Below are 62987 nucleotides of genomic sequence, written 5' to 3'. Positions count from 1 at the left end.
ACTTCAGTTCGTGCTGAGGTGTTATCAGACCAAAATGCAGACTGCATGGATGTTGGCGGTGAGAAGATTAAAGAAGAAAACTTATACAAAAGGATAAACCACAGCAGGAAAACAAGAGATAATAGTAACAATGAATAAAAACATTTTCCAAAGAGCATGGAGGCGACAAAGGAACCAGAAGAGCTAATTACAGGTGAGTGGGTGCAGCTGGGGATGGACAAGGAAATGATTAACAGCTGGAGAGGGAAGCAGAATGGAAGTGAAAAACAAACAAAGCAAGTAGAATGAAAAGGGAAAAGAAAAACTGAGCCTAATAAAACAGTAAGCAGAACGCAGGAACATAAAACAGAAATAAAAAATGACTAGATATAAAATGAACTATCACAGTGAAACATAACCAAAGGAATCACTGGATTCTGACACCAATTGTTTGGTGTTTTATTTAAGTTCAATTGAAAATAAAATGAGTAAAAAAAGCACTGTCATTAATTTTGTGAAGTGTCATCATTTTCATACAGCCGACATGTTGGCCTGTGAAACCTGATATGTGATGGGAGAGCTCAGTTTTAATCTCATGTTTCTGAGCAGGCAGCGAGGCAGGGAGCCTGGAGATTAGCGCCTGTCATCTGACCACAACGCCGGCCAGGCAAAGGGATTAAACGGAAATGAATGCAGCACTTCTCTGTAAACAGCAGAATTACAGATAAGGTGGGCTGTTTCTCACCTCACTAATGCTCAGCACTATTTCCTTCAATGACACTTTTTCAGATTGTTTTATTTAAAAAGACCAACACACACAAGTAAATAAGACAACATGGTTTAAAATCTATTCACAGAATCTATTAATTTAAAGGCTCAAAGTCACATGTAGATTCTGAAATAACAGATACTGAAACAGGCTGTAATTACACTTTAATTGAAATATAACTGTACTTGGTAATGCTTTTTGACATTTTTTAAAGATTACAGGTTTTATCTGTTGTGCAGCTAAAGCTGATCTTCTTCCCAATCCCATCACAGACCGTTCCTCCGTTTCCCCGCTTTGTCCTTTGGAGCTGGGAGAATCAGACAGGTGCCTCTGGTCATGCCACCAGGATTATTTAAAGAACAACAGCCAAGTATTAGATTGTCTTTACACTAATCTATTCCTCCATCCATTGTCTATACCTACAGATCTGTGCAGAAGGGTGCCCATCTCCAGCGGTCATTGGGTGTAAGGCAGGGTAGGGCCTGGACGGGTCACCAGAACATCACAGGTCTTTACACTTCTTCTTAACCAGTGAAAGGTTGTGTGAAAGGTTCCAGAAACCATGTGCTTGACCTTGTAAAATATAAGAAAGGAGAGATCTGCCACTTCAATCTGGAAAGACTCAGACGTAGAGAAGAACAATTAAAAGATTTAATGACAAAATGAATAACAGTTCTTTGGCGCTCGGGCCCCGGCAGAAGATTTGAGCTGTGATTTGCTGTGAACTCGGGTGAACAACCCCCGACGCTGATTAGGGATGCTCTCCCCCCGGGCCCGACACTGGTGGTGGAGGTCGAATAAGGACGTCCTGGAGAGGAGGAGGACGTAGTGGAGAAAGGGGTGGAGGTCTTTTGAGCACAGCTGGAAAGCGGCTGATGGCATGGGTGTGGATCCTTATAAGCGGAGCTTGGTTGATGATTGGATGCGCCGGGTCAAGGTCCATTGCTGAGGTTGGAGGCGAAGAGCATGACGCAGCGATTGGGTTGAGCAGGTGAGGCAGAAGTTTTCCAGCTTGAATTTGCGCTTAAACTTCATTTTCCCAGTTTAGATAAAGTATCTCTCTGTTATGTTCTGGGGTTTTTATTTAGTTCCTTGGGGTTGCTGGGTTATTTTTTCTCCCCCTGATGGAGTCCTATAGGCAGCTGGACAGTGCGTCGCCGGTACTTAGATGCAAGAGTGTTGACCTTTGATGGCACCTCTAAGCCCCTCCGAGTCTACTCCGAGTATTTTTGTGATCCGTTTCCTTGTTAATCTTTAAGTAATACTTTTTGTGATCTTGCTCTTCTCAGGATTCATTCGAATCTGGATCTGGTTCCTGTTTTCTGTTATTCCTCGAGACATCACGGGAAATTACCCCGTTGATGCCCGAGTACCAAGACCCACCTTCATCCGTTGTCTCTGCCTGCAATCCTGGAGCTCTGACCGGTCGTTCCACCAAGCCTACCTGTCCGCCCTCCAAAGCCGCCCCGCCGTCTCTCTCATTCAGTCGCTCAGCCGCCACCTCCATTCTCTGAAGTCCTGTCAAGAGGAAATCCCCAAGGAACAAAGAAACCCTGGACCAGCAGTACTCCCCCTACACCACAGTAACTCTTAGCACAAGTAAGTCAACAAACCCACTGTCAACAGAAACTACATTTTCCTACAACCTTGAACCTACCAGTCTCCTATTTGTTTCCTCAGTGTGATGTGAGCAGCCGTTCAGTTCCTGGACCGGATTCAACATAATTGCTGTTTTTCAAATAAACTTGTGCATTTATTTATTTCTCGCCTGTGGTGTTCTTGCATGTGGGCTAAATCAATTAAACCCATCATGACAGAACATTCTGGCCCAAACCGTTAGCCCTGCGGACGCCATCAGGCAAACGCTCGCTGATCAACAAAGCGCCTTGGAGACTCATGAATCTGTACTAACAAAATCCGCCGTCGCAGCTGCTCCAGTCCGAGCCCATGCAGATCGGGAATACTCGGCTCTCCCCCGAGGAATGCAGAAAGAGCGTGACGAATCGGCTTTGTCTGTATTGTGGAGGTTCTGGTCACTTCATCGCTCAATGTCCAAAGAAGTCAAACTCCAGGACCCATCAGAGAAGGTGAGGAACCTGGTGGGTCATAAGTGTAAAAACAATGTTCCTCGCCTACAACTTCCTGCTGATCTGTTTTATGGCAATGAACATATTCCCCTGTCCATCATGATAGATTCTGGTTGTGAACAAACTCTGATTGATGCTGAATTAGTAAAACAACTTGCAGTTGAAACCATTCCCTTACCTTCTCCCATTCATGTTTCAGCTGTGGATGGTAAATCCCTGCCTAAAATCACACAAAACCAAGCCATTACTCCTAGTTATCTCCGGTAACCACAGTGAACACATTTTGTTTTTTGTTTTTCCCGCCGAATGCTTCTGTTTTGGGTTTCGACTGGTTAACTCTCCATAATCCGCATATCTGCTGGTCAACGAAACGGATTGAATCCTGGTCTAACCATTGTCATTACACCTATCTCCGCTCTGCCATTCCTCCAGATCCATCTCTGGCAGCCAGTCAAGAGGCTGACCCTCCTGATCTCACATCTGTCCCCGTTGATTATCATGACCTTGTACAGGGTATTCAGTAAGACCAAGACTTGTTCACTTCCTCCACACCGCCCATATGACTGTTCTATCAATTTACTGCCCGGAGCTCCTTTACCATCGAGTCGTTTGTACAACATCTCTCACCCGGAGCGCGAAACAATGGAGAAATACATTAAAGAATCATAGGCTGCAGGTATAATCCGTCCGTCTTCTTCCCTTTTGGGGGCAGGTTTTTTCTTCGTAGGGAAGAAGGACGGCACACTCAGGCCCTGCATTGATTACAGAGGTTTAAATCAGATAACTGTCAAAAACAAGTGTCCACTGCCTCTGTTATCTTCTGCTTTTGAACCGGTTCATGGGGCAACAGTTTTTTCCAAACTGGACCTGCGCAACGCTTATCACCTCCTGTGACTCAAGGAAGGTGATGAATGGAAAACGGCATTTAAGACTCCTGTTGGTCATTTCGAGTACCTGGTTTTGCCGTTCGGTTTATGTAATGCTCCAGCCTATTTCCAAGCGCTAGTCAATGATGTTCTCCGAGATTTTCTTAGCATTTTTGTTTATGTAGATGACATCCTCATTTACTCAAAGTTTCTGGCCGAACACAAGCAGCATGTCCGACTCATTTTACAAAGACTTCTGGAGAATAAACTTTGCGTTAAGGCAGAGAAATGCGAGTTTCACAAATCATCAGTTTCCGTTCTGGGTTTCATCCTCGAGGGCGTACAGGTATGGCCAACGGAAGAAAAGATTAAAGCAGTCGTGGACTGGCCCACTCCCCAGATTCGGAAACAGTTACAAAGATTTTTGGGGTTTGCAAACTTTTACCGTCGTTTCATTCGCAACTACAGTCAAACGGCCACACCGCTAACCGCCCTTACCTCTACCAAGACTCCACTGGTCTCTCGCTGCTGAAGCAGCATTTTGTAAACTCAAGTCTCTGTTTTCCCAGGCTCCTATTTTTGTCCAGCCAGATCCAGCTAAGCAGTTTATTGTGGAGGTGGATACCTCTGACTCAGGGGTTGGAGCGGTCCTGTCACAGGTTGCCGACTCAGATAATAAGACTCACCCGTGTGCTTTTTTCCCCCGCAGACTATCTCCATCCGAGCGCAACTATGATGTGGGAGACTGAGAGTTACTAGCGATTAAGCTGGCTTTGGAGGAATGGAGACACTGGTTAGAGGGGGCTGAGCATCCAGTTTTAGTTTGGACAGATCATAGGAACCTTTCCTACCTCCGCTCAGCTAAAATAACTAACCCACGCTAATCCTCCTGGTGCCTTTCATTTTCAAGATTTAACCTCTCCATTTCTTACTGCCCAGGTTCTCGCAACATTAAACCTGATGCACTATCCTGTCCTTATGCACCTGATGACTCTGAGAAGACCCCGGCTAGTATCCTACCTCTCAGCTGTACAGTGGCTGCAGTAACATGGGAGATGAGGATATCATGAGGCAGGCCCAGCAGTCAGAGCCCACTCCTGGGAATTATCCCCCTGAGAAGATCTACGTTTCTTCGTCCGTCTGAGCCCATTTTCTACAATGGATCCACACTTCCAAGTTTTCCGCACACCCAGGTACAAGCCAAACCATTGCCCTTACTAATCACAGGTTCTGGTGGGCGTCTGTCCATAAGGATGTCAAGGAGTTTGTTCAAGCATGTACAGTCTGTGCCAGAAATAAACCCACCCACCAACCTCCCTCTGGCTTACTCCAACCTCTGTCCATCATGAGATGCCCGTGGTCACATATTGCCATAGACTTCGTTACCGGGCTCCCTCCCTCCAGAGGTATGACAACTATCCTCCCAATTATTGATCGTTTTTCCAAAGCCTGTCATCTGGTTGCCCTCAGAAAGCTCCCCACAGCTACCAAACCGCTCAGCTCCTGGTGAAACACGTGGTTATCAGACAGAAGCCCGCAGTTTGTCTTTCTTGTCTGGAAATGGTTCTGTTCCGCACTCAATGCTAAGGTCACATTAACATCTGGCTATCATCCTCAGACAAATGGTCAAGTGGAGAGATTCAACCAGGAACTTGAGTCTGCTCTTCGCTGCATCACTTCCACCAACCCTTCAGATTGAAGTCAGTTCCTGCCATGGGTGGAGTATGCACACAACTGTCACATTTCTGTTGCTACTGGTCTGCCTCCGTTTGAAGCCTCCATCGGTTATCAACCACCACTACTCACCTTTGATGAATCCCTCATCTCTGCAACCTCTATCCAACATCATATCCGCTGCTGGAGAATCACCACTGATGCACTCAACAATACCTCCCTCCGCAACAAAAGGTTCGCTGACCGCAGACAGGTCCCTGCTCCCACCTACTGCCCCGGACAGAAGGTTTGGCTGTCGACTCGTGATATTCCACTCAAATCTGTCCAAGAAACTTTCAGTCCCTCTGCCATTTGTCTCAGTCTTCCTTCCATGCTCCGCATCAACACCACATTTCATCTCTCCCAGTTAAAGCCCGTTCAGACCAACAACCTTTCCCCTCCCTCCAAGCCCCCTCCTCCCTCCAGAGACATCAACGGACATCCCCCCTACACTGTCCGTCGTATCGTGGACTCCCGTCGGTGAGGTCGCGATTGGCAATACCTCGTAGATTGGGAGGGCTACGGTCCAGAATTCCGCATGTGGGCCCCTGGCTCCTTCATTTTGGATCCGGCCCTGATTTCTAATTATCGGTCCTCCCTTCCCTCACACTCTTCTCGGCCCCCAGGTGGCGACCATTGGGGGGGGGGGGGATACTGTTAGGTTCTGGGGTTTTTATTTAGTTCCTTGGGGTTGTTGGGTTATTTTTTCTCCACCAGATGGAGTCCTAGAGGCGGCTGGACAGTGCGTCATTGACGATGCCATTCCCCACACCGGGATCAACCATCTCATTACCTGCAGCATAAGAGAGGTGGAACCCCGGTACTTCGATGCCAGAGTGTTGACCTTTGATGGTACCTCTAAGCTCCTCTGAGTATTTTTGCGATCCGTTTCCTCATTGATCTTAAAGTAATACTTTTTGTGATCTTGCTCTTCTCAGGGTTCCTTCGAATCTGGATCTGTTTTCTGTTATCCCTCGAGACGTCACGGGAAATAACCCGTTGATGCCCGAGTACCAAGACCCACCTTCATCCGTTGTCTCTGCCTGCAATACTGGAGCTCTGACCGGTCGTTCCACCAAGCCTCCGCTGCCTTCAAGTGTAAGCCTACCTGTCCGCCCTCTGAAGCCGCCCCGCCGTCTCTCTCATTCAGTCGCTCAGCCGCTACCTCCATTCTCTGAAGTCCTGTCAAGAGGAAATCCCCAAGGAACAAAGAAACCCTGGACCAGCAGTACTCCCCCTACACCACAGTAACTCTTAGCACAATTAAGTCAACAAACCCACCGTCAACAGAAACTCCATTTTCCTACAACCTTGAACTCACCAGTCTCCTATTTGTTTCCTCAGTGGGATGTGAGCAGCCGTTCAGTTCCTGGACCGGATTCAACATAATTATTTTTCAAATAAACTTGTGCATGTATTTATTTCTCGCCTGTGGTGTTCTTGCATGTGGGCTAAATCAATTAAACCCATCATGACATGCCCAGGAACAAGGATACAAAAACCTGCCTTGATATTCTGCTCCTAAATAACAGTGTATTCTTTTTTTTCTTTTCTAAGGAAACAGCACATAAACAGTGGATAATAATAAGGAGCATTATTACCCCTATGAGCATTTAGCAGCTGTGTTTCCATGAATAATGTGCAAAAATCTTTGTCTATATTCTGCTTAAATACACAAATTCACAATTGTGTTAAGAAATGAAATTAAAATCACACATGAAAAAGTTTGTTCATGCAATAAGTCATTATAAATCCTGGCAACGACAGATTTAAACAGTTACATGATATAAGAAGCTAATGCTCATCACTTACCTGCCAATCAGAGGAGACGTCAGCGTTTTACTCACCCATTGGACAAACAAGCCCCGCCCACCTGGGAGCGGCTACGTATGCAGCACTTTGGGAAAATTGTAGTCTGTGATTTAGTGCTATGGATTCAACATGTTGGAGTCACAGACAAGTTTTTATGAACTTTGAAGCTGTGGGAGCTCTGGTGATTCCAGATGAACAGGTTGGAAAAAAAAGACCTTCATCCTCCTGCTACTTCCTGTCGTCTTCTTCGTGGTTGTAGCCAGTAGTAACATCCCGATGTTTGTCATGTGACTTCATGTGATGTAAAAAGTGTTTCCATTTCAGTTTTTCAAAAATAAATCTATTTTAATACGACTGAAAAACCACCTCATCCTACCAAAAACATTTCATTGAAAAACACATTTTTTCTTTTGTGGTTTTTTAACTTGGTGTGTTTCCAATGAGCAGTTTTATTTTTGTAATTTAAATTTACACAATTTTATGGTTAATCTAAAACACAGCTAATAAAAACTATTTATATCTGGATAGTAGGTGCATCTGGTTGTCTGTGAAGTCTAAGTGCTACATGCATGGACATGGAGAGTCATGAGAGGTAAATACTTTTAGAAGATGCTGCAGTTCTGAAACAAAGAAAAAAAAATCTTAAAAAAACAGAAATCAGTCCCTGACTGTGTGCAGTTGAAATATGTATCTCTTTATATCAGTCAGTTGGCTGAAGGATTCAGAATGTTGCTCATAAATTTCTGTTACTCTTGAGAGAAAAGCCTTTTATACTTTTATTCCTCATTAAACCACATATATTGCATAAAGCAAATCTTTATCATGTGACGAATTAAAGCAACAGTTGAACTTGTCCTTATAAAGATGTGACATAAAACCGAATTATGAGGAAAAGTTAAAATGTTACTTTTGAATTTGCTGTTCTGGCACAAAAAATCTGCTGCAGTAGTGGTTTCCTGCAAAACAGGTTATTATTGGTCTTCAATAAAACTCTTTAAATGCCCTTTTATAATGAATAATTAAAATCAGAAGGAAGAAAACAACCTGTGATGGTAATGCTCTGCTTGGAAATTTGGGTTCTGCCATTCATGTGGACGATACTTTGACATGTATCCCCTCAACTCAACTCAACATTTCTAACTTAGCATATATTCTATATCATGAAACCAGATTCCCTGGTGACTCTGGCCTCTTTAAGAAAGACAATGCACCTACCATAGAATAAAAATAGTTCATGAAATGTTTGAGGAGCACAACATCAAGTCTAAGGTGATCACTAGGCCAATCCGTGGTCCAGTGTGGGGATCCTTGGTCCAATGTGGGGTTCTGCAGACTAAGGGCTCACCCTGTGGCCCTGAAAGGGTTTTCTGCCAGCATGACGGTGCCAGATACCACAGCAGTCCTTCAGACGTCTGGTGGATTCCACGTGTTGGCAGGTCTGGCTGCTTTGACATTGAAGGGGAGTCAGCAAACTGTTCAGACAGCTGCTGTAAACTAAAACTAAAAGCACAATACTTCCTAAAAATATTTAAAATAAAGCTAAACCAAAACTTTACCTCTGTTCCAGCACAACATGCAAGAAAATAAACACACATAAGGGATGACCGTCTACACTGGGGTGTTTGTGATTGTTGCCATGCAACTTTTGACAATGTTACCATGGAAACTTTCATTGCAGAAAGTTGGTCTGTATGTCAACATGAAATCTGCTTTGGGGAAAAAATAAAAATTGAAATGTTTTCCCTTTTTTTCCATGTGTAAATACATCATCACAACCCGACAAGGTGTTTCTGTTTCCTCATCTTGCTGCCATGGAGGCTCCAGGTTGCTATGCACAGCTTGAAGGAGTACTGGAAGAAGAAATTTAATATTCACAATTCTGTTATCTAGCAGAAGGTTTCTTTGGGGGTTTTGTGCCTATAATTACCAGTCATTACTAAACAAAAGTCTTTATTGTTATTGTGCGGCTGTGGAGGATTTAATGGCAGGCCAATCGGCGTCTCCTTAACTGAGCATTATCCAGTCGGCTGAGCTCCTACTCTGCTATTCACTCATTAAATGTTTTAAATCACTTATTTTTTTCTCCTTCAGAACAGCCATTAAGTTTCTCCTTTTCCAGGTTTAAGGGATAAACACATTCTCCTTCCCAAAGCCAAACATAGTTTTGCTTAACAGAAGAAATCCTGTCATTTTCTCACTTGTTCAAAGCTTTAAATCTTAGTTTCTCATTGTTTTTATGATTGACTTTTTGTTGTCGCTGCATTTTAATGTTTTGTTCTTTTTTAATTTTGTCCTTTATTTGACAGAAAATCAAAAATCAATATGCAGGACAAAGTACAAACACTTTGGATTTTTCACATTTTTTACACCACAATAAACTTAAATATATTTTTTATGGCATTTATATTATTTGTCAATTCACTGAAGTAAGTACAGTAAAGTAGAGGGAAAATAATTAAAATAAATTAAAACATTCTGAAAAGTTTGGCATCTATATACATTCAATATTTTGTAATCTCACTGCAAAAAACAGTTTTACTCATTTAAAAGTAATTCAACCTCAGCCCTACTTTGTGGAAAATATTTGTAAATATAAATGTTTGTACAATAACCAGAGATCAGGAGCATCAACTGCAGACACAGATGGATGTTTATCTCAGCTGGACCGATTTGGATATTTTAAAGTTTTATTTGATTTGGTTTAGAAGTAGGATCTCAGATCTGGGTGTTCTTGCTGAAAGTCTGGAAACCGACGTGTTAATTCTGGTGGTGCCAACCAGTCGGTTTTCAGATGCATGGAGATAAAATGCAGTTATGCAGAAAACACAGAGGCCAGTCTGCCTGCTGCCTGCACCGAGCAGGAGGAGGCTACGCCTCTCCACATGCATGAAACAATATAAATCTGGTTCAGGACATAACTTATACTTTATTATCTGCACCCCCCTCTGGTCTACTGCCTCCCTGGGCATCTGCCCATATGGCCCATATAAAACACTGCCACTGGGTCTAACAAAACATTAGCAAAACATTCACAAATCTGCCACTAGTACCAAGTGATACAAACCATAAAATATGCAAATAAAATTTTAATACTGTGTTAAAGCCGCTGTTAAAGGCTCTGCTGACTCTTTTCTTCTTCTGTGTTTGAACCCGCATGTCTGCTGCAGAAAAAGTGACATCACTAAGTGGTGAAGCGTTTATCTTATGACTGGATCTGAGGTGATCTTATCTGAGGCTGTTTGTTCAATCTTATTGTGGTATATCTACAGCTACTTTCGCAATTTTGCAGCTGAAGAATTAGACTGTGCTCGAAATGTGAAAGACAATGAAAAATTCAGGGTTTCATTGGATCTGTATTATTTTGTGCTGTTTGGTGACCAGGGATCTGAGTTACGGTGGTTTTATCTCTTGGAGGGGAGCTTTGCTTTTCTCTTTAGTTGTTTTCTGTCTTCCTGAAGCTTGCCGTGTTTTCCTCCACTTTTCCTGGTTATTTTTCTCTATTAGTTGAAAATGAATTATGTTTTGACAGCAGTAAACAGTTGGGTTGTTTTGTACGTTATGTGAATCACCATCACTACACTGACTTTAGGTCTGTAGCAACATGCAGCTTTCACCGTGTTTTATATGTGCTGCAGATATACTGAACATGAAACCTGGGTTTAATCAATGGCCTCCAATTTTCCATATTCAGAATTCAACTCAACTCTCTAGTACCAATGATAACCATGAAACTGAAGGTATGTAGATTTATTTCCAGGCCTTTTGAGCTGAATCTAGAGGATTCCTGGCTGAAGCTATAAGAGTTTCAGATAAATCACTTTGTTGCGGCAGGATTTGGGTTCTGGTTTTAGATGAAGGAATCAACACATCACCATGAAAAATTTGGACCATTAAATATTTATATTTTATTTTTGAAACCTTGTCATGCTTTAAACTTCCCCACAACTTTATCACTGACCTGCTTCCTCTTATTGTTGCTGTTTGTCCTCTAATAAAACATCAGATTTATGTGTTAATATGTTCAGTTTGAATAAACCCTCTGCAGGCGTCTGTGAGCTAATGAGCCGATTTCTGGAGGCAAACGACTTCAGATCGGTTTTTAATTTGGCGTATCGGAGTAAAGAAGACAAAAAGCAAATGCATTCAACAATTTTCCATTTATATTAATAAACTGTAAAAACCATGCATCCTTTGTCAGCTGCATGATTATACATATGAAACCATATGCATGTTGAATTTACTGACCAGGTGCTATAAGGATTTAACTCCAAAAGAAAAACTTTTTAAAATCCATCACATTTATCCCATTTCAGAGTCAGAGGTGATGTTTTTTTTTACATTTCTGGCTTTTACTACAAATCTTATACTAGTACTAGTATAATAAAGTGAAGTAAATCATTCAATGCAACGTGTATGATATGTAGCAACTGGATGTTTTTATTGTGTCACAATCCAACATTTATTTCAAGGTCTTTTGTAAACAGGCCACTTATTCTATTATTATACTTATTACATTAGATGTTTCCATCTGATGATAGTGTTGCATAAAAGTCCTGGAACCATCATAAAGTCTGAATTTTAAAATTGATTAAAATTTATTTTTGGAGAATAAATGATGGAATGGATCAAATTAGAACATTAAAATTTATTGTTTTCTCACTTGGCATTTAATTGCCTACAGTTATGCTATAAAATGTCAGAATGGCTTCAATAAATTATTTATACATTATCCATTTCTAATCAAAAGCAGCAATTTATAAGTAAATAAAACATATTTTCTTCAGCAAAACACTAGAAGAAAGGAAAAACGTGGACAGGTTTTTATTTAGTCTGTTTTGATGATGTGAAACAGAACCAAGGTGAAATCCGCTCTGCATCCTCCTGGTCGTTGCTGCGGATCTGGACAGAGCTGAGCAGCAAACGGCCTCCAGGACGGCCGACTGGACTCTCCTGGGTGACCTTTCATTTCTGTTGTCTTTACAACATCACAGTTTAATTCAGTAAGCACAGTGGAGGGATGAAAAGAAAGAGATGAACATAACACAGAGTGCTCCACGCTGATAGAGGGAGGGAGAAACAGAGTGAGGGATGAACACAAAGGGAGGACAGTGTGTGCAGATAAACAGGAAGAGTGGAGCACTCTTCCTCTTGCTGCAGTATTGAACTCGCGTCTTGTTCCGATGGGTATCGATGGACAGTACACTGGTAATGTTGTCCAGTGTTTTACACAGCATTAATATAACTGAAGGCTTTTAGACAGAGTGCACTGTGTAGGTGAACCGAAGGAGGCTGATGATGCAGTAAACAAAAGTACAGCAGCTTGAATTGCTGTTGTTTAAGGTAGAATCTGTACAATCTTTACTAAAATACAAGATTCTTGTTGTGATTTTATTACATCAATGCAGGCCTAATGAATCTCTAGGATTGGCTGCACAGTCCTGCAGTCGCCACGGTAACCTCGCAGTAAGACAGCCTTACAGGTTCACGTCTCAGTCACGGGTTTTTCTGCATTTGCATGTGTGGATCCTCTGAGTTTCCTCTCTTCTCCACAGAAACACGTCTGATTATAAACTAAATGTAGCCAACTTGAGTATCGTTGCTCCTTTTAAAACCACAAGATTACATCTAGAAATTTTGCACGAGTGGACAATGCTGGAGGTCCAAGGTGTTAGTGCAGTGTGCTACAGCAAAGGGAAACGCAGCGCAAAAAACACACTGAAGAACAACTCAACCACTAGTATTCTTCTTTTTTTAGCTGGTGAGGCCTGGTGAGCCTGACCTCACCAGGCCTGTGAGGTCAGGCTCAATGAGCAGCAATTATTGCATAGTAACTACAGATGTCTAATTATTAATCTAGTTACAGAAACCAACACATGTGAGCTTAGCTTTTGTCCCATCTGCCATTACATCATGCTGACTCTGCTTTGTTTTTTAGACCAACTTAAAAAGTAACTGAGCAGGAAACAGGAAGAGAAACTTTATAAACCAAAGTAACAGAGGCAACACCAGCAGTCAAGACTGACTGGTTTTACTTTCTCTTACTTTATTGATTTAAAACAGAATGGGAAGATGCTGAATATGAGTCTAATGCTGGTTGGTATGGAAACAAGGCGTCTTCATGGCTTTAGAGATCCAGCAGGCCTTTCTTTACTTGAAAAATGGTAAATGGAAATGAAAACTACATTACTGAACTTTGTTTTCTACCTGCAAACATGATGTTAATTTGTTTTTGAAATAAAGAAGAATGCATGCTTTGGTCAGAAGTTTACATACACTTATAAGCATAAAAGCCAGATTAGCAGGTGCTACAAACTGAACCACTGCGCTGCCTGGATGGTCTGTAAATATATTTTAAATACATTTACTGAATGTTTTGTGAATAAATGTAAATTCAACACATTCTCACTCTAAGGGTGTCAAATGAATTTTGTCAAAAGACGTACAATGTGGTCAAAAGTTCATGTCCGCTCATCATGAGATGGATTATATTCATTTTGAGCTTTTAATTATTTATTTACACTTTGGCCAGCATGGAATTGCAGTTATGATGATGGATTTTCTCTAATCCACATGGGATTATTGCAGGATAAAATATGTGAATATAATTACAGTAATCTTTGGTTAAAAACTCTCTTTAAGATGCACCTTGACCGTGACATTTTTGCAAACATCAGCCAACCTGTGGCAGTTTAGGCTGAATATTTAACTGTCCTCTGAAAATCTGAGTTCATTTGAATGGAGAGATTTCCTGGCTCTGCTCCAGGTGTTAGGCATGATCCACAAATATTTAACAGGGCTGAGTTCAGAGTTAAGTGATATTTATTTCAGAAGTCCAATGCTGGCCTGCTTCATCCAGTCCAAAACCAGTTTGACCTTTGTTCTGCTTTAACACCCGGTTCTGACTAGCTGCGGCCCGTCTCGCTGATCTGAGGTGAAGTCAGGTTATCTCTCATTATTACTCCACTGCTTTGTGCAGCAGACAGACAAACAGCCTCACAGCATGATGCCATCACCACCGTGCCTGAGTGTCCTTAAGTCCAAAAGCTTCAAGTCACCAAACAGCTCCGTCTTTGTTTTATCTGACCATAACCGTTTTCTTCAGAACATATTTAGCTTGTTCATGTGAGCAGATGGAAATTTCAGGTGATGCTTGTGGAGCAGGAGATTCCTGCTGGGCTGGAAACGTCTCCATCTACCCGAGTATTACTGAAACAAAAGATTACAAATCTCCCACATATCTCATCCCCAAAATAAATAAACCAGGGAAAATTAATTTCCAAAACCAGGAGGTAATAAGTTTTATTCTTCAAAATAATCTAAAGAAATCTTAAGGGTGAAGGTGAGAAACTAAGAGAAAAGAAAGGGGAGAGAAACAACAAAATCCAGGGTTTCTAGTCAACAACAAATCCTCCATCACAGCAGTGCTGCTGCTGCTGCAGTGGTGCTGGTGCTGGTGGTGCTGGTGCTGCTGCTGCTGCTGCTGCTGCTGCCGCTGCCGCTGCCGCCGCCGCTGCCGCCGCTGCACCACCACACTGCCCAGTTGGCCAAGAGGCAGTGAAATCAGGTTCCAGCTGGCCTTATACTCTGCTAATCAACAGGCAGAGTGAAACCAGCTGGGTCTGATTAACCAGCAGGAGCTCAGCAGCAGGAGCCTGAAACGGGGAAAATCCCACCACTGCAAGTATCACTCACATTAACCAATCACTGTTTTTAAACCACAAGTCGCATTTACACCTAAACCAAAATCGGTAAGCAACTTGGATTTCAGTGTTTTTCCAAATACACTTTGACAAGCGGCAGGGCAACAGAGACGCTTCCTGCTGCCCAGCTGGATGAGTCCAGAAGTCTCACTGTGAAGCGTTTTGTCTGAATAAGTGGAACGCCACTGAAGCAGGAGCTGCAGCTCTTTACATGACCAGCATGTTTGGATTCCCAGGGATGGAAACACACAGATTCACTGTGGATGGAGGAAAACTGAAATGTAACTTTTCAACAAAAAGGCGAGGAGGAGGAGGATCTGGTGGGAGGTTTTCTCGACTCGGTGAAGATAAGAAAGACTCACTGAGCGTCACACACTGCCTGCACAGGCACATGGCATGTAATGGATATCTGCAACATTAAATTAAAATCTGTCATGCTTTATGCTGCGTGACACAAAGGAGAAATACAAACCATTTCCTGGATTTACTGGTCCACTAAACATTTTATTTACTTTGTCCTTTGTGGTTCAAAATGAAAACAAGGTGCTGATGAGTGAGACTCAGCACCTGCAAACACAACAGAGTGAGTCTGGAAAAGAAGAGCTCGTCCGTGAAGGCAGAATTTACTTAAAAAAATAAAACAGGACAAAGAGCCATGAAAAGCTGGTTCTGTTTATCTGGCAACACAAAGCCTTCTATTCATTTCTCTCAGAGGGAAATCATGAAGAAAAATGTGTGAACTTTCAGATGGTTTCTGTCTAAAACATTTCAAATAGACACTAAGCTTCATCAGCTGAGAGGATCTCTGGTGATCCATGAAGTAAAAGCCTGATCACCTGATCACTGTTAGACCTGAAAACCGCCATGACAGGTTATTTATGACACGCTTCAGCTGAAACCAGGTGTTTACATTGATACGGAATAAAAGTTTGATTTTTCACAGTATCATCTTTTAAATTAGACAAAACTTTTTTTCTGTGAAAATTTATTTCACTGAATTTATTTAACATATCTGTCTTTATTGTTTGGTAAATTAAATTTTTAATGACTTGGCTCCATTTTTGTCTTGGATAATCGAGAGAGCGTGAATTTTGGCAGCTTCCTTCTAACTCAGGGGCAGGAAATGCGTCAGGTCTGCAGGCAGTCTGCAGATGTACTACAGGTGGTCTGCAGGCTATCTGCAGGCGGTCTGGAGGCAGTCTAGAGGCGGTCTGCAGGTGTACTACAGGTGGTCTGCATGCAGTCTGGAGGTGGTCTGCATGCTGTCTGGGGGTAGTCTGTAGACAGTCTACATGTGTACTACAGATGGTCTGTGGGCAGTCTGGAGGTGGTCTGCAGGCAGTCTACAGGTGTACTACAGGTGGTCTGCAGGCTATATGCAGGCAGTCTGTAGGCGGTCTGGAGGCAGTCTGAAGGTGGTTTACAGGCGGTCTGGAGGCAGTCTAGAGGCGGTCTGCAGGTGTACTACAGGTGGTCTGCATGCAGTCTGGAGGTGGTCTGCATGCAGTCTGGGGGTAGTCTGCAGACAGTCTACATGTGTACTACAGATGGTCTGTGGGCAGTCTGGAGGTGGTCTGCAGGCAGTCTACAGGTGTGCTACAGGTGGTCTGCAGGCTATATGCAGGCAGTCTGGGGGTGGTCTGAAGGTGGTCTACAGGCGGTCTGCAGGCAGTCTGTAGATGGCCTACAGGCAGTCTAGAGGTGGTTTGCAGGCAGTCTGCAGGTGTACTTCCGGTGGTCTGCAGGAGGTCTGGAGGCAGTTTGAAGGTGGTTTACAGGCGATCTGCAGGTGTACTACGGGTGGTCTGAAGGCTATCTGCAGGCAGTCTGGAGGTGGTCTGCAGGCAGTCTGTAGATGGCCTGCAGGCAGTATAGAGGCGATCTGCAGGTGTACTACAGGTGGTCTGCAGGCTGTCTGCAGGCCATCTGCATGCAGTCTGGAGGTGGTCCGCAGAGATAAGAGAAATGGCAGTCTGCAGGTGTACTACAGGTGGTTTGCAGCCTATCTGCAGGCAGTCTGGAGGTGGTCTGCAGGTGGTCTGAAGGTGGTTTACAGGCGGTCTGCAGGCAGTCTTCAGATGGTCTGCAGGCGGTCTTGATTGCTCACACTTTCAGCTTTGCCTGAAAATTTTCCACATGACTGAGATCAGGTCTTCAGAATGTCGTCTTCCTTAAGTTGGCCTGTAACTGATGTCACTGTGTGATTAGAGTCCATTTGATTTCAACTGTATTTGTTGTTTGAGATTGATCTTAATAAATAACGGATATTTGGAAAATAGTTGTCTTATTCTTTCAAATCCCAGAGAGCTTATTCTTTTAATAAGCTCTTAATCAATGTGATGAAAAGTGCAGCTTGATATCCAGCCTGTCTGAGGACAAGAACAGCTCAAACCGAAGCCGCTGATATGAAGTAACGCTCCGTGCATGTGACCATCAGCAGGTCTCTCCACAGCAGCTGCTGCAGCAGTTCACATATGGCTCGCTGGAACGTGCGAATGGAAAGTAAAGGAGCTGCACCAAACACACAATGGCATTCTCAGCCAGATTTGTCTCCGGGATGATGCAGGAAACACGTAAAGCAAATGGAACGTTGTGACACACGGGGAGCAGAAACATAATCAGAGCCCAGCCTTTGTCCTTGATTCTCCTCGGCTCGTCTTAACGCCTCCCATGAGCCGACATCTCAGGCATACCTCCGATTCTACGCTGACGGTCATAACAGTCCAAAAATAGCAGCACGGAGTGCAATAACAAAGGTTTGCAAATCACTGCCAATCTGTTTTGATGTCTGTTGTCTTTGACTTGTCCAAGGTCAGGTTGTGGTGTAAACACGTCGGCTGGGAAACCTGGACGTCTTTTTCCCCAGAGACACCAGCCAGCCGTTTCTCCGGGATTCCCATCCTGAAGGAACACAACCTGTTCAGTCTCTGCCTGACGAAAAATAAAATAACGTTTCATTTCTATTTGCTAAATTCTACATTTATGCCATATTTTTTTGTGGTTGTTATACCTTTCAGCAAATTCAAGTTTACATTTACGAAGATCATCTGGGAAAGCCAAAATGATAATGTTACTCTGATTACAGGTTTATTAATATTTAAGTTGTTTGGAATCTCACCTGTAAAAGCAACACCTGACATTTACACTGCTTCACTGTGTGACATGACAGGAAGGCCAAAAAAAATCAGATCAGATGTTTGGAACGTGGATCTCATCTCATCTCATCTCAGTTGGTAGAGCTGTTGCCTTGCAGCAAGAAGGTCCTGGGTTCGATTCCCGGCCCCGGTCTTTCTGCATGGAGTCTCCATGTTCTCCCTGTGCATGGTGGGTTTTCTCCAGGTACTCCGGTTTCCTCCCACAGTCCAAAAACATGACTGTCAGGTTAATTGGTCTCTCCACATTGCCCCTAGGTGTGAGTGTGTGTGTGCATGGTTGTGTGTCTCTGTGTTGCCCTGTGACAGACTGACGACCTGTCCAGGTGACCTGTCCAGGTGACCCCGCCTCTCGCCCGGTACCCCAGCTGGAGAGGCACCAGCAACCCTCCCGACCCCACTGAGGGACAAGGGTGTAAAGAAAATGGATGGATTGATCTAAAGAAATGTAAGGATAAACACTATGGGAACGTCTAGTCATCATGTTGTTCAGGATAAAACTGAAGGTTCATCTGAACATCATCTCAACTAACCACCTAACTTCATTTATGCCAAACAAAACCTACATATTTGTTTCCATGTATGTGGAAAGAAAGGAAACTCACTGGGTGAAATGTTGGGGTTAAAGGTCACTGCAGCTTCAGTCTGCTGTCCGTTGTCATAACGACCAAAACACTGACAAAGGTAGAAATGTAAAGATGTGTGAACTTTGTTCAAATAAACATAAATCAAATCGTTGAGTACTGGAATATCACAAACGTTACGTCAGCTGCATCAGAAGGTGACGTGTTTCTGTGAACCTTGACCTCTCAGTGAGCCTCTGTTCCGCTTTACAGCCGCCGTAATCCGACTCCTCACACTCAACTTGTCTTCAAATAAGGAAACGTTAACTTCCTGGCTAAAATACTTCATCCTGCTGTCAGAAAGCAAGGTAAAATAAAAAAGCTTTATAGCTTTACAAGAGGTGCTGTGTTGTGTTATCAGCCTGATTATCAGCTTTGTTGCATCACATCAGACATTTGCATGAGGGGGTTTGTTTTACAGTGTCATATTTCTCAGCCTGTGTTGCAACCAGGACATTTTCAGGAAATTACCGTCTGTTGCAAAATCAATGTCATGTAAAAATAAGGAGCAAAGTGACATTAAATTCATTTAAAACATTAATATTTAAGTTTTTTTAAAGACTGATAAACAACTTTGCATCAGTCTTTGCAAAGTTGCAAAGACAGTTTGCAACTGATGCAAACTATTTTTACAGTTTGCAACAGTAAAAATATGGCATATTGTTACTGCAATATTTTTGGCAGTAAAAATATGGTCATTATTTACAGTCTTGCTAATTTATGTCCATTGAATACACTTAATAATTACAGTATAATATTCACACCCCTGACATGTTCAGGTTTGAAATTATTTTCTTTCAACCACAAAATGTATACTTGCTAGAAACAGGTAGGTCTCAAAAACCTAAACAGATTAAATAAATAAAAATAATATCCATTTTAGAGCAAAAGATAATTTTTTTATTTATCTTATTGTGGGATTTAAAATTCAGAAACTGATGGTGCTGCAGATCTTTTATAACCGGAAACAAGGAGAACTTGTGGCGTTAAAGGATTTTATTCAACAGTAACAGTCAGGATGAAAGACGCAGAGAGAAGAGAAACATCCAGCAAATGGTCCGGAAACAGCTGAGCGAAGAACTGCAGCCTCCACGATGCGGCTGGTCTGCCACCGAGCCATGTGGCGCCCAGACTTTAACACGAGGAGAGGCGGACGTCTGACCCGAAGGAGCGGACCGGAAGAATCCAGAAAGGAAGACAAGGAGCTTAAATACTGCGGCGGAGAATGACGCTGAGAGCAGGTGAGCTAATCAGAGGGAATGTTGAACAGCTGTGGCAGTGGCAGCATGGGGTTCGCTAAACATGAAAAGACAAACACACCTGAATTAAACTCCAAATTAGAACAATTTTAACACTAAATAAACCAAAATACAGAAAAAGAACAAAATGATTCAAGAAGATAACAAAGAACTGAGCCAATAAGGTCGAACCTGAATAAAAAACACAGGAGTAAAATTAATATGGAACCAAATAATTAAGCATTATTTGGCCAAAAGGTTTGAAATCAGTTTTTATCTTATATTAAAATACACATTTCTGTGGATATTTACTGAACTCCCGGACAGGACGCAGTGATAAATTACGAATGAATTTGATGATTTTGTTAATTTTGTCAAGTGTTGTTCAGAGTTTAGATACTTGCTTATAAATAATTTTTTAATACCAATACTGCCATAGGATTCTTTGACAAATCTGCTACAACATAAAGACACAATCTTTGAGATAATTTTATCATTTTTCTTTTGAAAACTTTTCAGTGGAACAAGACTGCTCCTCCAAACAGCAGCAGCCCGACCGCACCGTCACCTTGGACTTCATAAAAATACCACTTTATTTTCATTAAAACAAAGTTCATCCCTTTCTTTCATCAGTTTAATTCAACCTTACTGATCAGATAACATCCTAAAACATTCCCATTTCCATTCCTCTTCCCGTTCTTCCCGTCTCCTCCCTCTGATTAATTTTTTTCTGTCATCACTATCCTCCCTCAAATATGTGAGCAAATATTTCAGTAACTCCCTTTAATTTCCTTCCCATTTAAAACTTTAATGAAGAAAAGCAAAAATATTTTTTTCCCTGTCAGAGAAAAGTTTCCTGTTTGAGGTCAGTAAGGATGATTAAAATAATTAATATTTCTAAAATCCAGTGCAGTTCTATTATAATTCCATCAAACCACAAAACATGTTTCCAAAATGTAAGTTTGTCTTTGTGTATATGTTATTCATAACTGTAATACATAACTGGCACTTTGTGTTGCTTTTAAGCTTCTTTCTCGCTGACTGCTCTTTCAGGCATTTAGAAATTGGACTCGAGAATGAATTAAATTTATGGAGGTCGACGATTCGCTTCCTGATGTGCTGAATGATTTCTTCTGATTTTTTAAAGTTGTCAACAGAATGAACCTTACCAAGCTCCGCCCAGAAACGCCCCTCGAAAGTCCCATGTGCTGCATGTCACAAACAAAACCTCGCGGTGCTTAGTTTCTCTGTAAACATGTCATCTTTTACTTCGACTGACTCTGCAGAGTATTTCTGAGTCGATTAGCTTAGCATTTCTGCCGGATTTTCACAAAATATCAGTCACGACAATGGACAGGGGAACCAACAAGTTCATGTCATCTTTTTTGGACAACATCAAGGTGTTTTAGCCACACGATGCCTCCAACATTGTGGGCGTCGCAGCTAAATGCTACTGGTCGATGAGGAAAACAGCAGATCCTCAGACTCTCAGCATAAATATAGCTGTGGACAAGATCACTGATGCCTGTAGTTCTTGCAAGGCTGGGTAAGTCAGGCTTTCATGGTTTTGAGGGTTACTTTTGAAACCAGTGATTTCTGTTGTTGGCAAATGTTTGAGTGTGCCTAGGCCTGATACTCGGTGCTAGCGTGGCTAACACGATTACAGTTTAGTAAAAAGCCTTTTCAGGTAAAATAAAATCTTTAATGTATGTCAGATACGGTACACATTGCATATTGATCTGTTCAGCTAACGTAAGACTGTAACAGACAGGCTTCAGGGTGTAGAAGTTGTATCGGTACTGCCATTATGCTGTACTTGGCTAAAAAGTTTTCATAATGGATTATTATTGACTTTATTATTATTTACTTTATTATTGACTTTCTTTTTTTCGTTCACTAAACACAAAGAAAGCAAAGCAATAATACTTACACCAGCAGACACTCCTTTGTTCTTATTGATCCTACGACGGTTGAGCTGCAAATGCAGTCGTGCACAAGCTTTGATCCAAGCAAGGTTTTCCGTTTCAGATTTTGGAAATCTGTGAACTTTAGTTCCACAAATACGATCAGGATATCTGACATCGCCTGTCCATAAGCAGTGTATTTAAGGTTTTGTCTTTAAAGGGGCAGAATTATGTAAAATATTTTTTTTTTAGTTTTACATTGTTATAAAGTTTTCCCTCATCAAAAACATACCTGGAAAGTTCTATTGGTCCGGTTCCATCCCAGGATCCAGGTCTGGTTCCAGGTCTGGTTCTCTGCCTGGTTCTTTCATGCATGTTTGAAAAAAAATCTTTTGATCTCCATGGCAACCATTCAGCTGCGCAAAACGCCTGGGTGGACCTAGCCCCGCCTTCGAGGGGCAGCTCCTCCTCTGAGCTGCCGCTTCCAAGCTTCCACATTACAGAGCAGCTCCTCCCCCACTCAGCTCCTTCAGACTAGCCAGCAGAAATCAGCAAACACCTGGTGGAGCTGCTGCTACTTCTGAGTGAAACGCTGGTAAAAACGTTGCTAAAGGGTTAATAGAGGAGCAAAGTTGGGATGACTTCCTGAAGGCGGAGCTTCAGAGAGAGCAGGAGTTTTTAAAGGGACAGAGGCCCAATTGAAGTCAAATTTCTATTAAGTTGATATATGTAGCATTTTTATAACAATTGAAGTTAACATAGTTACTTGATTTTGCTATAAAATGGCACTACGTGCCAGGAAAATACATAATAGTGACCTTTAAATACATCTACAGTACATGTCCAGATCCACTTAACTACAATGTTGTGAATAAAAAAACAGCTTCCAAAAGTTATTTTATAGTAAGTTTATAATTTACATTTTCTCTGAGGTTTTCTCCCATTATTCTAATATACAGCAAGGAAACTTTATGTTTGTAACCTGTTAGAATTATTATGTTTGTTATCATTCTTACATTTGTAATTTTATATTACTAGTTTTTCTATTTAGAGGTTTAGTTTTCAAATTTGTTGAAACTGTGGCGACACAATTAAATCTTTCCTTAATCAAGCATGTTTTTACAGATGGTGACTTAGATCTTCCTGGGATAGTCATAACCCTAAACATAAACGTATTTCAGATGTCTCCGATATTGAACACACTGCCAGTTTAATATTTCATGTTGCTAGTTTTTCCTACGAATCTATAGATAATTTATTGCAAACACCAGGTTACTGACATGCACGTAAACAGAGACGGTCATTTAAAGTTCTCCACTTGTACGCAGCTGCTGTTCTGCCAGTTCCTTATCGCATTTGCAGCTTCAGGCGACGCTGCAGGCTGTGACTAAGCTCCTATTAATGGTTCACGGAGCCACAGAGCAGAGCTGAGATTACTTACAGTTACAGTCAGACTGTCTGGTCAAGCTGACGGCCAGAGGAAGTTCGTCCCACACAGACTGGCTGCTGACTGGAACCAGACCTGGATCATTCAGTCTGATCCCAGTTTAGACATTATTAGTGACTAGCTGCCGAGTTTCATTTTCACCAAAACCGAAACTGAAATGTTGAGTCAAATAAATATAAACATTTAGACTTTTAACACAGAATCCCAAAATTTAGGTAGTCGGTCTAAAATCATGGTTGCAGTTCTAAAAGCACATATTAGATGAACTACAGGTAGTTTAACTACAGACAATGAAGAAAAAGAATCTTTATGTGCTTTGATACACTGCCTAGATAAAGTATTTACACCCTCTGAGTTTACTCATTTGGTACAACCACAAACTTAAATGTATATATTGTAATTTTATCTAACGAACCAAAACAAAATAGCATCAAATATCAGATGGAAGGAAAACGATGCCTGGTTTTGTCTTGACAAGTTTTGCATATCTGATTTTTGAGACAGTGCAGGTGAACATAAATGTGATTTAGGACTTTGACTGGGCCATTTTAACACATTAACATGCAGTGAAACGGTTGCAGCGCCGGCTGAAAACCAGGAGCTGCTGTGAATGTCCACAGCTCAATAAATCAGAATTTCACTGAAAGCTTCCTTTATTTCATGAGCTCAAATCACACAAAGATTAAATACACACAGAAAAGCATTTATTTCTGTTAACCATGACTTTCTGCTTACAGTCAATAAAAATACAACGTTAAAGATTAGAATATTACATCAGACCAACAAAAATATTTAATATTAATTATAAAAATATAGAAATACACCTGGCTTAGTTTCTACACCTGGCTTAGTTTCTTGGTCTTTATTATTTAGTTTTTTGACTGAACACACTAAAAATCACGCAGCACCACCAAATAAAACAACAAAAAAAATGGACTGAGTTGTCTTTCGAGGCACAAGGATGTTCCCCGTATCGTAAATCTCCCTCACTTCATGCCCGCGAAGGCAGGTGCAGCCATCAGCAGAGCGAGAAGGTGAAAGTCAGAGTGTGAAGGTTACAGTAATTCAGCCAGCAGCCTGTTGTATCGGCAAACACATTCTACACAGACACACACACTAATCTGATACTCAGCGTAAGCCAGAAACCTCAGGGTGACGTGGGAGAAGCCGTGTTTCCACAACACACACGTTTCTGTCTTCACAGGAAAAACTTTTACAATGACGGGAACTGAAATATTGATAAAAACACATAAAATTATCCATCCATAAACTCCTTCTAGCAGCTGAAAGGACTAATAATGGCATCTGTAGCATTTTGTCATGAATTATAATGTGAAATAACACACTATAATTCTGATTTAAACATTGGACTTGATTACACATTACATACTTTAGATTTTTGGAAGTAAAAGCATTAATTGTTTTATATCTGAATTATTTTACCCACTGGGAAATACCAAATTATGTAATTATATATATATTCATGCCAAATTAAAATCTACATATTTATCTGGAAATTCAAATATGATGTTAATTTTTCCAAGAGAAAATCTGAAAAAATGTATGATACTTGTTTTGCTCATAGAGGCAAGTTTTTTAGTATGTTTTCTTATGGTGTTTTGGGCCAAATAAATTAACAATAACTTCATTTTTGAATACTAACGTGCATCTAAAAGCCTCCACTGAAGCGCTGTGGCATTTTCCTTAGATTAACTGGAATTATTAAGGTCAACTGCAGTTTATTGACAGGATTTTATGCCAGTAGCATCACAGAAAAGCGTTTGCACACATGAGAAAACTCGGCATCACCGGACAGAATTAGAGAACAAAAACAAGCAGCATAAGAAAAAAAAGCAGAAGTTAAAAACGGAAATAAAAGCGATCTGCTGATCAGAGGTGTGAACGAGTCGAGTCATGTGAGGAGCAGGAGACGGAGAAGCTGATTGTGTTTTGAGGATTTTAAGAGCAGGAGCAGCAAATCAGACAGCGACCAAGTGGCTGTGAATCATGGGGGTTTCCACGTGTGCTGGGCGCAAAATGGACCATAAGAACATATAGAAGCAAAATCCAATAAAACACAAATAAATAAGATTCTGTCATTTTTTACTCCAGCAGCAGTCACTCTGCTTTTTTACTGTCAAACTGAAAAAACGTACTTTTAAAGAAACTCGGCTCATTTAACCGCAGACGTCATGAACAACTAACTTCAAATGACTCTATTTTCAGAGCTTGCAGCCATTATGCACCATCACTACCAATCAGAGCAGCGACGCTGTCAGCAGTTCAACACAGGACAGATATATTTAGGAAACTAAGCTGCTTCATTTGTTGCAGACAGCAGGTCTGTCCTTTGTTAGGAAACATATTTTTTAAGCTCTAATCACATATTGTCCTGCCAACAGATGCTGTACATCGTCTGATGATCAGCCGTGTCAAAACATCAGCATGTAAAGAAAAGTTCAGGCGAAACGAATTGGAAGTCAAAAGTCCTTCTGCATAAATAAACTTCAGAATTTTGTCATAAAATGTAACTAAACACAAAGATTCAAACTAATTGTTTTCTTAAATCACAAACATGTGTAAGAAGGAGCTGCAGATGCATCTGTTCATATTTAATAAATTAGAATATGCTTCCCCTTGTTAGATTAAAGTCACCATTTGAAAACCTCAAACTTTCCATAAAGCCCCCATGTCTGTTTTTAAAAACAGTTTTTTGTGATATTATCATTTATTCTTGTACGATTAAAATGATTTTAGTCTATTAATTAAGTTTGGAAAGATGGTCTTCTTTCTGCCTGCTGTCAAGATAGAAATGTATTCCCTCATTTAACCTGAAAAATAAAACACACACACACACACTCCCAATATATAATTAAGCATCAAACTGCAGCAAAGATCAATCTGCTTAGTCATCCTGAACACAAGTTCAAACTAACTGAGTTGGTAGAAATGAGGTTTAATCTATTTATAACAAAGGGAAGAAGCTATGCAGATACATTAATGCCTCTGACTGTTGACCTTGCAGCTGCTGTGCTGTTTAGTTCGGCTCACCAAACAGAAGTGTGTGTCTGCAGACACGCCTCTTATCACTGGAGCTCTAACCTTCAGTCTGACTGTGTTCAGTAAAAACACAAATTAGAAGCAATTAAAGGCATTATCAGGCATATTAAAGGGCTTAGATAATGAATTAGGCATGTTTACCCTAAAAAATAATCTCTATCTGCACCGTTTGACAGCTCAGCTCAGCAACCAACATCTGCACAATGAAATATCTTTTAATCAAACATAAACATGTTTTGTTTTTATCTTTTTAAATACAAACAAAACATGATTTGTCTGTGCAGGCAGCTGCACAGACAAGGATTTAAACCAAACTTGTTTATCATAAACCTTTTAATGAGGATAGAAAATGATGATGGTTAGCAGTGATGAGAAGGTACATGTCTAAACTCTGGTAACCATGGAGATAATGCATCACCATCAGCAGGGTCGCAACTACATATTATTCAGGTGGACGCGAAAACATAAATCGGCGCCCCAAGGAAGGTACGTCAGGGTGAAGGAGCGTAGAAAACATACGTTCGCGCCCCCCGTATGCGCCCCTATGCGTTGCATGCGCTGCATACCCACTTTTTGCGCCACTGGGTGGCTCTGGTATGTCGTCATAATCAGTGGCGCAACTACACATTATTCAGGTGGATGCGAAAACATAGATCGGGCCCCCCCCTGGAGAGAAGGAACGTCAGGATGAAGGAGTGACGCTCACTTCCTCCTCCTCACCCCCCCTTCCCCTCACTCCTCACCCCACCCCCTTCCCCGAGGCGACGATACGTGAAGGGCAAAACTCGCTACATTTAATTCGTTATGTGCGCGAGGTGAAGGAGCGTAAGGCCTGTATGGGAAAACATCATCGGCGCGCCGCCCCCTCCAGACGGGGTTTTGGCGCCCCCTCTGGTGCTGCGCCCCTATGCGTTGCATGCGCTGCATACCCACTTTTTGCGCCACTGACCATCAGTACATGCAGCCTAGCATGTAGAGAAAACCCAGTTAGCATCTTGGCTTTTGTACGTGAGGGAAAATGTCGTTGATGGTAGAAATTATGTGCCATGAATTCAGGCAAAGACGGGAATTTGATCAAATCAAACGCGTCAGGAGGGAGAAAGTATGAGTCAGTTTATGAGTCTATTAGTCCCAACTGGGAGCGCTGGTTAGACAAATTAGCTCGACTTGAACAAGTACAAGTCACGGCTATACTGGCAAAAGTAACAGGAAAACAATCCCAGTCCCTCCATTCAATGCTGGTCAAGAGACATAACTGCAAAGGGCCAATAGGGTAAAAATCCACTTATGAAAGTAAATCTGTTCGGCTTCTTGTTGTGATTACTACTCTGCTGGACAGGACATCGTTAAAAAAGAAATGAAATCTACACGTTTTTAAAATCATAGTCCTTTCTATGATGGGACGGAGTAATCTGGCAGTCATGTCTGGATGTCTCACTGAGCTTTACTGGAGCAACGATTCTCTAATCACACATTCACATGAGAGAAAAAATGAATTTAAATCCTCCTGAGGGGAAAAAGTAGAGGACAGTTTGGAGCATGTGTCCCTGTCACACGTTCCAGGAAGCTGCTGACGTCTTTGGGCCTGGATGTGACTGTGATTGTATGTGTTTGTGCATTTAAGCTGTCATCGCCGTACGGCAACACATTCCTGCCATTGCTCCTACAGACTGCAGAAGCTCCATCACCTTATAGGGTCCTGGACCGATTTACTAATCTACCCAGCAGGAGAAAGTTACAATGCTGATCGACTCGTTAAGCATTAAGTCTGAACGGATCAGATCAGGAGGTCCAAACATTTACATCAGATGTACATTTTAGAACTGCAGAACCTTTTAGCTCATCACTCAGCATGCAGATCCATCTGTCTCACACTGATGTGATGAGATGAGGCAAAACGTACAGCAGCATTTCCAAACACAAACACATTTTCATAAAAATAGACCTGTTAAGAAAACATGTATGCTCACAATTTGAATAATATAGTTTATACTTGTAATAATTCATATGAAGGAAAAATCATCAAACGACAAAGCATTTTACAAAGGAAGAAATATTTTATATTTATCTGAAATTCCAGCAGGCTGCACAGGTAGAGCGGTTGCCTTGCAGCAAGAAGGTTCTGGGTTTGATTCCCGGCCCTGGTCTTTCTGCATGGAGTCTCCATGTTCTCCCTGTGCATGGTGGGTTTTCTCCGTGTACTCCGGTTTCCTCCCACAGTCCAAAAACATAACTATCAGGTTAATTGGCCTCTCCAAATCCTCCCTAGGTGTGAGTGTGTGTGTGTGCGTGTGTGCATGGTTGTTTGCCCTGCGACAGACTGGTGACCTGTCCAGGTGACCCCGCCTCTCGCCCGGAACGTTAGCTGGAGAGAAACCAGCAACCCTCCCGACCCCACAAGGGTGTAAGACAATGGATGGATGCCTGAAATTCCAGCTAAAATTAGGACAATTTGAAATGTTAGACATTTTAGTAAGGGCCATGACTTCGCTTTAGGACCAGGGTGAGAGTAGGATGGGTGGCTTTGATATTTAAATCACAAATCATTATCCATTATCCACCTGGACAGGTGACAGTCTGTCACAAATCACTAGGGATCCTCAATTGTTATTTATCTCAAATATTATTACGAAGAAGAACAAAACATTAAAGAAGCATAAAAACTTCTTCGTTCGGTTTGGTTCTCCACAATGCGGAACTTTTGAAAGTGAGCCAAAAATGGAACCTGTTTTCTTTCATATTGATATAAAAATCTAAAACCATGTTTAATTTTTTACATACCTGTGAAGAAAAGGTGTTTTTAATCTTCTCCAGGTGGTTTCCTCATCATGTTTCTACATTTTTTCACACACATTTCGCAGGAAGAGGAACAGTGAAAATTACGACTTAAACATTTTTTGATCTTTGTTTGGCTTCCAGCTTGTGGGGATGTTAAGTCATGATCTCGTTACTCTTATAAGCCATTATGATGCTGCCGTCTCAGGTGACAGAACGGGAGACTCAACATTACTTGATTCCTGCAGGCGTTTATTGTTTTATCCTGAAATATCAGCCTGTGGAATTTCCCACAGTAAATCTGTACCATAAAACTAGACCGCCTGTTCGCCAGGCCTTATTCTCAACTTGTTTTATTATATGACGATGATGTTAGATTTTTATTTAGCAACTTATTCATGTTTTTGCAAGTAAAGTCAGAGACCTAGCTCAGATAAATGATGCCTTTGCGATCTACGTTTAAATAGCAGGTTAGTTTGTTGTGTTAAGGAATCTGAGTTTTTTGGAATTGAAATGCAGAAATTTATTTCTTTATATAAGATTTCTTGGTGATGTTATCAAGAGAAAAAATGTAAAACTAAAAGGAAACTAATGTCATCTTTAATCCTTGTGTGTCTTTCTGTTCCTCATCATTCTCTAAAGTTTAGCTTCTCAAGTCACTAAGATAAAAAGTCAGTCAAAATCCATCAAATGACCAAGAATATAATCAGCAGTTAGATTTGCCATTTTATTTTAGTTCATTTGGATATATTTCTCTTTTCTTTACTGTTTCTAGTTGTTTCATGTTTCTCTCTCTCCTCTTCCTGCCAGCTGTTTTCTGTCCAGCTGTTTGTCGTTCCTTCATTTTTCTCTCCCTTCTCTCTTCCCCAGCCGACTCCATGATTAACCCGTCTGGTTCTCACTCTCTCCTCTGTCAGTGTATTTAAGCTCCCTGGTTTACATGGTTCTCCCTCTGGCTTCTCCCATTGCACTTCATCGTTATATTACAAACTTGCCTCCACAGTTTCTCTCCGTTGTGCTTCACAATCATCCTGGTAAGTTTTCATTTGCTTCATTATTAAATAGCCTCTCCATGTTTCTTGCTGTCTCCTGTTGCCTGAGCTTGTGTCTGACTTTAAAAGACTGTAATGACACGTTAGCCTGCAAAATGCACAAAGATCAAGTTCTGCTGACAGCATTTTATTCCTGCAATCCGCATGACGCAACGAGCCATTGCCTTTGAAAATGTGATGCTATTTAATCGGGCTGTAATTCAAGCAAACATGCAGCATGATCCTGAATAGATGCATAACCTCATTTAAACATGGACAAACTGCATCAAGACAAAAGCATTCAATTTGATTGATACAGGAAATTAAAGACCAGATTTGTCTTGGAAACTTTGGTTTGCATTTCTGCAAAAAAGCATCATAAAAATCCTAAAAACTAATTCTACACTAGATGGTGATGGAAAAAAGGACAGAAGTCACTTAAAAGATCTACAAGGGTGGATCAAATAACGCTTCTCCGCTGTGTGTGTGTGTGTGTGTGTGTGTGTGTGTGTGTGTGTGTGTGTGTGTGTGCGTGTGTGTGTGTGTGTGTGTGTGTGTGTGTGCGCGTGTGTGTGTGTGTGTGTGTGTGTGTGTGAGATGACGTCATATTTGGCAACTGATCCTGCTTCAGGTTTTTTTTTCCTGCCAGTTCAAACCAATTATCTTTCCTTTTACTTTTCACAGCAGACTCTCTCCCTGTCAGTATCAGGCTCTGCCATACAATCCCAGGCGACTCACACCAGCCTGCCTGATCATTTAACACCCCCTGAAACCAGATCATGGAGTGTTGCATGTTGGCTGGATGGTGCACTGCTGTTTCCCATTGTTCTCTAACATCCATCAAAGCATTTAGAGTCGGTGAAGACCAGCTCAGCTTTTCTACACGACTCTTTTCTAAAGTTTATACAGGCTCATTTTTACAGGGTCCCACTGGACAGGGAAGAATGAGATAACTTTACAACTTTTAGCCTCCAGTTGAGTAGAACTTGCATGAGATTAAAATTCCTTTGTGTGATTTTTAAAACATGGGGGAATCCAATAAAAGCATTGTTAGGTTGTGTAAAAACACCCCTGACCTAAACTCTGCCTCCCAGTGCACCATGTTACCCAACACAAGCTGCTGTCGCCAGCAATGCCCTCTGAAATGAATACCTGGAATTCCCTAGAAGTTGTTATGGGTTTTACTGTTTCTATGAAAAATCAAGGGTCAACATCATCATGAAGTGTGCTCATCTGTGTTAACAATGTAAAAACAAAGGTGTGCTGTAAATAAAACGTATTACATTCACGCTTGCAAAACCTGAAAGGAAGTGAGTCTAAACTTCAAATGCTTTTGTGGATTTTTCACCTTTAGAAATGAGCAGAAATAGAAAGTGAGATATTAAAGGGAATCACATGCTTCCCGACGGTGGCCAGTATTTTTCCACTTTAAAGCCTTCCTAAAAGGGCCGGGCTCTTGTTGCTGAGGCAGAATAATTAGGGCAGAACCTTCTGAGGGAGACCATTAATCTTAATCTTTGTGACCAACAACAGAGTAGCCTTTCATCCAAAACCTGAACGGGTCAACTTAATGCCATCAGTCTCTTAGTGCTGCACCAGAGGAATTAAAAGCGGCTTATTTCTCTGTTGGAAGTTCCTGATTCTTTTTTTTTAAATGGTTTCGGGTATCCGAACAGGTGAACTGAAAAAATGCATGTTTGTCTATTTTTAGATGTTTTTTTTTTAAGTTTGTTTTCGCAGCTAGTCTTGTGAGAAACGGTATCAGAGATTCTTGCCTACTCCAAGTTTTGCGATTCAAGTGATGAATTATTAGAACGATGCTAAGAATATAAAACATATTCTTATAAGATTTGAACTTTGAGTTTAAACTAGAGTCCTGTAATTTTAGCAACGGCAGCAGAGGAAGAGAACAAAGCCGTTCAGTCTGTGTTGGTAACCAGTGGTGGGAAGTAATGAAGTACAAGTACTTTGTTACTTCCCACTTAAGTAAAGTACAGATACACAAAAATTGCACTTAAGTAAATTTAATAGTGGATACTTTCTACTTTTACTCCACTACATTTTACAGTAAGTATCTGTACTTTCTACTTCACTACATTTCTACAAAAGTGTCGCGTTACTCGTTACATCCAAGTCGCATTGAGCTTTTTTTCTGTTAAAATGTGAAGTTCAGGGACTTAAGGTGGTAAAATCCCAGCAATAACGTGACTTAGTGTCTGTTGTCACCCATCGCCTCCACCTTTACTCGCACGCGAATCTCCAAGACATGCGCAGTGGTTTCCTCTGAGTGGGAGAAGATGTCTGTCTAATCGTCAGTAATATAATAGCGCTGCATAAATCGTAAGATATGGCGACATGTAAAATCAGCAGCGCTTCGCTTTCACAGACGGTGGGAACTTTGTCCAACTTTTAGCGTCACTTGGAAGGAAAGCTTAAAGAAAGGTAAGATCTGTGGACGTGATGCTAGCAAAGCTAGCTGTACTGACAGACACACATGTTGCATCTGCGATGAAAAAAAGTTGTCACTCATGCGCTGAATTATTGTGTGGAGGTGTTGACTGAGGTGTTGCACATATGGGACAACTCTGTGACCAAAGACATTCAGGAACGATCTGATTCTTCTGGACGGATCTTTACTAAGGTCGACAGGACTGCAGTCTCACTGAGAGTCGTTCTTTGTTCTTGTAATGCTCTGCGTACACAGCAGTAGCTATTTTATTTCATAAAAATGTTCAATATTTTATCTCAGCTGGATGTTATTGTAAAAAATAAACAATTGAAAACAATGTGTGTGCTAAAACAATCCTGAGAATTTAGAAATCTTCCAGACTATTTTATTTTTTGATTATGGTTTGTGTTTGATGACATTATCACTCCATTCTTTAATAAATAAGGACTGTATTTGTTGTGTCTTTTTAAGACTGTTTTCTCTAACTCAATGACTTGCTTCCTTTTTTCTGGCTCACGTCAATAGACAGTTTGAGGACAAAACACCAGATCTAAATTAAATTTGAGATGATTTCCACTTATTTCTTGAGGCAAAGCTTTGCCCTTTACCCTCCAGTTTCCTAAAATAACCATTTATTAAATGTTATGTAAATGTTTCTTGTTTGATATATTTTTACTTGAAGCTGTCATTTTTTTACACCTGCAGCTGTTCTTGCAAACGTCTGTTTTCCATATTTCCAGATAATGCTCAGAATGGTGACTTACTGCACATGGTTACAGGCTGAGGGTTTTCCGCTGTTCAACATGATTTAAGTCGGGTTTACACTACAGTTATTGGCCAATTTTGAGCTGATTTTCCTTTCGTGTGATCATTTGGATTAAGCTTGACCCTGCGTGCTCCATGATGTCATCATGGGTAGTTTATACAGGCAGTAACAAGAACTGATCAACACTTTGGCTCCTGGTCAGACATCATATGGTCACATACGATATATATTATAAATGTGCGCAAACCTTTGCTGCTATTCTACTATTGGCAAAAAGACACAAGTTTTTGTGTTTCCATTAAATAAATTAAATGCAAATCGCACTAGGATCAGCTTTACTACATGATGAGTCATTAAGAGTCTTGGTAATGATGGATATCTATCCAATGGGACGTCAGAGTCTTGAGATGATGGAGCAACAAGCCCTTTACTCTCAGAAGAGGCTACGTATGCAGCGCTTTGGGTAAATTGTAATCTATGATTTTATAGAAGAGCTTTAGATTCAACACGTTAGAAAGACACACAACGTTATACAAACTGCGATGCTGTGAGAGCTCTGGTGGAGCCAGCTGCTCATTGCTGGAAAAAACCAAAACAAATCATCCTCCTGCCACTTCCTGTCATCTTTGTGGTTTTTGCCAGTAGTAACGTCCTGCTGCTGATCACGTGACTCGTGTGATGCAAAAAATTTTTCCATTGCAGTTTTGCATAATACAAATATTTCGATACCACTGAAAAAGCACCTCAACCCAGAACAAATACTTTAATGGAAAAACAAGAGCTTATTTTCTTACATTGCCATATTCCCATCAAGCAAATTCACCTTTACAATTTCAATTTGTGTCATTCTTTGGTTAATGGAAATGCAGCTCCTCAAACCTTGTGAGTGTATTGCGCTGATGAAGCGTCAGTTGCCATAAAGGCAAAGATTGCCAGTGAAGCGTTGTGGTTTTAGTTGAGCCTTCTCTCATTCTCAGGCGAGTCTCCTAACTGGGATTTTTCTTTCTCTCTGCAGTCCTGGATTAAAGAGCCGGCATGCTGTGTGCACACAGTGTGAGCAGTCAGGTTACATCCCAGCATCAGGCCGTATTGTGGCAACGGGATTTACGAGCCATGAATGTTTGAAGCCTTCGATGTGATTGAACAGTTGCGTTGTATTTAAATACTACTGAAAATACTGAGTAATGCATGCCCAGCTGCAGGCGTTTCACTGCCTTCACACACACGGCTTAAATAAATTAGTGATTAAAAGTTTTCTACTGCAGTTCAGGAGGTCACTGCAATCATGAGTCAGGTAAGCTGGAGCAGGCGTCCAATGACCCCAGAGGACAAAACTGAAAACTGGTTGTTTAATTCATCCATCAGTAAAAGAAAATAATCAGAAACTAAAAATGTATTATATGATTCCCACCAAAAGCAATAAGTATTTATCAATGCAGCTGCTTTCACCTTTAATGCTGTTTGGAACCTTAAAGTAACGAAATGTAGTGAGACTCAGTGAATGGCATCAGGCTACTAATAAGTGTGGGAATCAGTGGACAAATGCTAAAGGGGTATTTACTGCTTGGATGTAATTATAGAGGAATGAAGTACACAGACTTAAGTAAACAGCTGTTTGTCTGGAGAGTTTCATTGCTATATTAAACCCCTTCCAGCTGCCAAAGGAGAGCTTTAAAACGCCTGAGGACTCCACAGGAGTTCAGGACTTCTGGTTTATACAAGAGATAAAAGAAACGTTCCTAAAACAAACCACAACTCACAGCAAAGACCAGATGGAAAAGAAAAGTAATTCTGATCATATTTGACTGGAGTTCAAGGTTTTCCCAGGAAGCTGGACAAGAGGGGGACGTCTGCAGTTGTTGTGGATGAAATGTTACAGGAGCTAAACTGAGTAAGAGAGTCCTGAAGGGGTCTGTGGTTAACGCCAAGAACTATTTGTGCTCTTATGCATCATATCAACTGTCCAGAAATGTAAAAAGTAACCAACTAAAACAATAAGGGAACAATAGTCAAAACATGCAGTGACTCAACCAAGCTAACTTTGTAAAATCTAAAGAAGGACAAATTATGGCAACAGTGCGACTGCAGCATGCTTCCCCCCTGGGAGGCGTCATTCTGGAAAACAAGAGGTCAAAAACCTAAGAGCTTTGGGGTTGGAGGTCTCTGTTTAAACTGTCACCATTATGAAGGTTTCCATGAGTTTGATGTTGGTTTTAATCTGTTCCCAGATGCATCCTGTCCTACATGTTGGTGACTTTATGCACCTTAAGCTGCCACCACGAAGCAACGAGGTGAACAAATGAACAGGCACCTGCTGGTCAAACAGCTAGTAGAAAATGATGCTTTGGTTAGATCAACACAGAGACTGAAAAAATCTGCATCTAAATATTTAATTGTATGTATTTGATAGAGACAGACACAGAAAACAGGTTAAGGGCCACATGATGCCTGCATCAGTGTTTATAGCCATGGCTAATTCACCACAATCGTTCTTAGAAGAACCTTCAACAGTCATAGATCTGGGTTGAGGCTTTTGCTTCACACAGGACAGCAGGCTTTGTTTCCTGGAGAAAAAAACGTAGTAACAGAGTTTGTTAAAGATGGAGAGGTTTCTGTAGAGGAACTGTAGATAGATTGGAGGGAAGACGGACTGTCAACAACATCCGGGAATCAAATTTAGATTATGAGAACAGAAGCATCACCAATAGATGCCTTGATTAAAAACCAGAATGATTTGGGAAAAACAAAATTTCTGACAAACTTCATACCAACAAAGACGCAAAAAGAAAAGATGGTGTTGGAAGTGCTTCAAGATGTGGACCATAATGTCGGCTGAAGGGATTTCTGGTCGTTTTAGTCCTGTCCTTCCACCATCCATCAGTTCAATGCTGAAACGTGTAACATGGAGGAAACAGGAGAACCTGGTGAGCTGGAGCTTTAAGCTACTGTCATCCAAAACACGAAGAATCAGTCGCTCTTTTCAGAAGATGTGAATTTTTTAACAGAGGTGGAAGACTTGAGCCAAAATCTAAAATAAACTAAGCTTTACGGCAGTATTAAAGTCAGCAAGCATAAAGAGTCGTATCCCTCTCACTGACCTGCTGATTACAGAATAACTCTTGGAAAAAAACAAACTGACATTGACAAGTTACTTATTGAAGTTCGGGGTCTTTACAGTCACTGCAAGGAGCCAGAACTGAATTAAAAAAAGTAAATCATGAACCAACAGGCTCTTCCCTCCCTGGAAACCTCCATGGATGAGTCCTTTATTAAACTAACAGATACGCGTTCCCACTTTATTCTTTCTCCAAACACAGTTGTGCATTTGAACTGATCAATATGACGTTTTCAATATGCAGCCAAGTTTATCAATGCTGTCCTCCGGCATCGGCACATGCATTGAACGCTCACTGTGCGTTCCTCATAACGGTCATGATTGGCTAAGTCGTTGTGAGTTGGACCCAAAGTGCAACAGGATGGAGGCGGATGTTGGATGATAATAGTTTTAATAGTCCAAGAAACCACCTGCATAAACCACAGGACATCACTGGGAACACGAGAGCACAGAGCAGGGAGACGTGAGCACCCAGCAGGGAACGATGACGCCGGTAAGAAAACACACACACACACACCTACACACACACACACACGCACACACACACACACTGGGGCAATCAAGATGATGAACAGCTGGAACCAATTACAGGGGAAAGATGACACAAGATGCCTGAACAATCAAAATACAAAGTAAAAAACACAAAACAAGCCAAAACCAGAGAAACAGGCCAAGAACAGAGGAATTTCTCCTGCACTGCAAAAATTCACAGTTCAGAAATAAAAGTACAAAAAATGGTGCACATACTGTGTAATACAAGGAAACGTATCTGCCATGTCAAGCCTTTACAAAACACATAAAAATATCAAACTTCAGTGAAGCTACAAACACCTTAAGTTCAGGCAAAAACCCAAGAATTGATCCTGTCGGTACTAGAACAAGAAATGTTATTGGCTTATTTAAATAAAAATATGAGTTCAGTTACTTTTCCCGTCTGCAATATTTAAGTTGCATAAAAAAAAATAATATATATATATATATATATATATATATAACAGCGAATTTCTAAATGAATGTTTAAACCTTTTTAAAAACAGAACTGTTGAGGCGTTGGGGTCTTCAGCCCACAGAAACACAAAATGAAAATCAGCAAAAAGCAATGAGACGATAATCCAGTAATATGAAAACATACCTGGTGAACGTGAAGCATTGGCTCCAGCTTTTCAGGTGGAGCAATAAGTGAGGGAAACATGTCTGACAGAGTCGTCACCATGGCGACGCTTTGGTTTACTGAAAGAAAGACAACATTTTATTCGTGACTTCGTACTAATATCCTCAACAAGCTTCTGGTTCCTAAGCTACTTTCAATGTCAGATAAATGTGAAAATGGACTTGAAAACATACCTGTAAGTGTTTGTCCATCAAACATGAAAAAGAAGAAGAAGAAAGGAGGAGGAAGTGGAGGAAAACGATCAGAGCTGCTCTGCAGAACGGTGAACGGAGCACTGATACAGGTCACCCACCCATAATACAGCAAAGAGTTAAATTAGACATGAGTGTTGTGACCCACTGACCTGAGAGGACGGGTTTCAGATGATGGCTTTTGGTTACAGAATGAAAACAGTAACATGGTGAGAGGAGCGTTAAGGTGACGTTTTCCTGCCAAGGCCAGCAGAGATTCCTGGAAATTCACTTCAGTGTCAAACAAAAGAGCTGTGATTTGTTCTGCTTACAAAAGACAAATATTCCTCTGGAATCACTCATCCATGTTTGAACTAGACCAACTTCAAACCACTTTATAGTATACAGACCAACCACTTCAAACAAGGACTGTTTTCAGCTTTCAAATGATTTAGATTTTACATTGAGGAGGGACCAAGAATTACTTTTTATTTGGGAAACAAAATGAAACATTTGTCAACAGCTATGCTGCTAATAAAATTGTAGTGGATAAATATTAAAACTTAAAACAAATTTACAGGCGTGGAAACAAAAAGGTTTTATGTTGTATGATTTAATTATTTTCTTATCAGGGTGAATGTTTGAGCTGAACTGACTGATTGTGATCCATCTGGATAAAATTCAGACAACCAAGAAAGCTGGAAAGCACAGGAACATAAAGCTGTTGTTGGACTGATTAAAAATCCAAAAACCTTCTTTCTTTACCTCAGAGCAGAGAGTTTCATGTGATCTGATGGACTTTAAATAGAAAAAATAAATGCATCAAACATAAAAACAGTCTACTGTAAAACTGTACATATCCTCCAACACTGTACATATCCTCCAACACACAGTTAAATTGTTTCATTCTGAGTGTATATAAATTCCTGAAGTCAGTAGTGTAGCCATGCAGTACTCTGTTGACTCGTTAATTTACAACGTAAAGTTTTAAATTGACTTTTGTTTAAAAATGTTCCTATATTAACCGTTAAAAGTGATTTTGCACCATCCCACTAACCCACTTTAAAAAACTTTTTAAGATTCTCATTTGTCTAATATTTTTGATTTTCAGCCCAAAGAAAACACGATGTTGGATGTTTATGATTGTGTTGATGGAAAGTCGGGCAGGAGGTTCACCTTCAGCAGGATTTCAAACTGACATTTACAGTATCGTAAAATCTTTGCGGCTTTGTCTTCAGCTTTTTTATTATTATAGTGAATTACATGTCTGTCCCACCACATATCTGAAACGATGTTTTTTTTTCTTCTTTGTCTAAGGGTTTTGGTTTTGCTACCTATAAAGTAGTAAAATAGCCCAGTCTCGTGTGTAAAGCCAATTACAGACCCTGATGTAAACACTTAGTCAGTGTCATTACACTGGAACCAGACGACAAGACTTTAAAAATTGCCCCCTGAAGGAAGCCAAGTCCGCCACATGCGTGTGGAGCTGCTCACATTTGGGACGGCTGAGGATGGATTAGAAAACAAAAACAGACCCCAAAACAACCACAGTGAGACCAAAATCCACATTATCTCTTTAAATCAGCTGCTGCTTTCTCCAGCTAAATTCCTTATCATCAACATCTAAGGACCAGAGTCCAGACAACCAGCAACCCAAAATGATCTGCACAGCATTCTCTATTAAGTTTGACACTCTCTGCAGTCTGCTCTCAGTTTAGCATTTTTGATAAGGCTGATCTTTGGAAAACTCAAGAAATGTTGTTTTCTCCAGTTTATAACCCAGAATGTCACTAAGTCTGTGGTTTGTCGGAGGGTTTGCAGACACTTTGTTTGTGCAGAAACATCAAGAGCCTCCAAAGCCCCAGCAATAACATTTACGGCCTCTTTCCCAAAATTGAGCTCAAGAATTATGAGATAACTGAACATCTCCAAGGTGACGGATTTTAGGTTTAATCTGCTTTTATATCAGCAGGAAAAATATTATTTTGATCATCCACAAATCTAGATTTTCCATGCTGCTTTGTAGCCGATGTCTTTATTGTTCAACACATTTTGTTTGTAAATGCAGGTTACAGAGCTCCTTACTTTTATCTGTTATTCTTTTTGTGTTTAAATAACCAAAATTAACAACACAGAAAAGCATTTATGAAATGTTTATGATCCGTTCATCCATCCATGAACTGTTCGCCTAAAGTGATATTGACAAAAAAAAAAACACCACCTCTTTATTTTTGCCCAAAAATACTTTAGTTGATGTTGTACCAACTGAACTTCACATGCAAAAGACCAATGGGGTTTTTGTAGATGCAGCAAAGCATTTCCATTCAACAGAATCAACAAAGGTACAACTGGAAAACAGTAAGTTTGTGAATTAATCTCACATTTTTCCTCTATGCTTCATGCAGGGATGAAGATTCACTCACATGCCAGCTGCTGGAAACTGAAAGTGAAACTAATAACAGCTGAAAGCAGCTGATTGTTTCATAAAACCAACAAAAAGAAACTAAATCTTAATAAAAAGTAAAAGGAGATGCATCAATATTCAGTATTCTGAATTCAATCCCTGTATTCAAGAAGTTCATCAAAATCAACTCACATGCTTCAAAGACCTGATGGGACTTTATTCTTACACAAAATCCTCCTAATTATCTCACGTTTAAACCCATTTAGCTCCTTATTAATACACAGAAAAACAGAAACAGCAGCTTAAAGATCTCCATCTGCTGACTCAGGGTTTCAGTGACCCGCCAGTCTAAAACAGATTATTTTGAACTAATCACTTTTGCTACCAGATGCATTTTCTCTGCCACTCTTATTATTTTATGCTCCTCCTCCTTTGAGCCCTGCAGAGGCTCAGTTCCAATCTGTCACTGAAGATTTTCCCAGAATGCCTCTGGATTATCCAGATATCATTTCTATATTTTAAGGTTTTTGAATGGTGAAGTCATGTGGCTTAATTTGCAACATCTATGTTGCTCCTTAGGTTTGTTTATAACGTCTTAAACATGGGTTTTAATGCAGGATATTTGGTGATTACACTTATTTTTAAGTGTGTTTTTTTTTTTTTTACAAGGATGATTAGTTCTTACAATTGTCACTTTGGGATAGACTGCATGAGTAGAGTAGGGAGAAGAGTTTTTGGCTTTAACCACAATTTCAAATGAAAAATTACTGAGGTTACAGAAAAGCTTATTAAGAAAAAAAAATCATTTTTTATTTCAGTTTGAGTCATTTTCATGTGTTTATATTTGTTTTTTAGCTCAAACTACTGGATGCACTCAATAGCAACAAAGTGATGCATTAGAAAAGCTGAACCTCACCTAGAACATAAGGGATGTGGAAATAAAACAGTCATTTCCTGAAAGAGTGAGCAGTTCTGCATCCCACACCACAGACTGGGCCTTATGTGAATAGGTTATTCCTCCCCTGGGGGTAAATTAAATTAGAGGTTATTTGATCAGGATTTGTGCTTTCAAAGGCTTTTGGAAGGTTAATTCAGTTTAATTTAACTCTGAGTCTCAGATTTTATCCTCATAAGCAGCAAAGATGCAACAGTCCTTTATTTCTATTGCTATGGCTGTGATGTGCTGGGCATCAAACATTCCCAGAACCGTTCAAAACAAACCCAGATGACGAAAAAACTTCCTGAAGATCAGAGCACAGAGCTTCAGTATGAACATGCAGGGATATCTGTTGTTTGATATGAAGGAAATGACTTTTATTGTCCATATTTATTAATATCTGTACCTTTGATGTGTTCAAATCATGCAAAAATATCCAATTGAATATTAATCCAACAAAATTTAATCATACGGACAAATTTTCACACTAAAGTGACGTATGGACTGATAATTGTTTTGCTTGTCCACTGCTGGTTATTTGTTTCATATTAAAATTGTGATGCAAACGAGGACATGAAGCCCTCTGAAAACAGGACATCTCCACAGGCAAATCAGATAGTTGCAAATTCTGACCAGTTTGCCCAGGAGGGATCGGCTGCTGTGTCCAGGAAGCTACTTTGTAAAATGGGTCACTCCACTGTCTGCTTTCGACTCGTCCATGTTGTAGCTGCTGTCCATCTACTTGGTGCAAACTTTTGCAGTGGCATACTTTTGGAATTTACTAAAAATCTGACGCATCGCTTCCTGTTTTTAAGTCCTTTGGTTGTTCTGGTTTTTATCCTGATCAGTTTATGATGCTTTGATTTAACTTTAGCACTGCAGCATTACATCCTTTAGACTTTGACTCTTTTTCCTTTTGTTTTAAATATACTCAACCCCAACATGCTTTTTTCCTCATTGCTGTTTAATCTGTGAGCGTCTCTTGAAGGGTTGGATGTTGGGTTTCATTTTTCTCTATGAATTCTGCCATGCTGGCATAACTTGCATAACAATTTCCTCATTGACTCAGTCATTAGTAATGCATTGAAAGTCTTGAATAAGGATGAAAAGACCTGAATAAATGTAGATTTTTAAGTTGCATCCATATCAGGAAGGATGCACTGAAAGACAAATTGAATGACAGAGATAAGGAGGAAAAGAAATGAATTTATAAAGCCATTTGCATCGATCTCCTTCAATTCTCCTCTCTCTTCCATCAGAATTCTGTCTTTCCTTGGCTTGGTTTGTGGTGAACCACATGGTGAACTGCAGGCCAAACCTAGTCCCTGTTTTCTTATAGAGCTCACGGCAGCAGCACACAATGTCACGCTGGGCGGCCGACCGCTGCAGAACTCCAGTCAAAACAACTCCATCAAGCAGCTGCTGAAAAACCCTGAAGACCGCCGCAATCTGCAGAGGAAAACAAATCTTCCACTAAAGAAAAACCACAGCATCTACATAGGTGATCTGAATCTAGAAGACATTAATGTTGTGAATATTTTCAGGCATTTCAAACACAATTTCATAACTTGGGTATTTTCTGCACCGGCACAGCTCTCTGCCATAAAAACATGTTTTTCCCCCACTTATTTTTCCATTTTGGAATACCTCCTGCCCACTGGTCCCTGATAATTACAGCATACATTTCATTAATCCATGTCCTGCAAAACGCAGACAGAACCTGCACACAGATCCATTTGGAGCAGCAGTTTGAAGCTAATGCCATCAGACGTGTACAGCGTTGCTGCTGTGGTGATAATAAGCTGAGAGTCGTTCATAAAAACGAGGCTGGACATGTTGACCACACCACATGCTGCTGCAGACGCCGCCGACGGCCGTTAGCATGTGAAAACCGTCCAGCTCCAGTTATGGTCACATTTGTTTTGTCAAAAGTAACTAAACTATTAAAAGATTTACAAACCAAAATAGTCAGGGAAATTTTTATTTTACCCTTCAAAACAACAATAAAATAAGAAAAATGCAAACCAGTGTCTTAATTTGTAAATGTTCTCATTTTGATTTCATGCTAAACTCAGAGGAAGGAAAAAAGTAAAACTAGTTTGATTAGTTTCACTGTATTGTTACAGACGAACTAATCACCCTGTAAAATCCTCGTTTGCATGTCATGAAAATCTTGTGGCCAAACAAATATTTAATCCTTCATTCTGACTAGATTTCTGAAAACAAAGAGACAGAAAAAGAATCAGATTTGCATTTTGAGCTCTTGGTCTTTGTTTTTTTAACCACTTACCAATGGTAGCTAATGACTGGATCCAGTCACGCTGGGCTTTCAAACCAAAAGAACATGCATGTAAAAAGCTCACTCTTTCCTCTTTTTGAGGGTATATTTGCACACGAGTGAAAAGCGGCGACCTGTACTGATGTTTATGAATATTTGTATAAACCAATCAGTTGAGCAGAAGTGACTCTAAAAACCCACACCTGCTTTTACCGGCTGTTTTAGGCTCCACTTTTGTTTTTAACAGAAAGCAGAGGACAGATTTTCCTACAGAATTTACTGCTTCAGATGTTCAAATCCAAATTATTTACAATAAACTCATTGCATATTAAACTGCAGGCACCAAAGCTGCCAGCGTTCCTCTGAGCCGTACCAGTCAGTCTGTCTGCTTCAGCTCTGGAGCTGCTGCTGGTATAGGAGGCGATTTGTTGAAATTAAAAAGGTTATTAGCAGTTTAAATATGTAAACCAGGGAAATGACATTGCCTCACTGCACAGAGCAGCATAATTAGTCGTAATTAGGGTGAACCTTCATGCCATCCTTCTGTCTGGGTCAGCTCTGAACCACAGCTGCTGAATGGGTGCCAATGACTTCAGGCTTTTCTTGCCCTCCTAGGTCAAAGGTCATATTTATTGGGTGCCTATCAACTGGTGGGATCAGGAGACTTACAGTCATTAAGCAACATGTTGTGAAGTAAACAGCATAACATCCACAGTGGCCTTGGGCAGGAGGATGATTTCCTTCTGTAACCCAAACTATCATGAGTCAGTTATGAATTCAGCGCAACAAACCAAACGGTTGGCATCGCTCTTCGGAGATTATACCGAAATATTTTCCAGCTGGATCATTTTTTTCCTCTAAAACATTCCGATGTAAAAAACACTGTAATTCCATGAAGTGCTGTAGTTGTGCATTGAAGGGCCTTTTAACTGTGTGCTTATGGTTATGGAAATATTGACAATTAAAATAAGTACCATAAAAGTGTAATTTCAGCAGACATATTCACAGTTTGCAATGTAAAAATATAAAATGCAGCTTTTATTATGGCCTAAACTGCAAAAACACAAAACCTTACCAAGTATTTTTGGTCTAGATACAAATGAAAATATCTTAGTTCATATGAATTAAGATGAAACTAACACAAAAGTAACTTTCAGGAACATACAAGAGCTTATTTTAGATCTATACTTGCTTAATATTTATTTTAAAAAGTATTTATAATATGGGAGAAAAACATCCATCCATTTTCTTTCACCCTTGTCCCTCAGTGGGTCTGGAGGGTTGCTGGTTCCTCTCCAGCTAACGTTCCGGGTGAGAGGTGCGGTCACCTGGACAGGTCACCAGTCTGTCGCAGGGCAACACAGAGACACACAGGACACACAACCACACACACACTTAGGTAGAATTTGAAGAGGCCAATTAACCTGACAGTCATGTTTTTGGCTGTGGGAGGAAACCGGAGTACCCAGAGAAAACCCACCATGCACAGGGAGAACATGGAGACTCCATGCAGAAACACCGGGGCCAGGAATTGAACTGAGAACCTTCTTGCTGCAAGGCAACAGCTCTACCAACTGCGCCACTGTGCAGCCCACGGGAGAAAAACATTTGAATGAATATCGACCTAAAACGAGCTCCTATTTTTTGCTTAAAAGATATTTATAAGTTACTTTTGTCTGTATTCAATAAGTTATTTAAACTAAAAACAAGACTGAATTTACCTGGGAATAATTTGTGTTTTTACAGTGTAACTAGTTACTAAAGTTAGAAAAATGTCCACACAGCCAACCTTTAAATAAGATAATCCACACTTTTAATCAGTAACATGTATTATGAAGACCATAAAGAATAAACTGGAGGTCAGGCTTTGTTCAGCAGAGCTCATTTTACTGCAAATAAATAAAAATACAAAAAAATGCTGTAGATCTTAAAACTGTTTTCCTAAATCACAGAGGTATTTATTGTGTTTTCTTTAATATGAGGAATTTGAACAAATGAGAAGCAGGCTGAGGTTTCTGAGTCCACCTCGTGCCGCTGACTGCACCGGTCTTCAGTTCCAAAGGAATTTAAACTCATTAGCCTCAGAAGCCTTCATTACGGCACAATAACAAAGAACAAAAAATAAAGAGATAAACTGAGCCAGACACTTAAGAAAGATTGGTGTCTGGAAGAGAAAACATGCACACTGTCGAGCCGCTGCAGAAGTCTGTGGTCGTCCTGGCAGCTCCCATGAAAGCGTCTGGAGTCACCGCAAGCCTCACTGCAGAGTTTGGTGATTCTCATATGATCTTGTGAAATGAGCAAGACCTCAGGTTGCATGTTGTGGTTCCCAAATTGAAATGGGGATTTTGTTTCTCATATGATTATATAAAAATGTGTATAATGTTGTTGTTCTTCATTCCTCTGTCATAGAAAAAATCATGTGACAAAACCTCAAATTGCTCAGTGTTTTTATGTGTTTTCAAGCCAACTGTGTGGGTTTGGCTCCAGCAAAGCTGTTTTGGCAAACACAGTTTTGGTCAGTATACTTAATTCCAGTAGCGTGCAACTGGAAATGAGAAAACTGTAGAAAACAGTTTGAAAAACACAAAATGAAAGAAGCATGGCAGTAAAAAAAAATCTGGCTTAGGCAATAAGCACTTTTCCAGGAACAGAAGCGAGTTTATAATGTAATATTAGTGGCAGCGCTGATTTCTAAACACACACACAAACACAGTGAGGCTGTCCGGTGGCGCTCAGAAGGCAGATCTGCCCCGGCACCATAAAACGGTCGTGGCATCTTGGTATTTCCAGCCTGTCTGACCTGCTCTTATATAACGGACGCCTCTGGGTGTTTCAGCTCAGAACGGGTCACTCCAATGCAGACAAGCTATTACTCTATGCAAATTACTAAACATGCAAAACGAATGACATTTTACTTAAAGATCAAGGAAAGCCAAGTTTATTTGTACAGCATTATTTCTAACACGGGTAACTCAGAAAGAACGATTCAGGTGAGAATGAACAGGAGCAGCAGTACAGAAAATTATAATATTTAGTGACGATGTGAAACTATATGCAAAACCAATGAAATGAATAACTAATACACTGATTGTTGATGTTTATGGCTGAGCTGCAGCTACTTTATGTCTTGTTTCTGGTGCAAATATCCTAGTACACTTGAAAAAAAGCCAATAATTTACAAGTACGTTTTCAGTAAGATATATAAGCTTAATTAAGTGGATAATTCTTGCATATTGATCGACAGATTAAGCAGATTAGGTAAATAGATTAAATACTTGTTTCACTTATAACCGTAAAAAATGTCTTATATTCAAAAATGATATACCTGAAACAAGCTTATTTAGCCTCCTGGGAAGTTGTTTTAAGTTAGTTTTGTCTTGTTTTAAGTGTATAAACTGGACAGAAATTCTTGGAAACATTTTCTGGTTTTGCAGTAAATTTAGTGTTTATGTCCCTTTTAATCCAGACAAGGACATAAAATATTAAGAACAATCGTTAGAGAATATAAAAATCACATTTTAATAAAATGCTGTGACTGCAAAGAGTGATGCAGAGAGGTTTAATGTACGATGGAACTGAAAAACATTGCAAATTCTGACAAATATTAGTATTTGAACAATTGATTTTTTTCTTTAATTCCATTCTATTACAATTTCAATGTATATTTTAAAAACATGGAGCTGAAGCAGTTATGCAACAGACTGAATGAAGTTATTAGTCCAGACTGGCAGAAACATTTTCACTGACCTGTAACTGTAAGACTTTTGTCTTTTGACAGAAAAAGGTGAAGATTCATTACAAGAGACATTAAAATAATCTGAAAATAGCAACATGCACGTCTCCTTTAATGACAGGAAACTCTTTATTTTCAGGCTTTTTCAAACATTTCGTAGATACAGAGTCCAACTCAGAATCTATTCTTTGTACCAGTAACAACAATCATCTTTTCAGTAACACTTTGACATGTTGGGGCGGAGAAGCCAGGATCGCACCATTAACTCTGATGATTCATCCGTAAGCCAGAACCACAGATGGACGTCTTCAAAAACGCCTTAAAAGCTGAACCATTGCAGGCCAAAGTCCTGGCTTAGTCACAACGTTCATGTCAAATCTCGCAAATGGAAAGTAGGATTTGTTCTCATGTAGAAAGTTCACAACTCACGAATGGAAAATCCTACGATGAGATGGGAATTACGAAAATATGGGAGTTCACCAAAGTGGTTTTTTGTGTTATTACGTCAATATTCAAAGACAATCTTTGATTGTAAGAAATAAAATAATGAACTGAAAGCATCCCGTCTGTGTGTCTTTCACAGGGATGTCTTTCTTCCAAATAAAATCCATTATTGTTGTCCCACAGAGTTGTGTTCAGGTGCTGTGGGAATGTTAAAGTGAACCACAGGCAGCAACAAAGGTGTGTATTTAACAGCAGTTGAGTCAATAGGCGACTTAGAAGCCAAAATATACTTTAGGGGCAGTTTAGTTCTGCTCTTGAGTTTGTTTATATAAAAAACCCTAATATGTCATTTTGGCTGCTTGTAATAAATGAAACCAAGCCGCATGCAGACCTACAGAATGCAGTCAGAAAGAGGATTTGTGAGATTTAGCAGAGAGATCACGTGTTTCTGCTGCTGCTACATCATGTTAGGTAACACAGACATGACTCACGTAAAACTTCAATGATCCAAGATGAACTGACTCAGAGGGAAACACGGCCTCCTCCCTCACTGTGTTTGTTTTGAACAATAAAATATGGACAGGAAGGATTTTCATTTTTACCATCCAATGATAAAAATCACCAAACTCTTCATGCTGAACCTGCAGTGTCATCAGGCGTCTGTCTGTGTAGGAAAATCCAACCCTCCACTATTTTACATGTATTTGTTTGTGATGCTCAAACAAAAAGGGAAAATCACTTCAGAACGACGGCTGAAACATGGCAAACGTAAAACATATTTAGGGTTTAAGGAGTAGAAAATGGGATCCGAACGTTAAAATGTGTGTCGATGTGACTGTGCTCAGTGTTGGAAACAGAAATAGCTTGTAGCCAGTTGGAGGTCAGTGATATTTCTGTCACCTCCACGTGAGGAGAAGCAGTGCGACTGTTAGTATTATTTCCATTCCTGTCATACAGAACTCTAAGGCTTGACGTGATCCTGAAAATCAAGCGATAAAAACTCGTTCTTGTTCATGTTTTAGTCTAAATGAAGCTTCATCACAGATCTCTTCTGTCCACCAACGAGCTCCATGTCTTTTCCTGTCCACATTTCTGCCTGCACACCTCAACATGGGACTAATTCTCAGTCTCAAAATGACTGCAGTTCCTCTTCTCTTTCTTGCCACATGCCAACTAAAAAAATCAAGCTAACCTCTGAAATTCATGGACCACTGTAGTAAATTTCCCTTTACTCTGATTATTAGTTTCTAGGAAGGTAAACAGGAAGATTAGTCAGTGGATTTCCTACCAAAGCGTTGAAGAGCTGAGCATGACTTCCTGACATCGGGACCTACTTTCACTATTTTAACTACTCAACATCATTTCAGTTTGACTAACAACTGTGTTAGTTACTTTAGATGTATTTAACGGGAATATGACAGCTATCCATTGTTCAGTTTATTTCCATCCTCATCAGTCAGAGCTGCTTTTCAATGAAAAGGCTGCGTGTTAATATCAGGACATGATTCTGTGTCCAGCAGGACGACGATCGACACTAAACAAAAACCCACCAGCTCTGTTTAAAATGTGTGAAATATTAAGTTGGGTTTTGGTTCAGCACCAAGTGTAATTTGGAATACAATAATTATAATGATATGCGACATAATATAGGAATTATTTGTATTCCTATTGTTACCCTGCAGCCTTGAATGGCTGAGGGTAAAAGATGATCTTCCCTCAACGTGTGATGCTGTGGTATGAGAAAGACGAGACACACGTTGAGCTTCCTTCACATTCAACTGGAAGATTTATTCTTCTTCTGTGGTATAAACACACTTCAGGTATCACAAACTGCAGTAGAGAACCATTAACTTCATTACATCAGAAATGGCTGTAATATACCTTTAAACCAAACAATTATTATTTTAACTTGCTCCATTTAGCATCATGAATTCTATCAACTGACAAAATTAATTCACAAATAGCTTTTACTTCTCTAAACCATATTAATTTTGTAGTTAGTGCTTTAAATTCAATACCTTGTCCTCTTTTCTGAGACCTTTTGTACTTAACTATCAAAAATAAAATATGTAAAATATATTTTAACATTTAAGCATTTTAGCTTTTAACAATATCCATTGCTTCAGTAGAACAATAATATTTTACATCTTGCATAAACAACTATTCTCTCAATACAAACTGAAAAGGGTGCAATGCTCCTTTAATATTGTGCCTCGGTACTCAGTTTCACACGAAGATACAGTTTATCTGGTTTTTCAACAAACCGATAAAAACCATCACATTTATAAGATAAAGAAACCAGAACAATGTTCTTTGAGTGAGAACTCTCGTAAAAAGTGCAAAATACAAGTTCAAATGAACTCCGCTGTCCCTCAGCTAGCTCCTCAGCTAGCTCCTCAGCTAGCTCCTGAGCTAGCTGTCACACACATGTAGAGGCCAGCTAGCATTAGCTTCCATTAGCCTTCAAGAACAAGTCCCGTTTTCGTACACAATAACAATTACAGAGCGAACTTCGCGACTCATTAGTTGAGATTCGATTCAAGAACCTTTTCAACTCTTCCAGGAACTAATATATATGTATAAAACCATATTTCTACTGACCTGTGATATGAGAAAGACGAGACACACGTTGAGCTTCCTTCTCATTCAACGGGAAGATTTATTCTTCTTGTGCTCAATCTTCTCTATGCCACCAACGCGGCAGCGCCCCTAGCGGTTGTGTGTGGAATTGCATAGGACTAACTAAAATAACACTAAAGAACTTATTACAATGAGAAATTAAAGATACAAAAATAAAAATTATACTGGGGTGCCTATTTTCTTACTTATCGTTTGTAATTTACTAAGAACTCATTTTTCACCCTTCTACACTATATTAGTGGCTATAAAATCCCATAATTCATCAATAAGATCAATCAGCATACAGCCAAAAAAATTCACACAGTCGCTTTGAAAATTTCAGAGTTCAGATCATTCATATCCAAACCGTCTGTCATCATCAGTGTTTCCACAGCAATCAGCTCATAGAAACAACATTCCCATTCTTATCGGGAGACGCAGTGAAATTTTCCAGGAAGAATCTTGCAGCTACATGTCCCCGATCAAATAAAAGGTCACCTGCATGCTTTGGAGGAATGCTCACTTTGTTTCTACGAATCAGATTAGAGGATTAGTTCAGAGATTACCACCACAGTCACAGGAGTTTTTAGCTGTGAATAATTAAAGTGGAAACAGGTCCAGGTCCCACGGTGCAACACGCTGAGTCCAGTCGATCTCAGACAAGCTTTTGTCACATTCAGAGTCACAAAGTTTTTCTCAGACACATGGAAACCAAAACACTCAGCATTTTAAATGATTTAACAAAGACACAATAAAGCAGATGGCTTCTGTAAGTGGTTGTTTTGAAGCGTGGTTTTGAAAAGTTGGATTTAAGACACGAATGGATTTCGATTCTCAAACCTCATTTGTAACATATTTCAGCTCTTTGCTCACAAGTTGCATGTTGATTGTAAACCTCAAGGCCAAACTTTGAACAGAAGCTGTGTATTTAGACACGCTGCAGGAAAAACATGAAAAACTTCACTTCCCTCAGTCATTATAAACCGAAACTGGGTGGTTTTCAGCACCAAAGCCAAAGGGAAGGGGGCAGATTTAAATAACATCTCTTAGATTCTCAGCTTGAGTGAGGAAGCTGAGCAATGCGGCTTCATCACATCAGAGCCCGACTTATTAGAGCTGATAAAGTCCCTGACTCAAGCGTTAAGCTATGTGAAGCACCAAGTTATTCAGGATTTATTTATTTACGAGTCTCTTCAAAACCTCAGTGGCACAAGGACAGTCGATCACCGAAACCTCACCAACTATTGATGCCTTTTATGAATCATTGTCTTCACCAGGAGTTACATTTTAACTTGTATTTAACTTGAGTCAGATGAAAAATGGCATTAAAATCAGATTTTCTCTGGAGGAAGAGCTGAAAAACAGAGCAGTTTGTACAGATCACTCAAATCTAAAGCACTTATTCCAATATAAGGTGTTCAGTAACACACTGCAGAATCAGCAGCCAGGAAAGACATTCAGCTCAAAGTGTTAGAACCTGAAACTGCAACTAAAGTATTTTCAGAGTTTTGCCTCCATGCTGTGTGATACAGTATAAACAGTGCTAATCTTCAGGTTTCATGTGGGTGTGTGTGTGTTGTGTGTGTGTGTGTGTGTGCGTGTGTGTGTGTGTGTGTGTGTGGGTGCGTGCGTGCGTGCGTGCGTGCGTGCGTGTGTGTGTGTGTGTGTGTGTGCGTGTGCGTGCGTGTGTGTGGCTGGTGGAGATGCAAGGGGATCGCTTCTAAAAACAAGTGAATCAAGTCAAGTTACCTCTTTATATCAATAAATCATTTCAAGCACACAAAGGTGAGGTGAGTGTTGAGACGACCGGCTGCCCAGCAGGTTTGGAGGAACCGCAGCACAAGATGTCCTTCATCTTCATGACATTCAAATCTTCATCTGTTTTGACTGCCGCCTGCTTGGAGTTGCATTGTTTTCATAAGCTAACATAGATTTTAAATCATTTTTATTTAGAGCTAAATTAATTAGATTTACTAAAGGAGCAGTATTATGTGTTTTCTATTTTATGACATAATCAAGTAACTATGTGAACTTCAGTTGTTTCAATTTTATACCATAATTAAGTAACCATGTTATCCTTAGTTGCTATAAAAATGTGATATTAAATATGACTTGAAAAAATGGACTTTGTAATTTGATGCCTTGAATTGGGCCTCTGTCTCTTTAAGATCTCCTGCGCTTTCTGAAACTCCGCCTTCAGGAAGTTGTCCCAACATGACTCCTCTATTGACAATGGACTTCAAACTAAGTAACCAAAAACTAACCTCTAAAATATATGATTAAGATCATTAGATGTTCCATCAACACAGCAGCCTGTTGCTGTTAGCTTCCACTGAGCCGATTCCCAGAAACACCATCATGTTTATGTAACACAAACTAAGGAAGAAACAACTTCATCCTGATTACCAGGAATATAGTTTAGTGATGATTCACTCCTGGTAGGCAGTAGATTAAAAATGTTCCTGCTTCCATCAAAAAACTAAATATTCCATCATCAAGTTTTTAAAGATAATTACCAGTTTAGCAGCTTAAAATAAGCAGATTAATTTTTATCTGGAGTATCTATCACAATATTTTGATTTTTTAGCTGGCAGCTGAAGCAATGGCTAAATAATTCTGTTAATTCACAGATGTATCTGGATTTGTTTAACTCTTCAGAATAACATGAACATTGCAGAGTAAAACATGAATACTTTGATTAATTCAGCTTCAGGTATTTTCTGCTGGGAGATAAGGATTCCTCCCGACCCCACTGAGGGACAAGGGTGTTAGAAAATGGATGGATGGATGGATGGAGATGAGGATTCTGGTATTTTGTAACTCAGCCTTGTTCTGAACACAAACCTGTTGCACATTCTGAACTCGTCACAAGCCGCCATGTGGAGAACAGCATGCTGATGAGTCGACAGCTCATGGGAAAAGTTTAGAAACATTTTAAACATTGAGATTTTTAACACAAAAAAACAAGAGTACTTAATAAATCTGCATCTCTCCACAATGGTCAAGAGATGTGAAATGTTTCCTGTAAACTATTTTTTTAACCAAATAATGTTTTAATATTTAATCAGTGCTGCAAATGCTGAATCAAAAACAAGATGTTTAATTATTTGTGTTATTTTATCTGATAATGGAATTAAATACTACTTAGCGTTTAGACTTGCAGAACATTGTGTGAAATCTGATTACAATTGAGTTTTTAGAACAAAGACCAAAAAAATAGAGCTACAGTCTTATCAAGAAACAGAAAATGTTGAAACTCAATCAGACATCTCCAGACAGTACATGTGTCCCGTCAGGCAGAGTGGGGGAACCATTACCCCAGCATGTTGAAACGACTTTTGTCATTTTATTTTTGCTTTTAGACATCGTTTTTATCCCAGTACACTTGGAGCTCTACGGCCTCCTGTAAGCATAAACTGTGCAAAGACTATATAAAACAATTCAAGATATATTCTTCAAAATGTTTTCCAGGTGGTTTGATCAATAACTGGTTTCAATAAGGACAATAAACCATTCAGGTAAATTCAGTGGTGGAGAAAGTACTCAAAACATGTACTTAAGTAAAAGTACAAATACACAGACAAAAATGTACTCAAGTAAAAGTCAAAGTACCACATTAACATTTTACTTAAGTAAAAGTAAAAAAGTACTAGTTTTTAAAAATACTTAAGTATTAAAAGTAAAAGTACTTGCTGAATGCATTGCCTAATCACTAATATCATTAAGTGTACTGATATGCCACAGATAAAGCATGTTTTTATTGTGTTTACTCTGTAACATAGTTTAGACTTAGATATATGATTCTATGCATCATAATTTCAGGGATGGAAACATCTCGTCTCCTGTCCTAACATAGCATGAACTTCACTTTTTTTGCCACACATTTATTTTGAAAGAAATTCAACTGGCAGAGGAGGACATGGAACCAAGGAGCCTCGTAGCAGAGTTGTAGTCTGGACCACTGAACCCAAGACCAAATCAAAACCAGCACCCCGCGCTACATGACAATAACATTAAGTGCACCTATCAAAACTGCTTCTCAAATTGATCTGAAAGATTCACTTTCCCACCTAGATATTAAATACTTAGAGCTGAAATAAATTTAACCAGTATCAATTCAAACTCTTCTTCATTCTGTTTTGCTTTCATCTCTGTGCCACAATACACAGAGGTCTCCTGCCATCCCTAAAAAAATAACACCCTGGGCGGTTGCCCATATTGCCAATGTCAGAAATAATAATTGTCTGCACCATTAAACATAGCAATTAACAACGCTCAACTATGAACACTGTCCAAGGCCCAATAAGCAAGAAGTAACCAAGCAGGAGGAGCACCGTGACTGTTCTCATCCTCCCTCCTGCTGCAACGTCTGCCACCATGACAGGAGATGAAAACAAAGAGCAATGAGCATGCTCTGTGTTGCTACGTTCTTGTTTTATTTATTCACCAATTAAATATAAATATATTTCAATGAAATAAAATAGCTACTGCAGTGTACGCAGAGCATTACAAGAACAAAGAACGGCTCTCAGTGAGGTTTCAGCACTATAGGACTTAGTCAAGATCCGTCCAGAAGAATCGGATCGTCCATGAATGTCATATTACAATATTGCACTTTGGTCACAGCGTTGTCCCATATATGCGACATGTCAGTCATCGCAGATGCAACATGTGTCTCAGTCAATACAGCTAGCTTTGCTAGCATCACGTCCACGGAGCTTAGCTTTCTTAAAGCTTTCCTTCCAAGTGACGTTAAAAATTGGACGAAGTCCCACCGTCTGTGAAAGCGAAGCGCTGCTGATTTTACATGTCGCCATATCTTAGGATTTATGCAGCGCTTCTGTACTATTATATTACTGACGCTCAGAGGAAACTTCACATTTTAACGGGAAAAAAAAACACAATGCGACTTGGATGTAACGAGTAACGCGACAGTTTTGTAGAAATGTAGTGAAGTAGAAAGTACAGATATTTACTGTAAAATGTAGTGGAGTAAAAGTAGAAAGTACCCATTATTAAATATACTTAAGTACAGATACACGAAAATTGTGCTTAAGTACAGTAACGACGTACTTGTACTTCGTTACTTCCCACCACTGGGTAAATGATGCTCCTAAACACCTTCATTAGTTTGTCAGGAATATCTTTGTTGCAACAGGATCTCTGTTCTCTCTCTCTCTCTCTGTGTCTCAATCTGTTATACAGACGATTCCCAGAAAACCACCGGGACGTTTACAGGACGTTTGCTGCCATCTTGTGGTTAAAATGGAGCAGCACAACAACTTCCCACGTTCACAGGTAAAAATGTAAGAAAGTTCACTTTCAGTTGAGAAACAAAAATGCAAGAAACTTAACTCTTTATGTCTCCAGCTCATCTGCTGCGGTTGTTGTAATTTTCATGTTTAGTACCAGAAATTAAAAATAAAAACACTCATTGCTTTTCTTTTTTTTTTAATAGTTCAACTAAAAATTGTTTCCAAATGGATCTGATTTAAACACAAAAATACAAATGGGGATAAGAAATGATTAAATGAAACCTTTCAAACGTAATATTTGTGACATAATGGACTTCTGAGATGTATTTACATAACTGGGATTTTAATGAATCACAAAAAAAAAGCTCAATTTATGCCTGCTAATACTTCAAAAATACAACCTGAAATCACAATGAGACACTTTGTGACAAGTACAGAATGTAAAACTAACAATTTCATCAAATCTGAAAATATTTATATCCTGAGCAAAGTCAAATGAAGTATCCACCGACGAGTTCAACAACAGCTACACAACAAAAAACAAAAATAAATGCTGTCGTTCTTAACTTTCTCCATTTCTTCACTCAAAAATGTGTTTGCAGGCAACTTGACAGAGTGGGAGAAGTTTTACATGTGAAATTAGAAGTATAATAAAGGAAGAACAAAGAAAGTGGGCAACACTTTACAGCAGACATGGAGACACCAAGCGTCCGGTATCAGCCCACCCTGAGGGGCGGAGCTACCAGAACCACGCCGTCGCCTCTGACAAACAGCATGGGGATGTTCCGCTTTGTAGACTGAAAAACAGCATGAAAAACAGTCATATTAATCTGTAATCTTTCATTTTTAACTCAAGTCTGCAAACGTAGTTATGAAACATATTTAACCAGGAGGTTGTGGCGTCTGCTGAAACCACGTCCAACACATTTCTGCAGATCTACTCTGCTTTTTAGTACCAACACTAAGAGATTAGACTTTCTAAACTATTATGCAATCTTATAAAAAAATGTAACAGATCTCTGCAGGCAGCAACTGGATCCGATTACGTTTTAAACTCAAAACGTGCAAAAATCTGACCTTCAGGGGGTCAATTAAGATAATTAAATGACCAAGGAAGTGAATCAGAGCTGTGAAATATATTCTATTGTTGTACAAAAAGAATTACGATAGGTTACTGGAATAAAAAATATGACATCACACCATAAATTGTAAGTACCACCCATTCAAAGTCTGCATGCCAGTGATGCATATAGACAAACTGACCTTGATTGACCAAATGTATTTTTTTAGTAGATGTGAGGCTAAACTTACAGAAAATGTTGTTGACAAAGTGATGATGGGAAAGAAAGCAGCATCAAAACAACCACAGCAGTTTAAAACGGACTGAGTTTGTAACACTGTAGATGAGGTGAACTAAAGAAGATTGCATAAATCAGAATGAAGTGTAGAAATAAAAACAACAAAAGGAAGACGGGTACTTTACCTTGTAGAGTTCCTCATACGTTTCCTCATCGATCTCCACGGTCGTCACCGTCTCCTCCACGTCCCCCAGGATCATGTTCAGGTGCTGATCATATGCCTGGGAACACATGAAACACATGAATGAGGTCAAAGATCTAAACTGACAGAAGTGGATCACCTGATCCAGTGGGTGTAGCTTACATGCAGACGGCCCCGCAGCTCCCGGTCGTTCCTCATCTTGACATAGATCCGCTCGTCCAAACTGAGCCTGATCAGGTCAAGCGGCTCCTCGACTGTGTTGGTAGTTGGTTGCTGCAGAACACAGAGTGACACTTATTTCTGTTTTCAAACAGAACCTGTTATAAATTATCCTGTGGACTTTATTGATGGTCAACAGACAGGAGAGCTGCGTCTTGAGGACAATACTGTCTGCTGACTGGATGCTACCATTTCATATGCAATGCACCAAATCTGTTCATTTGCAGCTTACAAGTATATACGTTGTATACTCTTATTTTGTTCTTTAAGTGAAACAAAAGAAATTTATTTTCCAACTTAGTCACATAGGATCTGCGGAAAAGATCTGACCCACTATCTCACATAATGATGGTCAGTAAAAAGAATTAAAATGAGCGTTAAATCACACCAGAAGACAAAGAAAAAGCATTTTAAACAAATGCATGGAGAGCCCCAAATATGTTATACCTAGGAAAAATATACAGAAATACTGGGAAACGCAAAAGTCGTACAAATTAGATTTTTAAACACGCAGCTCGCTAAGTAACCAGGTATTTTATATCAGATACAATTTCTTATCTAAACGTCGCGGTTCAAACTTAATGAAAAATGCTATAAAACACCAAAGCAGAAGCTTCCTGTTCTTGAAACGCAGGAATATAGGTTTTCAAAATATGTGCAGTAAAAGTTACATTACCTGGCATCATCACCCAGTTGCGAAGGGAAAGCGTGAAATGTCGTGAAATGAATTACTTCTATCAGTTATGTACTTTATTTTGTAAACGGGTGACAAAAACCATCCAAACACGTTTTAATGATATTCACGACAGCATTGTATGCTGCAAGCCAGGCTAATTCGGCTAGCTGGTTTCACAGGCCCGAACAGGCTCGTAATAGTATTTTTAAAACCAAAATCATACACTATGCGTAGAAACTCAAGCAGATGTCTGATTATATTACTAATATTTTACACAAAGTCAATACACCAACGACTTCATAATAATAATTTCGGCTTAATTCAACACAGCTGAACAAACCTGCTCAACTTCGTCCGCCATGTTTCTTTGAAATTACGTCGAGCGGAGAGACGGATACGGAAGTTGCCAGGTCCGTAAAAAACTCCATTTCAGGAAAAAGCAAAGAACACTTGCTCCTTTCGAAGAAAATGACTTTTATTTCTCCCTTTCTTAATATGGACAGATTATGCGGCGCTCCAAAAATCGATAAAAATAACCTTAAATTTATTTTTCTCTTAATAAAAAAATATATTATATAGATTTCTTTGTTTTCAATTCAAATGTAAGCCATATTTTATTTGTGTAACCCTTTCCAATTATTAATATTTACATCTTTGCTGTAGTTTTGCTTGATTTCTCGTTTACTTCCAGCTCCCTAAGTATTCACTCTACAAGCTCAATATTAGTTGTGGGGATTCGTAAGAACGACAAAAAGAGCAAATTTGGCAACCCGTTTCAGGAGAATAAAGCGCGTCCTCTGTTCCTTCTTTCCAGGCCTTTCCATAATCCCATCGCATCCCTGTGAGGTAAGAAAATAAACCGCCAAATGTGTTTAGTTTTCACTATAAAAATCCATCTTGTTTCATTACTGCGATCTGTTTTCCGTGTTGAGCGTTTGTAAAACATCATGACCCATTTAATAAGTAATAATATAGTGAGTTAATGTATATAATATTCGACTACAGTGGAATTATTTGTCAAATAAACCAGTTTTATGTATAAAATTTCGTATAAGACGTTGATGTCTTTTTCAGTGCTTGATGCCATTTCATTTTTTGTGTGTATTTGTTCTTCATGACTGTTTCTCCACTACACTGTGTGTGCATACAGCAGTGCTTGTGCCAATGTGCGCCTCCTCTGTCCAACAGACAGCCCAGTGCTCCATACTGGGTTTGTCAGCAAACTGAGGAGGCAGATCAGAGCAGTGGCTTTACCCATTCCATCCTTAGCTGCCAGGTTGCTCTGTGGTGGAAGAGATCCCTGCAACAAACATGTCAAACGTGCATCAGCCACTGTCGACTAACACTGCATCTTATACTTACAGCATGCTGGTTTGTGCATTAACTGGTTGCTTAGTGATGACCAACCTGCATGCTGTTTTGTGTTTGCTCAACAGGAACATAACCAGCCACGGGGTGGAGCTGGAACCAAGACCAAAGATGACATTCTGCTGCTTCAGGTCAGCCTCATATTGGCACAAAAATAAACATGTCTGGGAGACAGAAACAACAATCTGCTCTCCGAAGCATGTGCATTTTTTGTGTTTTATTGTATGAAGGTTCAAAGCAGTTAGGAATTGGGAACAATTTTTACAGGTTTTATAACTAAAGTTTTTGACTTTGTCAACTTTCTAGGTTTTGATTATGACTTCTTGTAATTTTCAGTTCTTTAAATACATTAGTCTCTTCCACAGTTTGGTTTCGTTACCTTTCATCGCACTATTTTATAAAATAATTTGTGTACAAATGTTCCTCGACTCTAATCTCCCAGTTTAGTCACAACATGCTGACGTTGAGTTTTGTTTTCCCACTCAGTCACATTACAAATTATTATCGTTTGTAGGTTTTAAATGTCGTGAGGATTGTCTTTGTTCTTTTGAGCCGTTTCTATCGTCATTTCAGGGGAGCTGATCATTCTGACCATAGTGTTAAGATCAGTTTGATTTGGTTTTTTATGAATGTTTTTTGTTAAAAAATAAATGTCTTTTTGTAAGTTGAACTGAGTCCTCACCTTTACAGGTAACAACACTGGTTTTGCATTCATGGCTCCACCTTGATAACCAATACACAGTTAAATGAGCAAAATTAGTTATTCAGAAATCTGTTAAAATGCAGCATTAGAATAAATTATAAATTATTTGATTTCATTCTGAATCAGATGTTTGACAAGAAATGATTTTACATTAAAAGGAAATATATCAATAAGCACAAAAGGGATATTTTTTTTTAAAGATGATCATTATTAATAGAATAACCAAATAAAGCCTTTATAGATAACCACATAAAATTACTTTGGAAAATAAATCAAAACCTTATTCTGCCGTATTTCAGCATTTTTTATCTTTTAAATCTGATGCGGCAGTTGTAGTTTAATTTATGGCCACCAGAGGTCGCTGGCAGACCTAGTGTTGTTAATTAATCTCTCCCTGCCTGACCGGTTTGACCAGGAAGCCAATTTTTTTTAAAAACTAGAAAAAGTCATCCATCGAAGTATTTAAGGTCTTGTCCTTTAACAGATCTGTGTGTTTTGCATCAATGTCGTCAATGAAAACATGCATCTGCTTGGAAACTTAATTTGATTGAAAACCAACAAAAGGAGCAAAATAATTATCTTCATTTTTTTGTTTATTTCCAAGACTTTTTTTTATTTGCTAACATACATTTGGCATTACATAAATGACCCCATTTTAAGTAAGTCATAACTAGATCCATATATAAAATATGGATTTCATTCTGGCCGAGCATCAAACGCCACAACACAAAGATGATGAGGTCCAGCAGATATTAGTTTGATGAATTTTCTTTTTCACTGTCAGCGTTTGCTAATTATCATGTGTCAAAGTTAAAGTTAGAAAACCAAAGTCACGTATGTGCACAGATAAGCACCTCATCTGCTTTGTTTTAGGAAATTACTCTCAGTGACGCATTTCACACTAACCACCTTCTCCATTTGGTTGAGACAGATGCAGAAGAAGAAACCTGCTGCTTAGAGACTCACGGCTTTCTGAAGCGACTCAGTAATCTGAAACAGACCCAGTTGAAATCTAGCTCATTTGAATATTCTGTTTTTCTTTGTGACCATTTTTTTTGGAATTAATATGCAAATTATAACAAGGTGCCCTGCTTTGAGAATGATTGATGGGAAGCCATTAGACATGACATTTTTTAAGGACATCAGGTCGCATGCACCTGCACTCAGCAACTTCCCGTTCTACTGGCTCCAGGGTAGATAAAACGGACTGGAGTAGGTCGTCTGAGCAGAGTGGATGTGACGTGTGCTGCCAAATAAGAAAGATGAAAAGGGGAAAGGAAAACGACTTCTGGAGGCTCGGCCCGGCTCGGTGTTTTTGGGACAAAGCATTTCCTGTTGGCGTGTTATATGTGGGCTTTTTAGAATTAGCTTTTAAAGAAAGGAACAATTGTTCGTGTTGATGAAAAAGCAGCTAGTCGGAGCTTTTAGCTAGAGAATAACTGAAGACGGTGACACATCACCAAAACCCCGTGGGAAACTAATGCATTAATACTTTGTGTCATTTCCAAAGAAGCACATTTAGTCCTTTCTTCAGTTTCTTCATTGTCGTGTGTGTGTCTGATACTTTAATCCATAAAAACAACTCCTGCTCTAATGGACCGCATTCTGATCAGATTTTCTTTGGCACAACGTTCTAACTTTAACTAGGTCATTCTGGTGAAATAACATCACAGTGGAACTGAAGCACTCTTCTCTATATTTTAATATGCAGATGGCGGTAAATATTTTAGAGTAAAATAAAAATACGATTTTTGCAGAGTTGTGCAGACTGTCAGATCATTTAATGAAGAAAACCTACATCTCCTAACATCGCCTCTTCTACTTTTAAAAACTGCCATTTTGGATTAACGCAAAAAAATTTACTAGTAGAAATTTGGCACCGTAGCTCAAAAATAAAGAAAATATCTTATAATTTTAGACATTTTTTAACATCAAGGTTGCAACATTGTGCTCCATGTCAGATGGAGGCGTACAGCTTTAGTTTTCCTCCTTCACAGGTTTGAAAATGATTTCAATCCAGACGAGTTTCATAACAACATGTTGCACTGTGGCTTCCAACTGCAGGATCCTGTTGGAGGTTCTGTCATGCCGAAAATACTGTGCAACAATCTGCAGAGTGATGCAAGCTGAACGTTTTCCTGTAGAGTCGTGTCGTTGTTTTACTTCAGTCTGTCCGTCTTCACAGCTGCAGTCAGTCTGCTCTCCTGCGTCATTCCTGGATTTAGGCCTCAAACTAACTGAGGCCTGGCCAAACACGGAGGCACATGAGTTACGGTGGCATACAAAATATTTTTAGATCAAAAGTGAATATACAGTTCAAATGTTTACATACAGCAACTAAAATAACACATAAATCTTCTCTTCCCACTGCCTGAAACCTGAAGTTGATGAGATCAAATCTCTCTTATTTTAGGTCAGAATTACCAAAATTATTTCTATTTTCTAAAATTGAGAGAAAGAATATGCCAGAGATTTAATTATTAATGTCTTCAAAATCAGAAGTGTACATGCAGAATGATTGCTGTCTCCTAAAACAATGTGGGAGATCCCAGATGATGATGTCACAGCTTTGGAAACGTCTGATAGGTTCACTGACACATCTGAACCTGTCAGACGTGTCATTGATGTATTTTAAGGCATGGAAGTGACCGTTACCTCAGAAGTGAGGGGGGCACATTTTCCAGACATCTATCTGGTGATTAACAGACAAAATGAAAGAATTGAAGGAGACATGAACATTTGTGTCAATGACCACACAGATGTGCGAACTTACCCCCCGTCTCTGGTCCAGGGGTTTTAAAGCCACACCTGGAACTCTCTGCTTTCTGGTTGGACACGATGAGGAAGTCAACAGGAATCAGCCAACGTGTCAGTTTTCATCTCTTTAAACAGTTATACATAATTACATCCAACCATCACACCCAGGGGTGAAAGTAGTTTTAAATTCTTGGGGGTACTATGACAAAAAAAAAAAAAAAAAATATATATATATATATATATATATATATATATATATAAATT

The 62987-nt window shown here is 39.7% G+C and overlaps 1 protein-coding gene and 3 long non-coding RNA genes across 4 annotated transcripts; 1 reads left to right on the top strand and 3 right to left on the bottom strand.

Moving 5' to 3' along the window:
- Positions 1–19445: 19445 nt before the first annotated feature.
- On the bottom strand, positions 19446–23473 carry LOC145551613 (uncharacterized). Its single transcript, XR_014087482.1, has 3 exons — positions 22136–23473; positions 21870–21978; positions 19446–19997 (listed from the first exon to the last, which is right to left on the bottom strand). It is a non-coding gene; the product is annotated as an uncharacterized LOC145551613 (long non-coding RNA).
- A 12274-nt stretch (positions 23474–35747) lies between these two features.
- On the bottom strand, positions 35748–51816 carry LOC108166296 (uncharacterized). The gene is made up of 5 exons (XR_014087481.1): positions 50228–51816; positions 37831–37931; positions 37619–37716; positions 36140–36259; positions 35748–35935 (listed from the first exon to the last, which is right to left on the bottom strand). It is a non-coding gene; the product is annotated as an uncharacterized LOC108166296 (long non-coding RNA).
- A 4010-nt stretch (positions 51817–55826) lies between these two features.
- lsm3 (LSM3 homolog, U6 small nuclear RNA and mRNA degradation associated) lies at positions 55827–58323 on the bottom strand. The gene is made up of 4 exons (XM_008408295.2): positions 58236–58323; positions 57163–57273; positions 56984–57079; positions 55827–56297 (listed from the first exon to the last, which is right to left on the bottom strand). Exons 1-4 carry the CDS (start codon positions 58254–58256, stop codon positions 56217–56219), a joined length of 309 nt encoding a protein of 102 aa, XP_008406517.1. The 5' UTR covers positions 58257–58323; the 3' UTR covers positions 55827–56216.
- An 89-nt stretch (positions 58324–58412) lies between these two features.
- Positions 58413–59933, top strand: LOC108166302 (uncharacterized). The gene is made up of 2 exons (XR_001776622.2): positions 58413–58741; positions 59332–59933. It is a non-coding gene; the product is annotated as an uncharacterized LOC108166302 (long non-coding RNA).
- The last annotated feature ends 3054 nt before the right edge of the window (positions 59934–62987 follow it).

The sequence above is a fragment of the Poecilia reticulata genome, chromosome 5, assembly GCF_904066995.2.
Source record: "Poecilia reticulata chromosome 5, P_reticulata-male-v2, whole genome shotgun sequence".
Lineage (NCBI taxonomy): Eukaryota > Metazoa > Chordata > Actinopteri > Cyprinodontiformes > Poeciliidae > Poecilia > Poecilia reticulata.
This window is presented reverse-complemented; position numbering and strand designations above follow the sequence as displayed.

What these genes read in the sequence shown, in the direction of transcription:
- lsm3 (XM_008408295.2), bottom strand. Translation starts at nt 58,256, where the DNA reads ATGGCGGACGAAGTTGAGCAG. An exon ending in TGGCGGACGAAGTTGAGCAG is followed by an intron (nt 57,274 to 58,235) that starts GTTTGTTCAGCT and finishes TGTGTTCTGCAG; the next exon opens with CAACCAACTACCAACACAGT. An exon ending in AGCTGCGGGGCCGTCTGCAT is followed by an intron (nt 57,080 to 57,162) that starts GTAAGCTACACC and finishes ATGTGTTCCCAG; the next exon opens with GCATATGATCAGCACCTGAA.